The 72089-nt window shown below is 39.1% G+C and overlaps 4 protein-coding genes across 13 annotated transcripts in view; 1 reads left to right on the top strand and 3 right to left on the bottom strand.

Annotated features, from left to right (window-relative positions):
- Positions 1-8604, top strand: part of LOC131257756 (myb family transcription factor PHL7) — a 12020-nt gene extending 3416 nt beyond the window's left edge. Inside the window, exons 5-10 of the mRNA XM_058258606.1 lie at positions 2446-2672; positions 4079-4155; positions 4267-4309; positions 5070-5127; positions 6318-6387; positions 7917-8604. Of these exons, the coding sequence (XP_058114589.1) occupies positions 2456-2672; positions 4079-4155; positions 4267-4309; positions 5070-5127; positions 6318-6387; positions 7917-8459 (1008 nt within the window). The 5' untranslated portion in view covers positions 2446-2455 and the 3' untranslated portion in view covers positions 8460-8604. The remainder of the gene's footprint in view (positions 1-2445; positions 2673-4078; positions 4156-4266; positions 4310-5069; positions 5128-6317; positions 6388-7916) is intronic.
- A 7382-nt stretch (positions 8605-15986) lies between these two features.
- Positions 15987-28819, bottom strand: LOC131257753 (probable calcium-binding protein CML21). Of its 10 annotated transcripts, none has more exons than XM_058258588.1 (7): positions 28568-28813; positions 27659-27703; positions 27380-27422; positions 25997-26225; positions 18571-18779; positions 17617-17791; positions 15987-16368 (listed from the first exon to the last, which is right to left on the bottom strand). In XM_058258588.1, exons 4-7 carry the CDS (start codon positions 26202-26204, stop codon positions 16250-16252), a joined length of 711 nt encoding a protein of 236 aa, XP_058114571.1. In that variant the 5' UTR covers positions 26205-26225; positions 27380-27422; positions 27659-27703; positions 28568-28813; the 3' UTR covers positions 15987-16249. The 10 variants fall into 10 exon arrangements, with proteins under 10 accessions (XP_058114571.1, XP_058114575.1, XP_058114570.1 ...); XM_058258592.1 differs by having other exon boundaries at positions 27380-27419; XM_058258587.1 differs by having other exon boundaries at positions 25997-26256; positions 28568-28812.
- A 1298-nt stretch (positions 28820-30117) lies between these two features.
- LOC131257608 (secreted RxLR effector protein 161-like) lies at positions 30118-30585 on the bottom strand. The gene has a single exon (XM_058258389.1). It carries the CDS (start codon positions 30583-30585, stop codon positions 30118-30120), a length of 468 nt encoding a protein of 155 aa, XP_058114372.1.
- A 19234-nt stretch (positions 30586-49819) lies between these two features.
- On the bottom strand, positions 49820-63054 carry LOC131257752 (uncharacterized). Its single transcript, XM_058258585.1, has 14 exons — positions 62031-63054; positions 60745-60826; positions 60518-60621; positions 60163-60289; positions 59977-60071; positions 59077-59200; positions 55185-55265; positions 54966-55064; positions 54602-54787; positions 53789-53876; positions 53292-53353; positions 53140-53214; positions 50947-51090; positions 49820-50201 (listed from the first exon to the last, which is right to left on the bottom strand). The coding sequence occupies exons 1-14, from the start codon at positions 62189-62191 to the stop codon at positions 50013-50015; spliced, it is 1617 nt and encodes a 538-aa protein (XP_058114568.1). The 5' UTR covers positions 62192-63054; the 3' UTR covers positions 49820-50012.
- Positions 63055-72089: the final 9035 nt, after the last annotated feature.

Genomic DNA, 72089 nt, shown 5'->3' with positions numbered 1-72089 from the left:
TTTAATCTTGCACGGAATGTCGGTTCTAGTTTGAAGCGTTTTGGGTAACAGTGCTAGCTAGTAACGTAACTTGTCTTTTGTTTGGTCACATCAAGATCTCATCCATTGTGCTAGAATATGAAGAAGAGAGGTCTTCATCCATATGCATTTCCTTGGACAGACGTTCATCCATTTCCTGGGTCATTGCCGTATCAATGTGGAGTTAGCTTGCCTAGGCAATCTAGAAGCTTGACATCTATCATATTACCTCTTTATGGGGGACGATTAATGCAAATAGGGTTGAGAGAATAGAAATACAAGAAGATAATGGAAGGAGAGAGAAATGGCAAGATTTCACTATGGTGGATGGATACAAGTTCCCTTCCAACCTCACTCTCTAGACAAGAGCCCTCTCAAACACAAAACTAAAATGTCAAAAAGTCCCTTGCTTTCTTTACAACCCCTCTTTTGTTGAGACCCAATTAAAGCAATATGAAATCACTTAGTAACCCTACTTATCCAACAAAACCATTTAAAAAAAATAAAAATTCATGAAAAATAAAATAAAATAAAACTAGCCCAAAAGAAAAGATATAATGGCCATCCATTTGCATCAACGATGAGCTTGGAATCTTCTTGTTGTTGTTGTTTGGAGTAGAGAATGTTCTTCAGAGTTCTAACAGATGGAAGCCATGGTGCTATGAATTTCTATACTTGGTGAGGAGAAATCCATGATGCATGTGGAGGCATTCACAAAGAGGATGTTCTTTCATTTTCTCATATAGGACCTATCGAATGTGTGTTTGAGTGGGATTGTTAAATAAGTATGTTCAATCTCCCGATGAGTTCCTATGTTCATCATGAGATTCACTCCAAACCAAGGTATTCAAAATCAGTTATGTAACGGCCGTTACGTAATGGTCATAACTGACTATTACGCGTTACGAGGTCAAAATGGCCGTTATAGAAAAAACAGGCCATAACGGTCATGTGACTGTTCTTTTTTTTTTTTTTGCAAAAAACAAAAAGGGCCGTAATGGCCTGTATCATAACGGTAACAGTGGTGACCGTTACGGCCACCGTTACCATTTTGGAACACCTTGCTCCAAACACTCATCATCCAGGTGGTTGGAGCCTGTCCTTTGGGTGTTTATAAGCAGATTTCATGTTCTCCTTAGAGAATGTGTGCCGCTCATGGTGTGCCATAAAGGCTGTTACGTAAAGGTAATGAATAATGATGGCAACCGTTGCACGTTACGGGGTTGTAACAGTTGTTATGCAAAAAATGATCTGTAATCGCCATTAACAGCCTGTTACGCCTTTTGTAAAGGTCATAACAGCCCTGTAATGGTTTATTGCGGGGTAGATACAGGTTTTTCGGATTTTTTTTTCAACGTTACAGGCAGAATAGGTTTTTTGGATTTTTTCCTTCTAATAAAAAAGAAACCATAACGGCCATTACGGGGGCTGTAACAGCCATTACGACACGTATTGTAATGGTAACGGGGGTGGCTGTTTCGGCCACCGTTATTGTTACGGAATACCTTGGGCCACCACTAGTGCTTTATGATGCTGGCCTGTTCTCTACTTTTTTCCATGGGTGGCTTATCCAGGTTTTGATATGTTGATTTAGCATAGATTGTGGCAGAAAGACAAGCTTTGGGATTTAGATCTCATTTTATTCTACAACTATCAGTGGAGGATCATTGATTGTTCATCAGATGGTTGGAAGAGGAGGACAGGCTTGTTAGTTGTTACCCTTGTTTTATTTTATATTTTTAACAAAGTTCTTTTTGTGATTTCCTGTAACTTGTTGGCTTAGATGCGGATCATGGGTGCAGACCCGTAAATGACTTGCCAGTGTAGCTTCTTAAATGTGGCTTGTTTCTTTCTATTTACTTGTTGTTTAGAAGAAAATTGAGATGTTCTGCATTCAACTAGGGAATCTCATGCATCTTTGCTTGGTGATAAACTTATCAATGAAAAAGGACGGTTGCAATCCATTTTGGTGAACATGCTACTTTCATATGTTTACGAGACTTGTTTATTGATTCATGCTACCCTTTTCTTTCCCTGAGGAATCTATGCATCCACGTTTTAACACACCTTAACCTCTACATTCATGATTCAAATTTGATACTAGGCCCCATGCTTGGCGCCTCTACATTCATGATTCAATATGAGACTGCCCCACGCTTGAGGGGGCCATTTCAGTGCATTCTTAAGTACACAATTTGGTTATTTTCAGTTAATATGATTAATTGCAGCCTTTTCCATTCTGATCAGCGATCATTGGACATCTAACATTCTATACATCTCTGCCTTTTTTTATAGCTCAGTTGTGTTCAATATAAAAAAGGAAGTCAAAGTGATAAGACATGGCACCTTGTACTGCTTAGCATGTGATAACTATTTCCTGATATTTTCTTCCTTCATGGATTTGAATCTTTGTTATTATGTTTGTAGGTAATGATAAATGTATCACCCGAAAGCGGTCTCTAGTACAAGTTTGGTTCACAGCAATCCATTAGCTCACAGCCAGCAATTAGACAGTGGTGCTAATGCTATGGCCCAAGGCGGTGGCGGAAACAATATCAGCAATGCTAGTTTAGCCTCACGGCAGCGGCTGCGGTGGACAAATGAGCTTCATGAACGTTTTGTGGATGCTGTGGCCCAACTGGGTGGACCAGACAGTGAGTACTACTGATCACAATCCTGCTTGGTCAAACTTATTGTTGGAAAACTGTGAACAATGTGAATCCAGAAAATGAAATTAACACAAATAATCTTAACTATCAACAGCCTCATGATCTTGAGGAAGTGCTGCTGTTTATTTCATGAAACAATTATTGTACAGTTTACCTTCTCTCAAAACACGTCCAATATCAAAACCATCCTGATATTTTATCTGATGCCAGTGGTATAGTAATATGTTGCCACATTGGTGCAAAAGTGAAGAGGAATTGTATGATCCTTGACTGAGGTTATAAACGGTATTCTTGGGTCCTCTATGTGTATAAGTGGGGCACAAGGTTTTCTGATCCAGATTCCAGACCATTGAACAGATGGGCTCCACCATGAACGAACTGTGCCTTAACAATCTCTCCAATTGGAAAATTCTAACCTTTGTCTGGTGGCCTGCAAACAGATGATCATCAAAAGTATTCAGCAATGGTCTATATTCTGCCGAGTACTCAAAAGTCAAACTGCTACCCATGTTTTCAAAACTTGTAAAGCTTGATTGGGGCTAGAGTTTTAAGCCCCATCACATCTGTAGAACATGGATTGCTGATTTGTTTGAGTCAGATACGACTTGAACTTGGTCGAGTGTGATCCGGTTTGGGCCCATGAGCCACAATTGGAAATATTACCCAAATCGGACAAGTCACCCTCGACTCTGTTTGTTTGAGTCACTGGTGTCTTCAATCTATGCTGTTGAATGTTGGGGTGCTTTTGGAAATCTCCATAATTGAACGAGCTGATCGACCATTGACTGGATGGTGATTGTGCCCAATTCAGCCGCTTGCCACATTGAACTTGCCATTGCAAGCCTGTTTGATGGGCATTCTCCATGCCACTCTATGTAGAATGGGGTTTCACCACTTCCAAAACAGAAGCATATCTCAAATGCATGTCAGGCCATTTAAGTAGTGACTGTAGAGTGCAATGCATATCTGCACTATAACTAAGACTCTATGTTCATAAGGACACCATGCTTACTTTTTGTACTCCAGAGAAACAAGCCAGGAGATCTACGAGATATATATATATATATATATATATATATATATATATATATATATATATATATATATATTGTGTGTGTGTGTGTGTGTGTGTGTGTGTGTCCAAAAGGTCAAATCCTAGCATGTGCAAGCGAAACCCCCCAGCAAGATACGGCTCAATTTGTTGCTGGCAAATACCACTATCTTTTTTTTTTGAATCTTCCAAATTATTCCTCCTTTCCAAACAATGCCTTAGCTATACCTTGTCTGTAAATGTGTGTATGCAGTTGTGCGTTTCTCGTTCATCTTCCTTTCTTTTTTCTGATTGGTCGTCTCTCTCTCTCTCTCTCTCTCTCTCTCTCTCTCATTTACAGGAGCTACACCTAAAGGTGTTCTCAGAGTCATGGGTGTACAAGGTCTGACTATATACCATGTCAAAAGCCACCTACAGGTATTCCCTTCTAACCAAAATCTTCTTTTCAAGAAGCATTTTTCTTCTTCAACATCCTATTTATTCTACTATTGCAATTCTTTTATAACTCCATTTCTGTGGTGCATCCAGAAATATCGACTTGCAAAATACCTTCCCGATTCTTCATCTGATGGTAGGTTAAGCTGAAATGCTACAGACAATAACGTCAATGAGTTAATAGTTTAGGGCCTGTTTGGTGTATGACTGAAGATGAGTTAATCTCATTTTAGTTTATCATAATTATATATTAGAGATCATGACCTCTGATACATAATTCCGTTTTAGTTATCATAAATATATATTAACTAAAATGAGATGAACCCATTTTGAGTCCCTTATTGAGTTACAAAATCAAATTGGCTGAAACAAGCAGCTGCGCTTGTATAGTGGGAAATTGGCTGGACTATACTGGTTGCTGCCTTCCCCCCCCTGTAACTTGTCAGTAGCTCTCTTTCTGTGCATTTGGCAAATTGCACAAGATCAGAGTCGTTCGGGTAAGCCATCTCGGATGAGCCATGTAGAAAAATACACTGATTGGAGAATCCTTTCTGATATTGGATGACTTTTCGGGGAAGAAATGGATGATTTTTAAAGAGTTAACTAAGGCAATCCATATTTTCCTAAAATAGCCTCCACTTTAAGGGTTAGGATTGTCTAATTGTGTGAATTTTTGTATATGGCTAGTCCAAGTTGTTGCTTGTACGATGACCAGTTTTGATCTCATAAACATTTGTCATACTTGACCCAAGAAAAAAAGGAGAAGAAAAAAGCCAATGATATGTCGAGTAAAATAATGTGATGAGTGTTCTAAATTTTCTCTAGACGAATAATGTAAAATGGCTGTGAATAGCTCTTCACCGAAGTATAATTTACTGGTGTTTTTGTTTATGCAGGGGCAAAGGCCGACAAGAAAGAATCAGGCGATTTGTTTTCCAGCTTGGATGGCACTTCGTGAGTAGAATTTTTTTCTTCTTGAGTTGTCTAATTCAAATTCAACTCTTAAAATCAACACCATGGTGCTAATGTTGTAATCGATGCTTAAAACTGCTTCAGATTTCACCTTGTGAATTAGGGGGGGTGAAAAGAAAAAAAGTACTTGGCTACTGAGCAATGAAAAGGAGGGATGGGGCATTACTCTGCAATGTACCTAGGTTGGGTCAGGGGACTGAGAAACATTGAAATGTCAGCCCATGCAGTTTTTCCCTAACAAGGACCTGCCCCTTTTCTTTATTTTCTGTCACTTTTCAGGAAAAATTACCGTGAGGGATGTCCCCTCATATCCCCATTGCATGATAACTTGGCAGACTGATTCAAAATCTCAAATGATTTTAAAACCATGCTATTAAAACCATGCTAAGATTTCAAAAATCCCTCCTTCCTAGGCTGGTATGCATGAGAAGTTGAGCAATGATGACATCTTCTGGCATTTATCATACCCAACAGAGTGTTAGGTTTCCTGAGGACATGCTGTCAGATATTCCTATTTCCATGAGCATCTCTGCGTCTACAACTTCATAGGTTAAAAATTGTTGCCTATGTGATCTCTTGGGCTTCGATAGTACACTGATTCGCTTTTCATGTCCTCCATTAAAAAATGTTAGAGACAAGCAGTGGCTTTTATAAGTGTGGGCTTCTGAATCTCCTTAGGGGCAGTTTCTGTGAAAAAGTCATCTCACCACTTGGTTTTTTTTTCCTTCATCTTTCGTACAATACCATCTGCTTTTTTCTTTTCTTTTCTTTTTTTTCTCTAAGAAATTCTGGTGTCTGTGTAACGTACCAATTATTTCAATGGATAATGATCTGATCGGAGGGTTACTTCTCTTTGTAATCAGCGTCTAAAGCTTCTTAGGTTAAAATTTGTTGCCTATGTGATCTCCTGGGCTTCAATAGTACACTTGTTCACTTTTCATGTCTTCCGTTCAAAAATGTTGGAGACAAGTAGCGGCTTTTGTAAGCGAGCTTCTAAATCTCCTTAGGGCAGTTTCTGTGAAAAAATCATCTTGCCACTTGTGTTTTTTTCATCTTCCTTGCAATGCCATCTGTTTCTTCTTATTTTTTTCTCGAAAATTCTGGCGTGTGTATCGTACCAGTTATTCAACGGATAATGATCTGATCAGAGGGCTATTTATCTTTGTAATCAGCGGAATGCAAATAACGGAAGCGCTGAAGCTGCAGATGGAGGTGCAGAAACGGCTGCATGAGCAACTAGAGGCAAGTTTCTCTCTACTTAACACTGCATATTTCATACCAGTGCGTAAAAAATAATAGCAATGATTCTTAAGTCTTGATCACCTGCAACTGGCCATAGGTTAACTTCACCGTAAACCCATTTTTATTAGCATTTGGAACCAAGAATTCTGAAGTTGGAGAAAGTATATGTCATAACGTACTTCCAGTTGTAGGTGATCAGTTCTCTTTCTTGAGATGGATAGGTTGTTATGTGTAACAAAATAGATAATTTGATTTGCATCCTTTATTTTCAATCCCAAAGTAGTCTCAAGCTAGAAGAGAAAAAATAATCTTCCTGACGAAATAAAATGTTGCTGTGATAAGTTCATTTCTTATGAATACTCAAAATTCAAAGAAAAGCCCCATATAACTCAAAGTCTCGATTTGGTGGCTTGGATTTGGATTATTTCTTAAGAATTCAGATCCAGGATCAGAAATCCTTGGGATATGAATTCTGTCAGTTGTTTGGCAACCTGAACTTTCGATACTATGGAATTCAGAAATTGTCTTTGGGCACCTGGATTTGTGGAATCCAAAAAAAAAAAATTCTGGGGCCCACTGATATGAAAATCACATCTAATACATTTATCAGGTGTGCCCTCTCATGTTTTCCTTTGCTGCCAACTATCAGGCCAATCCAAAACTCAGGTGGGCCACACCAGAGGGAACAGTTGGTATGCCCACCGTTAAAAACCTTTCAGATAATCTATGGGCCCACCTTTTTCATATGCGATCCAATCCATTCAGAAGATGCATGTGATCAGGATGCATTAACGACAGGAACTGTTGCGTATTATGGGTCCATAAAAGCCCGTTATGGAAAAAATGGTCTGTGATGGCTGTTATGGGCCTCTGATCCAGTTTTTTAAAAAAGGCCGTAACATCTGTTATGGGGGCGGAGGCCGTAGCAGCCATATTGTACCGTTACCGCTATTGAATCTTTATGTATAAGCATGAAGCTACTACTTTGGGCGCCTGTTAGTTTAGAATCTTTATGATTATCTTATGATTTTGGGGCCAGACACCTGCCATGGTTCCCCACCATTTTTTTTAACCCATCCACCACACACATGGCAGGGTTGTATGGTAATCTAGACCATCCAAATTGCTGAACCAAGTGGATAATATGGTGCATAAGCCAGATATTTCACTCCGAAAATTACTGTAAGCATCAGATTTTACCTGTTGAATTTAGATCATGCACTATTTTGTTTATAACCATCAATTCGATGGCCCCACCAACTTTGTGGTTAGGATTGCTTGGTGAGAATGATTTTCAAGCTATTCCCCATCCACAACGTGCTCTAAAATTTGGATGGTCTGGATAGATGTATATGTGAGTGACCACTGTATTTTTCTGGTCAGAGGTGGTAATATTTCTGTTGTTTGTAGTAATGCATCTCTCTCCAATCCTTCTCTTTCAATGATATCTTGTAGTGCAAGTGGGCCATAGATTATAAAAAATTACTAGTGTTCCTAACGTTCAAATTTTTGAAATTTCAAACCGATAGGTCCAACGGCAGCTGCAGCTCCGGATAGAAGCTCAAGGTAAGTACCTGAAGAAAATCATCGAAGAACAGCAGCGGCGCAGCGGCGTGCTTTCCGAAGCGCCAGGTACCGGGACCCCAGCACCTGCCTCAGGCGACCAGTGCCCGGAATCTGACACCAAGACCGACCCATCTACCCCAGCGCCCACCTCGGAGTCCCCTCTCCAAGACAAGCTTGCAAAGGAACGTGTGGCCAAAGGGCCCAACATGACCCTCTCCCACAATGAGTCCTCATCCCACCATGAACCGCTGACACCCGACTCCGGCTGTCGGGTTGCATCCCCCGCCGAGAGCCCGAGGGGCGAATGGCCTGTCAAGAGGCAGCGGAGCACGGGCACACATTCAAAGCCAGAGATAGTGCTCACTCACCCAATACTCGAGTCGAGCTCAAGTTCGGGTTTCCGGCATCCGTGCTCGATTTTCCCAATCGGTGGGCATTTCGATTCATCCCGCACTTCTCTGTCCGACGAAGATAGGTTCGAAAACATTTCAGGCAATGAGATGTGATCTGGTTGTATTCTAGATATCTGTACTTTTATCTTTCTTCATTTTGAACTGTTGTTCTTCATAGAACTGTTTGTCATTTTGGATTTTATCAGATCTGTAGCTGCAAAGGAACTGTATCTTTATGAAGTCTTCTTCACCACCTTCAGTTCGTTGCCCCTACTGATCGACGGCCGAGAATGGCTGTCCATCTATGATGGAAATTGCACTCCATTATCAAGTCATCTCTCTAGTGGTTGTATGGATTTAAGACTCGTGACTCAGTCCTGTCTTGAGCTGAGTCGAGACTCGTCTGAATCCGAGTCAACTCGGACGAGTTGGACGGGTACCAAAGGCTCTTAACACGTCCAGAAATGCAGCTCTTCAGTTCCTGCAATTGAAGGTTTGAGATTGCTGCGAGTTCAGGCCATGACTGTGGGGCCCACCTTGATGTATGTGTTGTATATCCACACCATCCACATTTGCCAGCTCATTTTAGGGCATGAGAGCCAAAATGAAGTAGATCCAAATCCTCAGGTGGGCCACACTACAGAAACTTCCTAGGGCCCACCGTAATGTTTATTTGCCATCTAACCTGTTGGTATGGTAACAAAGACCTAGATAAAGGGAAAACACAAATTCCAGCTTGATCCAAAACTCTTGTGGCCCACTGGTTTTTGATGGTCAATCACCATTGCTTCCTGTGGTGTGGATCACCTTAGATTTGGATCTGCTTCATTTTTTTTTGGGGCCCATGCAAAATGATTTTGCGGAACGGATGGATGGTGTGGATAAACAGTGCATACATCAAGGTGGGCCCCACGATCATGGCCTTTCTGAGCTAGGTGTTGCCCCGACCTGTACGAATCCGCTCCCAAGATTGCTGGCCTGCTTTTGGAAATATGGTATTTTAGAGTTGCGTGTCCCACCATTTAGTGGTCCAGATTCCAAAAGATAAAATGGGCCACAGAAAGTAGCAACCACACGATGTTGAGGTTTGCTAAGCGCACACGCGTGTACATCTTTGCTAATGTACACGCCAGCACGTGTGCCAAAATGTTACGTGTGTGCATGATCCGAGCGTTTGATAATGTTCCCCATACTCTCCAGATCATCTGGCTCAAAAAAAAATAAAAAAAAATAAATAAATCAGGTTGGCTTTCTCGGAAGCGGATTGGCTTGTGTACCTCACACCGGCTACATAGCTGCTGTATAGATGTCAGCAAGTTCTGTGGGTCTGATCAATAGGTATGTGTTATATCCAAACCGTTCATCCATTTGGCGAGCTCGTCTTAAGGCTTGAGACGAAAAATAAGACAGATATAACTATCAAGTGGACCACACTGTAAAAACAGTGGGAGATTGAACTTCTACCATTGAAATCTTTTTTGGGGTCACAGAAGTTTTGGATCAATATGAAATTTGTTTTTCGTCTTCATTCAGGTATTTTTGACCTGATGAACAGATTGGATGGAAAATAAACGTTATGGTGGGCCCTACGAATTGTTTAACTGTGAAAATCATTATCTCCGCTACTATTTTTGGTGTGGTCCACATGATCTTTAGATATGATTCATTTTTTGGAAAATGCTCCAAAATGATCTCTAAAAATACATGAACGGTATAGATATAATAAATACATTGCTGTGGGGCCATGTAACTTTGATCTCCTTTGAACCGTTCGTACAACTGGGAGCTCGAGGAGCGTCAGTGCTCGTCTTCGCACGACACGTAACTACAGCAGCTATATAGCTGGTGTGTGGTACACCAGCCAATCCGCTTCCCATATTGATGCGAGATATGATTCATTTTTTGGAAAATGCTCCAAAATGATCTCTAAAAATATATGAACGGTGTAGATATTACTGAGTGGATTTGTCATAAAGAACGATGGGGCTATGCTAAACTCGTTTTAATTAATTGCATATGTGACTCACCCTATTTTACTGTGGGCACCATAATATATGTACTCTATATCCATACCGTCCATCCATTTTTCTAGATCATTTTAGGGATGAGCAAAAATAAAACAGATCTAGTGAACTATACCACAGGAAACAGTGGTTAATGATCATAAAAACTTCCTGCGGGGCATAAAAGTTTTGGATTAAGCTGATTCAGCTGGGTTTATTTGACCTTATAAGGTGGAAAATAAACACTATTATTATTATTATTATTATTATTATTATTTTGGGTTAACTTGATCGATACCAATACCTCAAGTGTTGAAACGAGGTACCACCACTCAGTCTGCCAGTTTAGCTATGGTTCTGGGTGATGGAAAATAAACATTATAGTGAGCCTTAGGAAGTTTTTAACAATCGGGCACTCAATCACCATTGTTCCTGTAGCTTGGTTCACCTGAGATTTGGATCTGCTTCATTTTTATGCTCATGCCCTAAAATGATCTGGAAAAACAGATGAACGGCGTGGATGTAGAATACATATATCAAGGTGGGCCCCATAGTAAGTGCTATACCGTCTTTGGTGAGGCCGGAGCATCACCAAATCCGCCTCCTATTTAAGAGGGATACGGTGGTCACCTTCCTAATTCCGGAAGCAGATTAGCTACTGACAGGTTGAGCAGCGAGACTCGCTACTGAAGTGACGTCACCAAATTATGTTGGTCCTGCCATGATGTACGTTTTGTATCCACACCGTCCATCCATTTGGAGAGACCATTTCAGAGCATGATCCAAAGAATGAGTCAAATCCAAATCTCGAGTGGACCCCACCATTAAAAACTTCGAAGGGCGACAAAAGTTTTTGATCAAGCTGATATTTGTTTTTTCTCCTCTTTAATGTCTTTTTTAAGCTATGAACAGGTTGGATCTCAAATCAACATCACGGTGGAGCTTAGGAAGGTTTCAACGGTGGGTGTCACTCTCTCCACTATTTTCTTTGGTGGGGTCCACTATAGCTTTGGATCTGCTTCATTCTTTGGATCATGTCCTAAAATTATATCTCCAAATGGATGGACGGTGTGGATACAATACATACAACATGCTGGGACCCACAGAACTTGGTGACGTCACTTCAGTAGCGAGTTTCGCTACTCAACGTGTCAGTAGCCAATCCGCGTCCCCCAATTCCACCTTGGTGCTGGAAAAGATCTGTGGGCCCAACCATAATGTATGTGTTTTATCTACACCGTCCATCCATTTTGCTAACTCATTTTAATCCAACTTGTTGATTGGGTCACACAGACCTTTATAAAGGGAAAACACAAACATCAGCTTGATCCAAACTTTCATGATGGCCCCAAAGAAGTTTTTAACGGTGGGTATTCAATCACCACTGTTTACTATGGTGTGGTCCACCTGAGATTTGGATCTGCCACATTTTTGGGCTGATGCCCTAAAACGAGCTGGAAAAAAGACGAAGGGCATGGATAAAACGCATACATCATGATGCCAAAAGAGCTGGAGCGGATTAGCTACCGCAATGGCCTCGCCCAATACGGTGAGGCTTTTCAGCGGGGCCCACCTTGATGTTATTCTATATCCATGCCGTCCATCTGTTTTTTCAGATGATTTTAGGTCATAATCCCAAACACCAAACAGATCCAAATCTCAAGTGAACCATACCATAGGAAACAATGGTGACTGATCATTAAAAACTTCTTATAGGCCATAAAAGTTTTGAATCATGGTGGTATTTTTTTTCTATCTTCATCCAAGATTGTGAGACCTTATCAACAGTTTAGATGGAAAATAAATATCACAGAAACATTACATTTGGCCCCAAGAAGTTTTCAATGGTGGGGCGTGTTTCTTATAGTATAGTCCACCTAAGATTTGGATCTGCTTCATTTTTGGGTTCGTGTACTAAAATGAATTGGAAAAATGGATGGACGACACAGATATAGGATACATACATCAAGGTGGGCCCATGATAAGGGTTGCACCGTATTGGGTGAGGCGAGGCAAGGACAAATGACAAGAAAGAAAACTTAATTTCTTGAGAAAATGAAAAGTCTATTTTGAACTGTCAGAAATTAGGTTTCTGCTCCTTATCATGGAAACGGATTGGCTACTCCCCCTGCCAGCAGCTACGTGGCTGGTGGTCGGTGCTCTGTGGGCCCCACCATGATGTATGTGTTTCATCCGTTCTGTTCATCCATTTTCACATATCATTTTATGGCTTAATAGGAAAAACGAGAGGTATATAATTCTCAGGTGGACCACACCACATGAAAACAATAGTGATTGGATATCCACCATTAAAATCCACCTAAGGTCCACTACACTGTTTATTTGACATCCAATCTGTTGATTAGGTCATACAGGCCCAGATGAAGAGGAAAGGCAAAGATCAGCTTGATCCAAAACTTTTATGGCCCCTAAAATGTTTTTAATGGTCGACCCTCATTCAACAGTTTTTCCTGTAATGTGGTCCACTTGAGAATTGGATATACCTCCTTTTTGGAATCATACCGTAAAATGATCTTTAAAAATAGATGGACGGCATGGATGAAACACATACATCACGGTGGGGCCCACATAGCACCAACCACCAGCCATTGGCTGGTGTCAGGGGGAGTAGCCAATCCCTTATCATTCTCATTTTTTCAAACAACAAAATTATGATTTTTTGAGAAACCCTGGTTCCTTTCCCACCATTTCATTAATTTCAAACAGGCCCTTAAAAGAATGGGAAAGTAGTAAAGCCATGTTTGGATAGAAGGAATCCAAGGTGTGGAAATGAGAAAGTCAATGATTTTTATTTCCGCTGTTAATGTCCAAAAATAATACCATTTTCATGGGGCCATGTTTGTTTTGCAAGTAGAAATTCCCATCTCTTCAATATCGGTTACTTTCCTTGCTTGAGAAAATCAGCATCTTAATAAAGACAAAAGAAAGGTGTTCTGTATACCTTATGATATAGCCGTAAAGGCAATACCTAGATTGTTAGGCAATACAAGGTGAAACTTGGTTTTTTGAGACCGTAGCAGCCAATGACAAGGTATAACAACTATTACCTTGTAACGATCGAAAAATAGGCAATTTTTTCTATTAAAATCCATTTTTCCTCTCCCTTTTTTTACCCATTTTTTTCACTCCAAAATTTTTCCTAAATTACTCTACACAGATTTCAACCTCTTACTATATTTTTTAGGATTAAAATTATAGATCGAAGTGATTTGGACGAATAGAAGCTCCGAGGGCCTTTTTTTTTTAATCAATAGAAATAATATTTATCCTTCTTTTTTTTCCCCATATCATTGTGATGTATAAATATTAAAGACGAATAACCATGCTCATAAATTCACCAGACAACTAGATACAACACTCACAAAAGAGTGAACCATGATGCTACCATAAATACAAAAAATGAATACATATTTCGAATATTTACATTATTCTGAATTTTCTAAATATTTTTTTGAAATTTTTCGAACAAAGAAAAAAAAATTCAACCGTTATGGAGGTAACAGTTGTTACACTCCCATATCAGCCGTTACGGCCTATACCTGTATTGGTAATGGTGGTGACGGTTATGACTACTATTACCGATACGAAATACCTTGAATGGAAGTAATACCTTGGGTGTGGGTGCATGTGTTAAAAAAAAAAAAAAATCTATAGTTTTCATCAACACACCCAAACATACATTTCAAGTATGAGGAAAAATATTTTCCTTTCCTTGAGATTCCATCTATCCAAACAATGTAAGTTGCCCTAGAATGAGATGGTGGAACTTAGGGAGAGTGAAAGAAGAAGGCAAGCTGATCTTGAAGCTGAGCCAAGGGATGACTGCCTCTCTATAAACTGCTTCTAAAATCTATTCCAATAAAAGCTGGAGGAATTTTATAATAGTGCCATTCTACCCGATACACACGTGGTGGTATGTTTGACTGTAGAACGCACAACACGAGCAGAAACTGTTACAGAGATGAGCATGTTGAGTTTGATATATGGGAGGACTAGACACTGATATATGGGTGGACTCGACACGAATCGCTTACTGTATAAATTCTGTGGGGCCCACCATGATGTATGTATCTTATCCATGTTGTCCATCTATTTTTCCATATCATTTTAAGATATGAGCCCAATATTGAGGCATATCAAAAGCTTAAGTGGACCACACCACAGGAAACAATTTGAAAACTTCTTGGGGGCACAGAAGTTTTGGATCAAGCTGATATTTGTGCAGTCCCTTCATCCATGTCCGTGTGACCTTATGAACAGGTTCAATGACAAATAGATATCACTGTGGGCCCTAGGAAAGTTTCAACGGTGGACACCATTATCCCCATGTTTGCTGTGGTGTGGTCCACTTGAGCTTTGGATATGTTTCAATTTGGGGCTCATGCCCTAACATGATTTGGCAAAACAGATGGACGGCATGGATAAGACACATCACATGTGGGCCCCACAGAGTTTACTCAGTGCGCAATCAATGTCCGGGACGACTGGGAACAACTGGAATTTTAAATGTATTAAAAAAAATTAAGGGATATCATTTTGAGATGGTTCGGACTAAGTGCGACGAAAAGCAATGATTACTCCACTGAGGGGGACATTTAGGAGATGGAACGGCTTGAAAGAGGACAACAGGCAGGCATAAAAATACTTTGATTGAGCTGGTGAGAAGGGATATTGGAGGATTGATGTACTTCATGAGAACACTTGGGTTCACGTCAAACTAACCCGAGTTTGGTTTGGGTTTCAGTTGAAAAACGCCAACCCAATTTGAATTTGGGTTGCGTTCGGGTTGAACAAATTCAGTTCTGAGTTGGGCTGGGTTCAGGTTCAGCACCTTGAGTTGGAATTTGGGTCAAGTTGGGTTGCATGTTAGGTCAACCCAACCCGCCCGGATTCATAACCCCAAATAGCTGAGACCAGGCTATGATGAGGGCTGTGATACAGAATTCATAAAGCCAAACCCAAATAGCTGGGACAAGGCTATGATATGATGATGGTTCTGATTTTTTGTTTTTTGTTTTTTTTTTTAGTACTGTTAGGAGTCAGATGACAAATGAGTAATTTGAAAAATGGACTGAAGTCTCCTCCCCCACTTGAAAACACTGCAAATGAGTCATTTGAAAAATGGACTGAAATCTCCTCCCCCACTTGAAAACACTGCAAATGAGTCATTTGAAAAATTGACTGAATCTCCTAATGAAGGGTCTGCAAGCATGCATGTCATGTCCAACCACTATTTAGCACCAAATGTAAGATAGCAGATTTGCCACGCACACGAACATATAAAGCCCTGACCATCCACACGCAAGCACACTTGCACAAGATCCGAGCTTCCCGTCAGGTAGGACCCACTGATTTTCTGACCTAAAAATAGGGTGTCTTACTTCTTGTGGGCCACTACACAACAAATGGAGGACTAGAAACAAACAAAAAAAAACAACCAATAATCTGTTTGTTTTGTCTATTGTGGCCCACGAGAATGCAAGACGGCCTGATTTTTTAGGCAGAAGATCTAAGCAAAGTGTCCTACCTGATGGAGAACTAACATCTCATGCACGTCAAAGTTGGAAGCAGAGAGAATTTTCTTTTTCTTTCAACTAACTAAAATTGCAGCAGTCTATAGCAATAAAGAAGCTTGTTTGTTTTTGTTATTTATAAATGCATAGGAGTTCTGAATCTTCACTTGAGAGACTATTTACATGATAACTTGCAAAACCCAACAGAGGGGATTGATGGATTCTGATTGAAAATGTTTTAAAATCTCTCTACTTTGCCATTATTTCGGGAGAAAGAGAGCAAACCTCGCATTGGAATTCTCTTCTTTTGGGAAGAACTGTTTGCGGATGGCAAACGAATGGCGAGAAGCACGTCCCATTGAGGATCTCATTCTTCACCTTCGTCTTCATCTTCATCTTCAATTTCATCGATTCCGATCCAACGGGTAAATGCAAAGAGGAACTCCTTGAATGTCACCATTCCATTTTTGTCCCAGTCCATCTCCTCTGCAATCACACAAGGGATCCTAGTGATCGGAAACTCAATGTCTATTGCTTTCAGACAAGTCAGTATATATATGGAAAGGTTCTTGAAATGAAGGTTTATTCAGAGTCCATGCCTTTCTCCACATGTGGCCATCTGGCGAGTGTGTAGGGCATCCGAGCCATGCATCAGGTGGGTCCCCTTGTTTAGATGACCTGGCCTAAAATTAGGCCAGTTCACTCAGAAGGGCCACACATCAACAGTGAATGCACACTATTAACAATTCTTTTGAATTATCCACTGTTTTCTTATATTTGTAGCCAACCAAATGAGTTGAATGGCCCAACTTCTCTCCCAAATATCTTCCATGGTGGGGCTCAGTTCCTATTTATGGTTTAAGATGTTGCATTGTGTTTGGGGTGGGTGGGTGTTGGATGCACTATAAAATCGAATTGCGATTCATTCATTGGTCATAGAAGGTGGGTACAAACAAATTGCAGTCTACTTCTTTAACGATCATATTGATAATCTTGGCTCCAAATTGCACAGGAAGTTCAGATACAGTCAACCATGTGGGAAGTTCCCATACGGCCAATGCGAGGCCCACCGTTGATGTGTATGTGGAATCCAAACCGTGCATTTACAACTAGCTGTAATGCTTTATTCAAAGAGGAGGAGGATATATCCATCAAGATAATGGGTGTGCCCCAGTAGCACCGGTACCACCGATGGTACCAGGTAGATGTGGGGCCCGCGTGAAGCATGCATAAAGTCCAACCAGTCCATCATATGCATCAGCACATGGTACCCCGAGGGCATTAAGACTTGGGATGATCCGTGAATCAAATGGGCCACACCACAGGGAACAAGTTGGGAGGGAACAACCACCCTTGATTTGCATGGAACACCCACTATGTTGTATATATGAAATCCAGGCCATTCAAACCCTTCATCTGGTCTGGATGAAGGGTCAAATCGAAAAGCCCTCTCACATTGTTTCGTGTTGTGGCACACTTGACTGTTGGATCAGGCTGATTTTTAGCACTTGGAGGTAATATGAGGTGACACATCTGATGGACCGCTTGGATGGCCTTCATACATCATGTGGGCCACACATCTGCCCAGTACCACTGTAAGCTTACTGTAGCACTAGTACCACTAAAGCGTGCCCCTTGAAATAATGTAGAAGCGGCACTGAAAAAGCTGTCATATCTCCATAAACAATCTTTGCTTGTAAGCAAAAGAGAAATTATATCTGAGAGAGAGCATACCGAATCTTTTCATGGCTATACGCCCAGAAGAGCGTTCACCAGTAGTTGTTTCATTTATGGCCTGAACCATCTCATTCTTGCTGACATACCCATCTTTATTCTTGTCCAAAAACGCGAATGCATTGACCAGTGTTTCAAAAGTCGCCTCAAGATCTGGTAATCCCATCCGTGATTTCTAACATTTCGGTCATGGAAACACAAAAGATTTGAAGTTTCCTACTCACCTTTCCATCTAAGATAACACAAACACTCCTTTTAGAAAATAAGTTCTATAGTATGCTTGGGTTTTTAGTTTGTACAAGTAGGCCCTTTGTTTCAGTGATCTGAACTGTTGATATGTTCCCCCCCACTTTGGAGGGCCATCCCCAAAAAGTCCAAATGGTAAAAATCCTTGTCCTTAAATTGGGGGCCAGAAGATAGACGATTAAGAAAGAAAATACAGCAACAGTTTGCACTCATTCCAAAAAGGCGAAACATTCAACAGCTACGAACTTCCACTCTGATGGATGTTTGGTCTAGGCCCATCCATATAATATCAATGGTTTGGATCACTAAAGCATCAGCCCAATTGTACAAACTTAAAAGCCAAGCATACTGTGGAAATTTTCAGGCTGAGAATTGTAAAAAACCTGATTAATTATATGCTATTTATACAAAAATCTATGACTGAAAATTCTAAAAATTCTTACACAGAAGCAGAGAGAGCTGAAAATATTATCTGAATAGTGTTGTCAATTTATATCGAACAAAGTTAATGACTCAGGTCCAATGCAAGTGTCAAACAAGGCGGTCTTTTTCTTAAATGGAGGTATCTTTGCCACATAGGTGAGAATTCACTAAAGTTGTATGTGAAGAAAAAAGTGCATGCCTTAATCGAATGCGTAGAAAGCTCCCTGCAAAATGCGAGGCATAGGAGAACAATGAACTCATTGAATGGAATAATAAAAAGGATACAGCATGAAGGGCATGGGGATCATCGTAGAGAAGATATACGAGGCATAGGAGAACGATGAATTCATTGAATTTCATTCCCAAATTCGCTTTCTCATTTATATCACACGCCTCAAAGAGATCGTTGATCTCCTCCTCCGTGAACTTAACTTCCAGTTTGTGAAAGCAATGCTTCAGTTCTTCGGGATCTATTGCGCCATTTGAATCTTCATCTGTAAGGAAATAGCTATTCTTAATTATCCAAAACTTAGATAAACACCTGATAAACATCCCTTATGATTTTAATATACAGATATGATCATGTACCATCCAATTTCGCTAAAACCACAACACCGATAGATATTCAAGTAGTGTTTTCTTGATAGATGACAAATATTTACTAAAAAACTAACAAGATGTACATCAAAGCAGAGGGAAGCATTCCCTATACGAAGTCTCATTTCATAGAAAATAGAAGAAGGGTATTTCCAACCGTATAACGTATAGATCATGATGTCAAGAAAAAGTGTTATAACGACACAATTTTAGGAAAATTGCTACGTTCAGACAATCAGACAGTAAAAACTTCCAACTGCTGTCCTTCAGCAATTTTATATTAAAATCCACTCAGTTCATGGTTCTGAATGTCATTCCATTCATCAAGTATCAGTTGATTTGTCAACAAGGAGAGCTCTATATCAGTCCAATTGTGAACAGTGTTTAAAAATTTGCCAATGTCATCTATTATATTGGTGGATTTTATTTTCTGCGATACAGATATTGGGGGTAAGAGCACAGTTCACAAGTTATCAACAATATTATCGATCAAATCGTTGATACCTCATGACATTTTTGATACACAAGATATTGGCAATGGCCCTTTGAAATAAATAGTATCATCGATGCATGCAATAATATCACCAATATATTTATAATACAGACTATACCAACATTAATACCTGCGTATAGAAAATAGAAAGAACAATAGCCGATGTTCTTGAAATTTATTGGAGGGATATCTTCCTAGGGATGTTTTAAATAGTGCAATGTATATGCTGAATTATTGGATTTTTGCTTGAAATTAGTACATTAAAATCATATTTGTTATTTAGATATTTTGTCCGACAGCACATTTGTTGAGGCCCTATGCAATGAAAACCTTTTTTTTTTACAATGGAAACCAAATGTGTATAGTTCTTTTGGTAATACTTTTTAGAGTCCCGAGGGTATAATCATGTCTTTTAACATCCCCTGAAGTTCTGCTAAAAAGTTCCACCATTTTCCTAATGTTTCCCTCGGGCAGCGATACATTTCCCCCATGTCTGCAATATCATTGACAATATCAATACATGTTTCTGTATCCCAGGGGTGCAATACATACAACAATAATGATACATAAAACCTTGATAGTGAAGATGTCAGTGTTCGTGTGTTTTCATGTTGCAGTTTGAAATAAATAATGGAAAATAGCATTAGAGAATGAGGAATTAATAAATTCGTTTGAGTATTTCTACAATGGAAAACTATTGTGTATAGTTTTTTTTTCTTCTTTTTTGGTAATTTTGTGGGTATTGACTGTGTAATCATGTGTATTTTAACATCCCCTGAGGTTTTACTAAAAATTCCACCATTTCCTAATATTTCCCTCAGATAACAATATATTCCCAGTATCTGCAACATCATCAACAATATCAATTCCTGTTTCCGTATCCCAAGAGTACAATACAGATAACGATAACATTACATAAAATGTTGATCGTGAAGATGTCAGTGGCCATGTGTTTTCACATGGCAGTTTTAAAATAAACAAGGAATAATAGCATTAGAGAATGAGGAATTGTGTATAGTTCTTTTTCCTTCAGTGGTATTTTTTTGGGTCTTAACTGTGTAATCATGTGTATTTTAACATCCCCTGAAATTTTACTAAACAATTACACCATTTTCCTAATGTTTCCCTTGGAAAGTGATACATTCCCAGGCCTCTGCGAATCATCAACAATACAAAAACATGTTTCTGCATCCCAGAGGTCCAATATATATAACGATAAGTCAATAACGATACATAAAAACCTAATTGTGATGATGTCAGAGTTCATGTGTTTTCACATGGCATTTTTAAAATATGCAATGGATAATAGCGGATAATAGCATTAGAGAATGAGGAAGTAATGAATTCATTCGAGTATTACTATCAATATGCGTGCACACAGCCACTGTACATGTGGCATACATGTAACTCAATCCAAAACATCCAATTTGTGGGCCTAACCAAAGATGGGCCACAACCAAAATAACACTGACCAAATGATCCTAAATATCAGATCAAGGACCATCATATGGACTGTTAAATGGGCAGTATTCAGTGGTCTGAATTCAACAAATGAATGCCCACTCACTGCTAGGACCAACAAACTAATCTTATTTTGGGGATATAGCCCATCTACGGTGGTGTCATTATATTTCACGATTTCGACTAGAGTGAATGTAGGCCACATGTACAGTGGCTATGTGCACACTCATGGACCACCATCATCTGCCAACGCATCAAATAACCCCTCTTAGAAAACAGTAATGGCTCCAGATGGTGAGGATTTCAGCATCTCCATTCCAGGAAGTATTCAACACTCAGCACGTTGTTGGAGTTATCAGTATTTTAAATAGCTACGCTATGTACCGTGTAGCTTACGCTACGTAGCATAGCTTAGTAATGCAGGGGCATTTTCACACCGTGCTCAAGTGGGGTTGCCTGTGGGATGCAGGGGCACACTCGGGGTGGGCAGGGCCCACGGGAGAGGTCTCGTGTTCGAGACTCCTCACCGGGGGTGATTAATGCGCATTTCACACCGGGCTCCAGTGGGGTAGCCTATGGAATGCAGGGATACACTCGGGGTGGGCAACCCGTGTGAGGCGGTACCCATGTGATTTGGGGCCCACAAGGGGGGTTCGGCCGAGGTCCTAACCCATGAGATGTGGGGCCTGGGCTATGAGATAAAGGGATTAATTCACCATACTCTAACAGCTCAAGCTTTTAAAGCAAGTGGTTAATTGTCCTACATCACTTAGCCTTAACACTGCATAGCTCATGTAAACAACTTAAAGTCGCATATAGCATAGGCTATATGATTAATTTGCATACTCCACATGCTACACAAACTAGCTACACATTACATAACTCACATTCCAAGTTATTTTTCACTACAACATTAAAATCAATTAATGTTTTCAATGGTTTGTTACATTTTCTTATTTTCAATAAAAATTAGTTAATATTTTCAATGCTTTTAGTAAAAGAATATAAGTAACAACATAAAATCAGTTTTGTTTCTCTTTCTTTACATTTATATTTAATCATTGCCCTTTCCTATTACTTTAAGTTGCAAGTTGCGTTTGGTTGCACCAAAATCATGCAATTTTGTTAGATTTCATTATTAATCAGTCTAATTTGGTGTAGAATATCATAAAATTGGTGTGACCAAGTGAAACCCTGATTAAAAATCTAGAAGTAGCGTGTAGCTATGTAGCATACACTACACGCTATGTAGCTTACGCCTCACGCTTCAGCGGGGTGAACACTACAATACACGTTATTTGCTATTTAAAACGCTAGGTATTATAAACTAACGCCCCGTTTGTTAAATCTAAAGTCTAAAGCCTGAATCTGAAATCTGAACCTGAATCTGGGATCTGAAGCCTGAATCTGAAATCTGAAGTCAAAAAACTTGTTTGGTAATTATGGCTGAAGTCTGAAAATTAAGTACTGAATTTGAAACAACCTATTTGTTAACAAACATCTAAAATATCTAAAATATGTTAATTTGACACATTTGCCCTTATCTCTTGTTTGGAAATGTTTTACATTATAAAGAAATTATTTTTTATTAAATGAAATTATTTGTTCCATGCTTGTTTGGTCAAGCTTGACCCTGACCTACCACCCTTACGCGCTTCTTCAAGACAACAATCAATAAATAATTTTTTTGTCGAAATCACTCTATCTTACCCTACCACTATCCCTTGAAGCCATCGCTACAATAGTTTAGTATAAACTGAGAATTATTTAAAGAAGAACAATTGGGTAAAAATCTTTTAATAAATTTACTTGCAATTTTAATAAATATCAACTTGATCGGAAACTTCTGTGGCCCCTAAGAAGTTTTGAACGGTGGATGTCACTATCCCCACTGTTTTCTATGGTGGGGTCCACTTAAACTTTAGATCTATTTCATTCTTTTTCTTATGCAAAAAAACGATCTCCCCAAATGGCTGGACGGTATGGATACAACACATGCATCATGGTGGGTCCACAGGGGGCGTGCTAACGTCAATTCACTGGGATTTGGCTACTGACCTTGTCAGTATCTAATCCGTGTCCGTAAACAGTATACCACACCAACTATAGAGCTGAGTAGATACGTGTCGTGCGAATACGCTCTGAGCTCCAAGTTGTACGAACAGTTCAATGAAGATCAAAGTGACATGGGTCCTACAATGATATATTTATTATATCCATACATTTCATCAAATTTTAGAGATCATTTCAGAGCATTAGCCAAAAAATAAATCATATCCAAAATTCAAATGTACCACACCAAAAATAGCAGCGGGATAATGATTTTCACCGTTAAAAAATTCGCAAGGTCCACTATAACGTTTATTTTCTATCTAATCTATTCATAAGGTCAAAAATATCTGGATAGAGAGGAAAAACAAATTTCATATCGATCCGAAACTTCTGTGACTCCAAAAGGGTTTCAATGGTAGACGTTCAATCCCCCACTGCTTTTTGAAGTGTGGTCAACCTTATCTTAGATCTGTCTTATTTTTCAGTTCAAGCCTTACTACGAGACCACAAAATGGATGGAGGGTTTGGATATAACAAATACGTCATGATGGACCCACAGAACTTGCTAACGTCAAAACACTAGCCAATTCGCTTCCCATCCCGTACCCAGCCATCCGCTTCGGACGCTGATTGTGTCGTACCCCGGCTCGGAAGGTAATCCGTCCGGGCAAGGCTTTGTGGGGCCCACTGTGATGTAAGTGTTTTATCCACGCCATTAATCGTTTTTCTAATATCATTTTAATGCATTATCCTAAAAATGAAGCAGGTCCACAGCTCCAGTGGACCACACCAAAGGATGCTGCAGTGATAATGACATCTACCATTGAAAGCTTTCTAAGGGCCGTTGTGATGTTTTTTTTACCATCCAACCTATTCATAAGGTCACGTAGACGTGGATGAAGTGAAAACACAAATATCAGCTTGATCCGAAACTTCTCCAACTTGCAAGAAGTTTTTAATGTTGGACGTTTAATCCCCACCTTGTGATCCAATTAATCCCTGGACCTGCCTCTTTTTTTGGCTCATGCCTTAAATGATCTAAAAAAGTTGATGGACAGTGTGAATCAAACACATAAATCATGGGGGGAAATAAAGAAGTTTTACATGTTAAAAGGTTTTGTATTGCCCAAACAATAAGATAAAAAATTTCCATGCTAACTTGAAAAGGGGTAATTTTGGAAGTAATTTTTTTTTTTTAATAGAAAAATCACGGAGCGCATTCCACATTCACCATTAAGCCAGACTCCTGTCACGGAAAGAATTCAGTGAAAAATCACTTAGCGCTTTCCGATTTCAGAGTTAACAAACAACACTTGATATGGAGAATTTTCTCCATTCCGCGTTAAGTGCTACTTTTAAGAGTTAACAAACAGGCCCTAAGTCACCACTTGTGTGGGTTGGTGATTTCGTGATTTAAGAAGGGTATCTTGGTCATTTCCTGTAATGCCTTTAGACAAGTTAATAAAGCGTTCATTGAGCGGCTTGGCGATCAATTCAGCAGCGCAGGATCGGCATTTTGCAGGAATATCTTCTACATATGTTGGGATTGAGTGGTTTATTTTTGGGGTGATCTCTGACCCGGTCTCTTTTTTAAGGCATTATTTTGCTAGCTTGAATTCTGGCCTTTGATACTCTTTAATGAAATCTCGTTGTTGCTACATACCCAAAAAAAAAAAAAAAAAATACTCTCAAGGAAAGAGGTTTGAAGTGTCCTACCTCCTTTTACATTTTTCTCATTCACATCACATGTCAACATGGTCACACCCAATACTAAAACCCAACCCAGCTAATACAAGCGGAACCCAAAGGAAAAGCAAACAAAGGATGGCCGTGGAGGGGCAGTTGCAAGAAAAACCATTGAGCATGAGGCCTACACGTGCACATGGAATTCCATCATAACCCCAGTTGACAGCAAAGGTCACAAATGTACGACCATCAAACCAAAGTGTGCACATTCTTAAAAGTCATATATGACATTGAAATATAGGTTAAAATACAAATATTTAGTTCATATGAGATGCACACGGTTAATAACACCTATGGGAGTTATGTGCTCTCATTGCCAGTCCCTTGCCTGGATGAGGATGAGGGTTGCATCAGGTTGGCAACAGGTATGAAACTTTTGCCACAACTTTGATCATGAATCCTAATAAAATGGGGAACAAGATTCATGTACCTGACCCCAGTTAATTGGGATAAGGCTTAGATGATGATGATGAGCGAGGTATTCCATAATGGTAACAGTGGCCGTAACAGCCACTGCCATTACTTCTACAATACATACCTTAATGGCTGTTATGACCCTTTTTATTTGAAAAAAAAAAAAAACTGTTTCTGGCCGTTACAAGACCGTTACAGCTCTTCTTTTTTTTTCTGTAACAGTCATTTTAGTCCCATAACATGTAAAGGTTATGACCATTACCATTACATAACGGCTGTTACGTAACCGATTTGGAATACCTTGGACTCCATACACAAGCATTGTAAGTCTTGAGAAGATTGACTCAGAAAAATAACAATTATAATTTGAGCAAGGAGGCAGATCCCCTCAAATTGATGATTGCTACTAGTTTTCAATTTCAGATTGTTAATTCACGATCATCACTTAAGCATGTGTGATCACATATCAACACAAGTGCAAAAGAAAGAGAAATGTCCTAAACAAATACAAATAATAAATTAAACGAATAAGAAAAAAGAAAATGTGTGTATGCAAGCATGATTTCAGTGGGCACAAAGAGCATCAAGAGTTGGTATGAACATTATCTCCTGCCGTTGAAATATAGTCGGCTGGAATCTCTAGCAAGCACTTCAAATTGCAAGGTTTCAAATGCCCATTTGGAAATTTGTGTTAAGATTCTCTCCCCCACCATCGTTGAATGGTGGATGATATGTGTGCACCCGATCATTTTTTCATATATAATTCCACAAGGCAAAAAGAAGATATTTCGACATGTATGTGATTCATATGCAGCATGTCCTTGCTTGATATATTAACTAGAATCTAATATAAGATTACGGATTTAAGGGTGCTGAGAGGCTTTATTTTATAGTACTCATAAACTAATAATCAAGGAAATACCCGATCATGAAAAGAGAAGAACTCACCAAATTCCTCGAAGATGGTTTTGCATTTCCTAAAGCTCTGGTCAATTTTTGGGAATTTCAAGATTAGGCTGTTAAATGACTTCATGGCAGCTCCTTCCAATGCCCTCCTCTGCATTGCTTCGACCATCTTAGCCTCGAGTTTCGTTTCAGGTACACAAGGGTTTGTAGATGAGTCCCCTTTCTCACCCTTTCCAACAACTCCTCCCATCGATACGGGTCAAGTATGTAGCTGGCAAACCCCAGGAAGACAAAATGCACACCTTTTGTGTAAATGAAAGGTCAGACCTTAAAAAAAGAACTTGGACAAAAATGTAACATGAAGCAAATCCAAGGGCATTTAAAGTAACTAAGGGCAATCTACAAAATCTCGAGGTCAATTCGGAAATCAGGCTTTAGTTCGATTCAGCCAAATCAATGAACTTGCTGATTCACTTCAAAAAAAAAAAGAAAGAAAAAATCAATGAACTTGCCAATCTTTATAGAAACAGAGTTTGCATCTGGTATTCCAGGCCTGGCCAAACCAAGTTTACTCGGATGAGTTCTGAGTCAATCAACAAGCTTGTGAAGTATATTAGTATGTGAAGCTACAAAAACTGAAGAGACAAATAATCATTTATGTATTAAAGAAACCAAAAAAATAACTGTATTAACATTAAGAAAACTAAAGATATGACATTTTAGTAATGTAGAAAATACAATGTAATAAATAAATAAGCTGGAAGAATCACGGGTTAGAATCTTCAGAACCCATCTGCTTGATATCTATCTCATCCCAAACTCATCCCAAATCATATATATATATATTAAAACAGGGCCACTTGATGTATGGACCGGCCTGATTTTCTAATAGTGGGACCCTCCGAATGGCCTATATCTTGCACAAGCATGTGCCATGCTGGCACATGTGTGGCAGACTGCCTCTTCAGTCTATCCTTACTAGGGACACCTCAGGAGTCGTCTGGCTCCCTTGAATTTAAAGGGACCAAAAGAATTGATTTCCAGGCAACAAAATCTCTGATAAAGAGATTGTTTGTCATCTTTGGGCACTGGGAATGTAATTCTGTAGAAATACTTGGAAAGAACAAGCAGGAATTCTACTGCACGGGTACTATTTATAAGTAAATTACAAAAAGTCCCAGTCGGGAGGGAATCCATTTCCTCAGAATTTGAAAGTGAGCCTCTGGATGGAAATTATAACAAGAAAATAGCACAAAAGCTGGAACCGGTTTCCAACTGGAAACTGTTTGCTTTTCCAAGATCCCAATGCAGGAATTTACCCTCCTCAGGATTCCATTTCCAGATGGGTAACTTTTCCAGGGAGCCAAACAACCCCCAAGTGCTTCTCCTCTATCAAAATCAGATTAGAAAGCTATAACGACTAACCTGTTCCTTTTCAACCTTCTCTCATTCAATCTTCATAAAACTGCTAAAAAGAGGTAAAAAGGAAAAACAACAAACAAAAAAGCAAAAGAAACCATTAAACCATCTTCGAGCAATCTTCAAGCAACAGATCTAATCCATGTTTCTAATAATTTCCGCATTCACCAAATGAGGGGAAAAACAAAACATGTAACAAAAAACAGGAACCCAAACAAGCAATTGGGGGGGGGGGTGGGGGTTGTGGGTGAGGAAAATTCAAATCAAATATAAAAAGATATTCACCTGACCCTTTCTGTTTTCTGTCTGTTATTGAATCTTCATAAATAACTGATAAAAACAACATAGCCATCAGATGACATCAGAAGTGAAATTATAATATCATTGCCCGAAGAATATCTTAGTGCTACAAGTGAGGTCCATCGTTCAGTGATCCAGACCGTTGATAAGATGGTCCCCACTGTGGATGAACTACCCGCCAAAAATACCACAGATTGGAAGATCCTAGCCATCCAATCTTTGGCCTTTTTAAAGGTTGAACTGCCTATACTATTTTGCTCCAATCTTTAATTCAGGCCAAAAATCAAATGGTTAACATTGTCTGAATAGGGTATTTTTGGGGGGCATGGTCCATCCACAGTGGGGCCCATCAGATCAACAAAATATGGACCCCTTGCATACATACAAATGACTATTTCCCCAATGTTTAGCTAATTTCCACATACAAACATATCTATTTTTAAAAAATAGGGGGGGGGGTGTGATTTATTGGGACATGGTCCATCCATAGTGGGGCCCATCAGATCAACTCTGTGGATCGTCAAACCATGGACCCTTGTGCACATACAAATGACTATTTCCTCAATATTCAGCTAATTTCCACATACACCATGTTTTTTAAAGATGATTTTTTGGGCATGGTCCATCCACAGTGGGGCCCATCAGATCAACTGTGTGGATCGCCAAACACTGGACCCTTGTGTACATACAAATGACTATTTCCTCAATGTTCAGCTAATTTCCACATACAACCATTTTCCAAAAAAAAAAAAAAAATTCTAATAACATATTTAGAATTTTAAAAATTGTTCAGTTCATTTCAAAATGCACCCAATAACCAAAAAACAAAATAAAATAAAATACGAAACAAAACCCACAAAAAAAAAAAAAAAAAGGAGCAAAACAAGAACTCACCTCTTCTGTATTTTCTTTTTCAGCCTTTCTCTTATTCACTCTGTATAACTAACAAGAACATGATAGAGAGAGAGAGAGAGAGAGAGAGAGAGAGACGTAAGCGGTGTTAAGCAACAGATCTGGGGTTGCTGAAATGGGTTTTCTGAGATCTTCTTGGGAGGAAGGGTTGGTTGGGTTTTGTCAAAAATTCAAGGGGATTTTGTAGCCAAGAAAGGCGGCGCGTCTACCACGTATGAGCGAGAAACCAGGACACATCTACTCCGCATTTGTACGCTTTTGCCACTACTTTATGTTAGAACATCAACCGCCTTGGAAACTTTCCGAATGATTTTTATTTTTTCCTTTTTTCGGATTTTCAATATTCTTATACACTGAGGGTATGCCTGCAATCTTAGTCCTCGGGCCCTTTACGGTACATGTTGGCCCAACATGGTGATCCTAACCATTCACCTGGTGGGCCACTTCTTGGATGGCTCATATTATCTTAGAACAAGATTGTACAGACTGGATGATCCTGGAATCCAGTTAGCGACTGTTTAGGGTGGAAGCCGATTGGGTACTTCCCCTGCCTGTCCCAACTACGGCTGAAAGTCGGGCACCCCCTACCGACCCATGACTGACCCGACATTGAGCTCGAGCATATATCGAGTTTGGTCTCGAGTTTGGGTTATACCAACACTAACTAGATAAAACTTGGGTCAGGCTTAGGTTGAGCTCTTGGGTTGTTCCACCCAATCCATGAAGAGTTGAACACTACAAGTAAATGTAATTATATTTATTACAAATACCTGTACATAATAAGGGTACACTTTACAACACTCACAAACTATCACTCTTGAATAACAGCTCTTACACACAAGGAAAAACTCTTTTGAACTCTTAATACTTGGACACCTTTCTTTCACTCTTGAACTCACTCTTTTTATTTATGTGTTATGTACATAATGAGGCTCTTCCTATATTTATAGAGAGCTATGGAAGATTCTAGAATCAATATAACTCTAAAGAGTTATAAAAGCTTCCAAATATATCATATAAGGTTCTATTATATTCCGGAATATTTTAAGAGAATCCGGAAGGTTCTAGCATAGTTTGGAACATTCCGGAAGAGTCAAGAAAACTCTATTAAACTCTAGAAGTTTTCGAAAGGTTTTAGAAAATTCTAAAATTTTTCGGAAACGTTTGGAAATTTCCAGAAGACTCCGGAATATTCAAGAGAGGTAGTGATGACATTTAACACTCCCCCTCAGCACCAACTCTCATAATTTTGCTTTGGTCATCATGCCAAGTTGCTTTCTGAATTCGATGAACTTAGCATTGCTAAGTCCTTTCGTGAGTATGTCTGCAATTTGGTCATCGGTCTTCACATGACTCATCTCGATTTCTCCTTGAAGTACCTTCTCTCTCACGAAGTGATAGTGTACCTCCACATGTTTGGTTCTGGCATGAAACACTAGATTCTCAGCCAAGCAGATTGCTGATTGATTGTCGTAGCGTAATATCAGTGGATAATCATCTGGTTGATGAAGATCTCTCATTAACTGTATAAGTCATGGGCTTTCTTGTGCTGCCATTGTCATTGCTCTGTATTCAGCCTTTGTGGTTGATAAAAACACTGTAGGTTGTCTCTTGTTACACCAAGAAATTGCTCCTGAGCCAAGGTTGAATACATATCCAGTAGTTGATCGTCGTGTGTCATGATCACCATCATAGTTAGCATCGCAGTACCCAACTATCTTGCATACTCCAACTTTCTTGTACAATAAACCAAGGTCTATCGTACCCTTCACATACCTCAGTATTCGACGTACTGCTTCAAGATGCGGCTTCTTTGGTATTTGCATGAACCGGCTAGCCACACCAACTGCGTAAGTTATATCTGGTCGCAAAAATGTAAGGTAGATTAGCTTACCAACTATTTGTCGGTACATATTTGCATCTTCCAAGTCTTTTCCTTCTTCCGAACACAGCATGACGTTAGCCTCCATAGGTGTGGCAATTGGCTTGCATTCAAGCATCTCATATTTCTTTAATAGGTCTTTGGCGTACTTCTACTGACAGAGGAATATGCCTTCGTTGCTTCGGTCAATCTTCAGCCAAAGAAAATGCTTAAGTTCTCCAAGTTCCTTTATTTGGAATCGCACGGACAAGTTCTCTCTTATCCTTTCAATCTCACCGTCATCATCTCCAGTGATGATCAAGTCATCCACGTACACTAGTACTATTGCTAGTTTACCTTCCTGGAATTTTACAAAGAGACCGGAGTCCGCAAGTGCTAACGAGAATCCGCTTTACACTAGGAATTTTCCTATCTTGCCGTACCATGCCCTCGGTGCTTGTTTAAACCCATAAAAGGCCTTCTTTAGTTTGCAGACATAATACTGATGCCTTTTACTCTGGAAACCACTTGGCTGCTCCATGTAGATATCTTGATCAATTTCTCCATATAGAAAGGTATTCTTCACATCTATCTACCACAGCTTCCAAGATTTGCTTGCTGCAAGTGCTAGTAGTACTCACACCATTGTAATTTTTGCTACTGTGTCAAAAGTCTCATCATAGTCCAACCCATATTCTTGTGAGAATCCTTTAACCACTAGTTGAGCTTTATACCTTTCTATTGATCCATCAGGGCGAGTCTTGACTTTGTACACCCATTTGCATGATATCGGTTTCACATCCTTGGATTTTGGAACTAGTTCCCAAGTCTGATTTTGGTTCAATGCCTTAATCTCTTCTTCCATCGCCTTCTGTCATTCTATGTCTCGGGATGCTTCTTCAAATGTCGTTGGCTCTTTCACGGTCTCTTCTTCTGCTAAGGCAGCATCCACATATCTTGGGTTAGGCTTTCTCTGTTTAGTTGTCCTCCTAAGTGGTGGGTTGTCTACCACAACCTCCTGTTGACTCAGGCGAAGCTCTTCTGGACTACTTTGATGTTCCCAGTTTGCCATGGACTCATAGATTTATCTAGTGTTCCAGACAAATTAAGCACTTGCTCACCATCTCCTGTGGTAGGCGTCAACTCCTTAGTTGAACTAAGAGATTCTTCTCATTCCCTTGTCTCCCCAATCTTCTTATGCAGTTCATCTTCTAGGTCTTGAGAGTTTGGCAGCTCCTCCTTCAGTGGCGACCACCATAATGAGGCTTCATCAAAGACAACATTCATCGATGTATAGCACCCTGAATCAACGATCCAATCATCACTATAGTTGATAGCTTCTTGATTGGAAACTGCGGCAAGGGCTATTTCACCAGTCTTTGTCACTATTGAGGAAGCAGCTACTTCGTCAGTGACTGTGTTAGACTGCTTGAGTGGTTCATCAAAATCTATCTCCTTCTCTGAACAATCTCCTTTGATAGATTCAGACACTGTTAAGGATGTCTAAAAGTCTCAGTCATTTTCACTGTCTTCTTGGTGATTTCTAAAAGTCACCAAGTTACCTTCGACTGATTTTTCCTTGAACCAATAATTTTTTGCAAAGTGACCTTTCTTGCCGCAATTAAAACACTCTATATCATACCTTCGAGATACGGAGGATCGTCGTTTATTGGTGTTGTTGTCGGATTGAACTCCCCCTGTCCGAGGACTTCTTCCTTACTCTTCTCTCTTCTTGGACTTTTCAAAGTTCTACTAACTTTGTTCGCCCTTTCTATTCTGCTGTCGATGTCCGCTTTTTTTATTATTGCAGTAAAGTGCTTCCTCTTCCTTGTTTATCGACACTCCAACCATTTGTTTGCATAAAATTTCTTGATTGGCCAACAAATTCTCTAACTCTATGAGAGTAGATTGAGTAAGCCAACCTCGTATTGTCGTGATAAAAGCATTATACTCAGGCTTCAACCCGTGTATAATGATCCTCCTCATTATTTCCTCATGAATATTTGCTTTCGGATCCAATTCTGAAATTTCTCAGCATAAATTATTTACTCTTGTAAAGTATTCGCTAATCGACTTATCTCCTTGGGTGGTAAACATTAACTCATTCTCCAAATATTGAAGTCGTGCATCATTTGTTTTTAAAAACAATAATGCAAAGGTGTCCCATGTCATATTGGGTGTGTCGTCATCCTTAAGTCGTCCGAGCAACTCATCCTCAATAGTTGACTTGAACATGTACATTGCCTTCCCGACCTTAATCTTCCACTTTCGGAGTGCTTCAACATTTTTCTTAGGAGGTGGGGTAATTTCATTCCCATTAACAACCTCCCACAAGTCCTACCCTTCAAGGTAGAACTTAATGCGACTCTTCTAACTTTGATAGTTGTGGTTGTTAAGCCTCGTAACTCCGGTTGTTGTATTCACAAGATCAGCCATCGTGACTTGGTGTGGTTATCACTCCCTTTACCAAGCAAGCCAACAAACTTCACAGTCTCCAAACTGTGCACGATCACATTAGAAAACGGATCCCAACCAAACCTTGCTCTGATACCAAATTGAAGAGTTGAGCACGACAAGTAAATGTAATTATATTTATTACAAATACTTATATACAACAATGGTACACTTTACAACACTTACAAACTATCACTCTTGAATAACAGCTCTTACATACAAGGAAAAACTCTTTTGAACTCTTAATACTTGAACACATTTCTTTCAACCTAAACCTAATTGATATATAAGTTACTTACAAAGTATAATTGTGTGCGGATCATTCATTTATGTTGAAGGCACATGAAATTCCAGTATCGTCAAGTTTCATTGGTTCAAGTTGTTTCACTCAAGCTAACAAGGTACACTAAAGTTCTCTCTCCTAAATAGGTTGCGTGCTGCACAACATGACTTTTAAAGTAATTGTCCTATGTTTTATCTGGCTTGTTGAGAAAAATGAAACTCTTTATGATAAATAACTACTTATATAATTAATAAAATCACATGTACAAAAAATAAGAGATGCATTGAAGTATAATAGATTAATGTAATAAAGAATATATTAGCATATATCTACCGGACCAATTGATTGAACTCGCTTGGGTTGAGAATTCCTAATCCGAGGATAGGTTAGGTTGGGTTAGAATTGAGGTATAAGAATCTTGAATTGGGCTAAGGTCGAGCACCAACCTGACCAAACCCATCCAAATTTCATCCTTAGTCCTGGTTCGAACAGATTGGACCTATGAGGGGCTCACTGTGATTTATGGGTTTATCAACACCGTCCATCCCTTTTTCCATATTATTTCATGATGTAAGCCAAAAAAATGAGACAGATCCAAGGCTCAAGGGGGACCACACCATAGGAAGCAGCAGTTAAAACATTTCGAAGCCCTTCATGATGTTTATTGGCCATCCAACCCGATCATAAGGTCAAAAAAACTTTAATTAAGGCAAAATACAAATTTTTCCACATTATTTTAAAGCTTAGGCTAAAAAATGAGGTAGTGCAAAGGATCACAACGGTTATATTATATCCACCATTAAAACTTTTTAGGGCCTTATATGGTGTTTATTTTCCATCAACATATTTATAAGGTTTACATAAACATGGATGAATAATTTTAGCAATGGTCCTCTTAAACATTAGATCTACCTTATTTTGGGCCTACATCCTAAAATGAAATGGTAAAATCAATAGACAATGTTGATAAACTCATAAATAACGATGGCCCAGCTTGTTCAAGATTGGGACGGGTAGTACCTAATCATCTTGCCTCCACGTGGATTGTATTTCCATGATCCAGACCGTTTATATGATGAGCTTCTACTTGGAAGGTGTACAGACAACCAATAAAAGTCTATAAATTATATTTATTTCATTTAAAGTTTTAAGTGTTTTATTTTGAAAATGGATTGTCATCATGCCTAGCATAATCAAAGAATATTCAAATGTAATAGAATGGTAAAGCATATCCTATAAAAGTGGAGACCTGACATTGAGATGTACTGACCATGTCATATTGCAAAAGTACGTTGAGGTGCATTGGACAAAACCCAAATACCTTTAAAAGTGACATGCTATGCGGGAACTAAGGTTTTGTCCTCCCCTTTATAACTTGACTTCTTTTTTCTCTTTCAGGATAAAAAGTTCTTATGCCAGCTGTTACCTTGCAGATGATTGGCTAGCCTTGTCTAAAAGATGAAAGTAATTTTCGAAGGATCCCACTATATTCTAAATAGGTCCATTTCTTTGGTGATTTGATTCGTCCATTTTAGTTAGATAGTCATAAACTAAATCAGCGTTCAAAGAAAAGCTTTTTTTTTGGGTTACCAGTAACGTTCTTTGTTAATTATGATCTTTCTCACCGGTGTAGTCCACTTATGATGATCTTTACCTTCAAATTTTGGCTAATGACACAAAATTTAAATCTCTTTCATGTAGATGAGTTGGTTTTGTTTCACAACAAGCCAATAAACCCTACATAAGATCTTAGATGAGTTCTCATAATGGGCCCATTTGGCATTTTCCTTTTTTATCTTCTTCTTTTTTTATGAGAGAGGCCGAACAAGATTATGAGCTCCACCAGACTCTTTAAGAGACCATGACAATTTTTGGTAAAGCTCCACATGAAATTCCACTGTAGTTCTGCAACTCTCTGAGCGAAAAACGATGATTTCTTGAAGATTTTTTACCACACGCTCCAACATAAAAGGTTGTTTTTTTTTTTTTACTTGGATATGAATGGTGGGAGTATGTGAAAGGGAGGAGATTGTGGTGGTGCCTATCTATAAAGGGTGGATCTCATTTTCACAATGGGTTTATTTTTAAAAGCTAGGCAGTGTAAATCGTCAATATTCATTGTGGATCGTCAATATACACCGTGGATCTTTGACACTCATTATAGATTGTCGATAACACTGTGGATCACTGATATTCAAATGCATTAATTGCGTTGTAGACAGAAACCCCTTAACTTTCGAACGCATCCATTGGAGAACAAAAAAAAATCGACATCGAAGAGCAAATTGTCATCATGCCACCATCATTCTGCTTGGAGTTCCATTGGGGAAGTGCTCGAAATAGTCTTAACCATGGGAAAAAAACTCCATGCAATAATATTTGTCATCTATGAACAGGAAGAGGTCGAAACTGTTTCGTGGAAGGAGAATTTATCTAAAACTGCTGCAATAATGGCCGACTGCACCTCTCCATATAACTATGTGCAAAATTAACCAAATTAATATATTAAATGTATTTTCTTTTATACATGTAGTCTTCCGACAATCTTCTATAGGTATTTTATCTTTTTAATGAAAAAATCAATTTTCAACCCTTTTGTTTTATCTAACACCATACTTTATCTTTTATGCCTTGGATAGCTTTATTCAAATCTCCTTATTTCACTTACTCAACTATGACTATTTCCCACATCTTAGGAATGTATCTTTTAAGATGGTCGAAGTATTTATAATTCCTTAAAGATCTTGTAATATATATGCCCCACCTTGTAATATTTTATGAATGTGATGGATTAATGAATTTTTGTAAGTGAAGAATTTAAAAAAAATAAAAATAAAGATGTAATGGTGAATGTTGAATGGTGGATCGACGACATTCACTATGGATCACCGATACAATTGGCGATCAACAGTGAGTATCGGTAATCCATAGTAAATATCAGCAATCCACTATAAAATATTTATCCATTACACCATTCTTCCATCACTCTATTACAAAAATTCATCCATTATAATAGTCATCAATTATAACATTCACCAATTCCAACATTCATCACATTCATCCATTATAACATCATTCTATTACAAAATTCATTTATTATAATGTTGTTCTATTACGAAAATTATTCCATTACATTACTCTTCCACACCATCATCCCTTTCACAAATTTTCATCATTTATACCCAACAAAAAAATTACGAAGGTAACTATTATATCCTCCTCTCTTTAAAAAACACTCTGACCATTGATATCTACCAACAAAAACAAACACAACGCACAAAAGAACCTTCCTTTGGCCGCCATAACTTCTACGTTAGAGTGTGGCTGGAGAACTTAAAATAAATAAATAAATAATAAAAAACCCATCATTTTCAGCCTATCGAGTGTACCGAGCTTCACTAGAGCTTCATTTTGATGGATCTTCATCTCTTTGTGTGTTCCCCTCCCGGGAAAAAATAACAAAGAAGGAAAGAAGGAAAATGTCAAATGGCCTTCATGTGGCAGGACCCTATCATAAGAACTCATCTGAAATCTTATATGGGGTCCACTGGCTTGTCATGAAACAAATCCAACCCATGCACATGAAAGAAATTTTAACTTCGTGTCATCAGCCAAAGTTTGAGGGCAAAACTCACCAGAGGTGTACTACACTGGAGGAAACAATTCAGAATTAACGAAGAATATTAATGTCATTATGAGCCATAGAGAGTTTCTTCGGAAACTTAAAAAAACCATTATGTGGTTCACAACTGTCTGATTAAAATGAACGAAAAAAAATAGGCCAAGGAGTAGGCCCATTCAAAGTGTAGTGGGCCCCATAATCTCATATTGGAAAAATCCTTTCATCTTTCGAAACAAGCTACCGACACATGAAGGAGCAGCTAAGGGACATTTTTGTCTCTTAAAAAAGTAAAAAGTGCCCTTAGAACTATAAAAGTAAGTTTTAAAGAGAACAGGCCAAAACCTTAGTTCCATAATACCTTGAAACCACTGCCATAATAATAAATAAAAAAAAACCTATAAGGCCCCGCATGACATTGAAGATGTATGGGACAAACCTCTTTGATTCCTGTGGTCAAAAGCTGTGTGGGGCCCACAGAGATGCATATGATAAATCCACTCCGTCCATCAATTTCTAAACACCACAATATGATAGGATTTAAAAATAATGGACATCCAAAACTCATGTGGACCACACCACATGGAATAGTGATAACGAAAATGTTCACCGTTGAAACCTTCTTAGAACCGACCATGATGTTTATATGCCATCAAAACTGTTCATAGGGTTATTACCACTCAAATAAGCTTTAGGAACAAATATCATCGTGATATAAAACCCCTATTGTTTCGTGCATGTGGCCCACTTAAGTTTTGGATCTGCCCGATTTTTGGACTCTTGTCTTATTGTGATGTCTATAACCTAGTGGATGGAGTGGATTTGTCACGGGCATCTCTACGGGCTCAACAAAGCTTCCCACCGCAGGAACTTCATGAAATACACCGGTTTCAAATATGATTTTTTTGTGGGATTTGTCTGTTCATTGTCAAATTACATAATTTCTCAAATCCCCACCCCTATGAATTTATAAATTCCTAGTAAATTTAAATCTCATCAAAACTAAAGATTAATTAAATCCTCCAATGAACAATTCTCATAAAATGTTTTTGTTCACTGCAGTAAATACTCTATCATTATAATGTATGCCCTCTGTATTCATAAATTTTTAGTTTGATTCTCAAACAATTGATTTTAGAGTTTAAGGAATCTAAATCAAACGCTAGCTAATGATTTAAACAAGTTCATGAATATCCAATTCACTTTTTATTTCCTTGATCCCAAATAAGGCCTTAAAGGACTTTTATTCAAAGATTAGCATTGTTGGGCCATAATCAAAACCAAAATGCTAACCCAAATGTGGATGGAACGAAACTAAAACATTGCACTGAAAGTTAAAATTAACCAGATGATTTTTCCCTTAGATTTTGGACAACTCCATAATTTTATTTTAAACATTTATTTTGGACCAATTATATGGATGGTTAGGATTGCTTGATTAGTGTGGTTGACATGTATGATCCACCGTAATGGGACCTACAATTTGGATGGTTAGATAGTTGTACATCAATGCTATGTTTAAGGAGATTTGGAGAGCAGCTTTAGTGGATCCCTGTAAGGGCCGTGAATAATTTAATAATATTAATAAAAATATATAATTTTTTTTATCTTATCTTTATTATTATTTATTTATTTTAAATCTACCTTATCTTATATCCTATCTAAATCTTTAACTCGTTTAGTTTAAATATATCTCTAAACCCTCCCCGCATCTCTCAAGATAAAAAGAGTTCTAGTCAAACTTAAATATTAACAAAAAGGCTACCTGAGACAACAGAGAAAGGCAGAAAGAAAACTTTGGAGTGCTTACATTGGGTATGTATATCGTCCTCATTCTAGTATTTTTATATATCCAATATAATTTGATTTGTTGAATGCAATGAACGGTGTGGATTGATCACACGTTCATTGTATTGGATTCTGGGTGGAGGCCCTTTAAAGCTGAGGTGAACCTAAAATTATGTAATTGTAGTTGGTGTGCATCTGATCAAATTAGATTTGGTCTGTATGGATCATATGATCCCTAAGGCCAAAATATACAAGGGCCCTAATATTCAGATCAATATAACCATCAGATGGGCCACATTAGTTAGACCTAGAAGTGTTTGATAAAGGAATCTTAGATATTTTGTGCAAGTGTTGCTATCACTTGGCGTAGAAGGTCAAGATGAGCCATTGGTGAATGTGTGGTTAGATCCACACCACTCCTCAAATGCATAGAGGTAAAACATGACAAGACCTCAAGAATCCGAATGATCTGACCATCCGATGGACCACTCCGATCAAGTAATTATCATTCAATTTTAAAATCTTATAAAGGAGAAAAAAATAGAATAGAAATTTGAATTATTTAATTATTTTGGATCTGGCCACCTATGATGTTAATCAAAGGTAGGCCCCACCATGTAATACAAATAAATGAATAATAATACCGTTGATATAATTGATAGGACCCCGACATTCAAATCAACCTAATTACATTGCAGAGTCAATACTACCAAACTCAAGTAAGTGACCCAACTTGTCTCATAATTCATTAAAATTAACATAAATCATTGTGATTATTTGATTTATTTACTGGTTTGAATATTTTGATATGATAATTGTATGATAAATTTATATGTGAATATTTTAATCGAGACAACTATGCCAAATATGACATTTACATATCATCCATCATTCATTGCATTGCATAATGCATGGTCGATCCTAGGGGCCCTCCTTGGAAGAAATGTCGATCCTGGTAGAGCGTTACCAGATGCGGGCAATGCCCAAGCCTACCGAAAGGTGGAAGCCTACCCAACAGGTGGATGCGGGTTGACGACCTCCAACCCAAGCAGATGAACGATCACCCCATCTGATGCATTCATATCCCATTTTACATTCATATCTTTGTACATGTATTTTTGCATTATTTTAATTGCTATGATTATGAACCATACTGGGTTATATCACTAAGCCTTGGAAACTTACATTTTTAATTGATGGAAAAACCATACAGAGGAGCCATTAGCAGATGACGTGGCGCAAGAACCGGAAGGATCTATTGTAACTGAACACGACCCACTTGAAACATGGCCATACTTATCTGAGGATGAAGTGGCTGCATTAGAAAATTTTTAATTATATGTTTTATTTTGTTAGCACAACTTAATTAACAAATAATGCATACTGGTATTTATTTTGAGACTTTAAGGAATTATTTAGCTTTATTTCTTTGGATCAATATTAGCATGAAATAAATATCATTATAGTATAATGGTATAATAAATGAATGATTTTAAGGTTTATTTTATTTTAAGGGTTATCAAGATTTATAAATGCTTAGTTGATTGGTGTTATGTATTATGTATGTGTGATTGAGATTATGGTGGACTTTATATTAAATGTAAATATCACATGCGATTAAACTGATTAAAGAATTAAGTTAGTATACTTTGTGTATAAGTTACGAACCAAAACTCGGGTCTGAGGATGCACACTCTGTACCCGAATTTTGGGGCGTAACAATCCCTGACTGTGGGGCGGGGCCCATAAAGATATATGTACCTTACATCTGCCTTATTCATTCGCTTGACAACTTATTTTAGGGCATAATCTAAAAAATGATGCATATCCACTATGATGTTTATTTGCCATACAACTTATTCATAAGGTCACAAAGACGGGGGTGAAAGAACTACACAAGTATCAACTTGATCTAATACTTTTGTGGTTGTGAATGCCACCTGTCGTGTAAGCATCCACCTTCACTTTTGCTCATCAATTGTGCAGATGGGATATGAATTAATTCAAATGTAGAAATTGTGTTTGATTTTTGAAGTCATCACTAACCAAATGAAGTTTAGAATGTACGACTGGCTAGAAATCATAAAATCACTTAAAGGTTGGGGAATTATAAAATTTATCAACTCCGGTAACTCCTACAATTGGTTTGCAACCATATATCCTAGGTAAGGGCCTCGGTTATAGAAAGTGAAGGGTTTTCCACCCTTTTTTTGCCCACATGATGTGCATTCTCTACTTCATGAAATTTTACAGTTTTAGGATGATTTAAATGAATTCTGGCGTTATTGTACATATTTGTGCTTCGCAGAGTTTAAGACTCCGAGCATGTAAAAAGAGAAAATAAACGGCACCTATCTTTACTATGTAGGGTTTAAGACCCCAGATTGGCAAAATAAAGTAGAAAGAAATTAGGTCGATAAGAGAAAGAGTTATAGAATAAATATACAAGAAAGTGAGTGTGTGCTTTTGATGTGTTCGGGATGTGTGGACTAGAATGCAAGTTCATTTGGGATGTGAGAAGGAAAATGAGATACCCAGTATTATTTTCTATAAAAAGGGTTGGTCAGATATCCCTGATTCCAACTTTACTCTTTTGACTTTATTGGCCTCTTTAATAGAATTCATTTTGATAGCTTACTTCTGGAGTTACACAAGGCCTCGGTGTCGGTTAGAAATCACTGAAGCCTTCAATTAGCTGACTTTACTGGCCTCTCTCTCTCTCTTTATCCCTCTTTGTCTCTTCCTCTTACTTGCTCCCACCTGCTGCTCACTCGTCACTAGGGGTCAAATTTATAAGTGAAAGACGGTTGGCCAACAGTGGACACTTGGCAAAAATTTGCCATGCAAGATCTATCAATTGACATCTAAATCTTCAGCCGGTGCAAAAGGGAGTGTTAGGTGTCCGTTGGCTAGCAAGCCAACGCTATACATGGTACTATAAAATGGATCCCTTAACACCTATAGGACGGAAAATGGGACCTTCAGCTTGTCACTAACCTGTTGTTTTATTTTGTCAATTTGATCTGTTAGTTACATCTAGAGGTGTCAGGAAAACTAAATGTGTGACCCGTATGGATTCACAATATTTTATGGGTTGGATAGAGATGATTTAGGGTGTTAACCAGGGTTTCCAAAGCATCTGGATCGGCAATGATTTTATCTATCAGGTTATATATCTGCTGATTAGGTCTATCGATTGTTCCTATGACGTGCCAAGAGTCCTACCCACTTAATTGATTGGATTTTCAAAGGCCCTTGAATTGCCTAGGGATGATTTTATCAAAGCTCGGCCAAAATCAAAAAAATAATTTAGTCTCATTTGATGGGATGTCTAGATAAGTTTTTAATAGTCAATCACTACTACTCGTGGTGTAGTCCACTTAAGATTTGCATCTACTTCATTTTTTTTTTTATCATGCCCTAAAATGAGCGGTTATAACAAACCAATGGAGAACATAGATATATTGGCGCATACATCACAATGGGCCCCAACAATCAAGGATCCATCGAAGTTGTGCCAGAAGATTTGTTGTCACACCATTTTTTAAATGGTGCAAGATTGGGAGCATGCGTGCAGTTGGCCCTTTCGGTTTACCTTAAATGGCAATCCCCTCTAATGCACATGGGAGGGTCCACTATCGTGATCGGAACCATTAACCTAGCGATCTCTTGGATGAGTCATATTACATTATTAAACTTTCGTGGAAAAATGTGTATCCTTGCCTTTTATTTTATTTTATTTTTTTTAAAAGGTCTATTTTCATCTCTTAGCGGGACCCACACTTGACAATATCACATGTGCAACTCATTATAATGGACAGTTAAAAATCAAGTATTTAATAATAGTATAGCCACCACCATTACCATTAAGATTATTTATTAAATTCTTATATTCTGTAACCACCTTACTATTATTTAAGTGGCTACTACGGCCCACCATGCTAAGAACTAAGGTTTTGTTTACTTATCAATGAATTTTGAAACACCCACATCCTCTTGGTAATGGGAAGTGGGCCCTACATAATCAGTGAGAGTAGGTGGACCCCAGCTTTCCATTGCTATTAACTTAATAAAAAGGGTGGTACGATTCGTCCATAGCCGAAATTCACTATGGGTGTTTCCCAGTGGATGAGGAATTATGTGATCCTCAATCCGAGCATGAATCAATCTTCAAGTGGGGCCCATCATTGAGTGATTTCTTCCGTTCATCTGGTGTGACCCACTAGGGATTAAAATGCTGGTAAAATCTCATTGATTGAAACATCCAAGCCAATCATCCACGGCCTCTTTTCAGCTGACTGTGGACCATCGCTGTAGTTCTCTTCTTAACCATCCATTTTCACGCCACAAAATTAAAGGTTAGGATTGTTGGGTCCAGGAGATTTTGTAGACATGGTTCATCCACAGTAGTTCTCATCAGATCAACGGTCTGGATCACTGAACCATGGATCCCACTTGTATAAAATGAAACACACCTTCACGGTATAGTTCCGCACGCGTGCAATCGCTAGGATCACGTGACGATCGGTATTCAATCATCAAACGCTAGTGACTGTTTATTAAAACAGAGAAGTTCTAAGTCCAACCTATTGGACTACAAGTTACAGTCCAAACAGCAGATATTTTCCAACCTTTAATGTGTATATCAAATCCAACCCGTCCAATAAGTTGGAACTATCATGAAAATCACCATTAGAAAAAATCAGCACAAATAATGGTTTACAGTGTATCCGCGAAATTTTTTATTTATCAATGGACAGAATTGTTTCTTATGGTGTGGCCTATTTGTTGAATATATAAGGACAAAATTTTCAGTAGAAGATCTTCATGTGGGGTCAACGTATTGGAACGGTTAGATTTTAAATTTACCTAACCAATTAGAAGTTATCATCTGTATGGATCAAAGTTTTTGTACAGCCGGTTGGACTTGAGACCTGGTTCATTAACATCGTGATTATGCGCAATGTTGAAAATGCTCTAATATTTTAAAAAATATGTCATTTTCTTCATAATTGTGCATGAACTTTGCTGATTCCACACGCGTGTGGTAGCCCTGCCTATCCACACGCTCCACGTGTGTCAAAATGGAATGTGTGTGAGATCTGATCTTTCCATCGTGTGGTCTAAATTGTTTAAGATGTTCTGGACTAATAGTTAGACAAATCATAATTCATGTGGGCCACAGCTTCGAGAACACAAATGGACAGCTAAAAGAATTGTTTTAGTTTGTACATTTGTGGCCCCATTGAAAGTAAAACTACCTGACTTTTTAGGCAAGAAATGAAAGCGTTTAAAAATGATGGAATGCTCAGATCTTGCACACTTGTTCGTTATTGGCACGTGTGCCTGTCTATAGTGTTACAAGCATGTGTACCTGGGAAACGTGGAAATGAGTGTATGAAGACCGTCACTCTGATGTGACGAGGCCGAGTAACGGAAGCAGATTGGCTGGGATGCGGATCAGATAATGAGGAGGGAGACTCGCTACGTCTCCAAGTCCCGTAGACTCCACCACGATGTATGTGTTTTATTCGCACCGTCCATTCATTTGGAGATATTATTTTAAAAAAACGGATTGGCTACTCCCCCTACCCTGGCACTAACCAATGGGTGGTGGTCGGAGATTTGTGGGGCCTACCATGATGCATGTGTTTCAACTATGTTGTCTATCTATTTTTATATATGATTTTACGATGTACCAAGAATGAGGTATATCCCCGTCTCAATTGGACCAGGCTACAGAAAACAGTGTTGAGTAAGCTACCTCTTAAAAATATTTTGGGGGTCATAAAAGTTTTGGATCAAGCTGATTTTTGTTTTTTCCCATCATTTGGGCCTGTATGACCTAATCAACAGATTGGATATCAAATAAACAGTAAGTGGGCCTTAGAAGGATTTTAATGGTGGATATTCAATCACTATTGGTTTCATGTGGTGTGGTCCGCATGAGATTTATATACCTCTCATTTTTGGATTCATGCCCTAAAATAATCTTTAAAAATGGATGAACGGAATGGATGAAACATATACATCATGGTGGGGCCTACAGAGCACCGAACAGAGCCAGGGGATGGTGGCAGGAGTAGCCAATCCGTTTCCTGAGGCCGGAGAACTACCGTGGGACCCACCTTGATGTATTTATTTTATATCTACACTGCCGGTCGGGGGAAGAGCCAGAATCTCACGGTGGCATGATCCATAGAAAAATGAGATAATTTCTCTTCCATTTTTTGCTACGAAGTGGCCCACCTGATGAATAGATCTTCCCTAGCATTTAGGCCTGATGATCTTCAAGACAGGGTCTACCTTTTCAACGGCTCCGATGTCTCATAGACATACGTTTCAGCTGCATGACCTCAACGGTGGGTAACGTTAAGGTACATCGAGACTGCTCGTCTTTTCCCATTGCATCGTTGGGGTCAACAGCGTCGTGCAACTTGCAAGGACGTGGATTCGGTGGTCCGGGAAACCACCGAGCTCGATGGACCCGTGACTGTGGGTCCACTTTGATATTTGATTTCTTATATCCACTCCGTCCATCTGTTTTAACATCTTATTTGAGTGTATGAGTCCAAAATCGAAGTAAATCTAAATCTAAGGTGGACTGCACCATAGGAAACAGTGGTAATTGAACAAGAAGCCTGGTGGGACCATTGGTTTCGGATCCAGACTCGATAGACCCAGGTTGTGATATTGGGGCCAAGCCTGGTAGTGGGCCCATTTCTGACGGGCGCGGATTCGCTACTGAACACTTCAGTAGCGATACTGCTACTGAAGTGATGCGGTCGCGTTTCATTCGCCCAAAAGTTGGGCTCCGTTGAAAGCATTTAATACTCCGTCAAAAACTGAAACGCCGTTTACTGGCCGCGTTTATACTCGACCACGAAGACATCCTCATTTTGCTTTGATTTACTGAAAGCAGATGGGGTACTGAGTAACTCAGTACGCCACAGTAAACACCTTGGCCCCACGGTAATATATCTATTTTATCCACTCCGTCCATCCATATTACCAGACAGTTTAAGGGAACGAGAGTAAAAACGAATCATGTACAAATCTCAAGTGGACCACATCATAGGAAACAGTGTAAATTGAATGTCTGCTGTTGAAAATTTTTTGGGGGCCACAGAAGTTTTGGATCAAGCTGATATTTATGATTTCTTTTAATCCATGTCTGTGTGATCTTTTGAATAGGTTGGATGACAAATAAACATAACTGTGGGCCCTAAAAAGGTTTCAACGGTGAAAATCATTATTCCCACTGTTTCCTGTGGTATGGTCCACTTGACATCTGGATATACTTCAATTTTGAGCTTAACGGCTCCAATCAATTGTAAAAACGGATGGACGGCGTGGATAAACCACATACAGTCAGGATGAGGCCAACAAAGTTCACTCAGTACAACCCAATTGAATTTCTTCATTTTTCCCTTCGCAACATGGCTCTCTTCCTCTCTCTGTTTTCCTGCGCGCGACACGTAGTAAATTCTAAATTATCTTTTTTATCCCCAAATCTTTCAAGAGCTGGGATTTTCTTTTGATGATTAGGGGCATGATTTTCCAGTAATTCGAATTTGTTCGGTTTGAAATTTGAATTTCTAGCGGATGTATGATTTAGAAGCTAGGGCCACTGGGAATGTCCACGGCTAATTAGCCACATCTATCCTCAACCTGCGGAAGGGACTTTATTGTATTCTTTTATCAGGAGAAATACTGAAGCTCGGGATGTGTCCATCACAAGGAAAACAGAGAGATTGGAAGAGACAGCACTGGTAGGTGAAGGAAAAGGAAAGAAAATAAGGTTTTCCGTGGTCGAGTACAAACGCGGCTAGTAAACGGCCTTTCTCTCCTATGACGGAGGGGCATTAAATGCTTTCAACCGAGCCCCTAGTTTTGCGCCAATGAAACGCGACCACATCATTTCAGTAGCAACGTCGCTACTGAAGTGTTCAGTAACTAATCCGCGCCCATTTCTGACTTTAATGGGCAGGCGTGGGGCCCAGATTGATAAATGGGATGGGCCCATCCTCGGGAGGATCCAGACCGTTCATCCATATGGCAGAGCCATCTCTTCACAGTACATATGCGTTAGATAACGTGTCCATCTGATCAGTGGTCTTGAAAGCGACGGTAGCAGATTGGAAAGTGAAAAATAAAAAATAAAAATTCATGGATAGGGCTGTTGAATGCATGTGACTTTTAAACATGGACCATCCATGATAGTTATTACTATCTGGACAGACCAGATCGATGTATAACTCTGCCACGTGTACTACAAAGAGACGGGCCTACCATATTTCGGTGCACCAGGCTCCACCATATCATCTCTCATGAACAGTCTCCCACTATCCGTACCGATAGGAATTTGGACGTTGACCTTCTTCAACATTCCAAAAGATATATTTTCTATGTCGCGATGCATGATTGCTAGCATGTGTCTCTGTATTGAGGACACTATACCGAGATGATCCGATGATTGGAAACATCCATATTCTTCTATGAAAATGATATAACCCAATAATCAGGCTTTAAAAATGATCCTGACCGTTGATTTGTTTCGAATTCCGTTTGAGCCATTTAAAGGGTTCTATTCAGTGCTCTAAGTTCTTCTATGCAAAGTGATTGTTATAATCATAGTTTCAGAGATAACTTCTCTTTGTGGGCCATATAGAATAGAATCCAGAACATGGACAGTTCGGATCATCAGATAAACTCAGGATGCAGGCCCCAGTGGCCCGAACACGAGCTGCCAAGAGTCAGTCGCGACATATTGTAACGAAATCTGTCTTTTCTAGTTGCGAAGATAGCTTTTCTTAAAAACATTGTAACTCCACTTCGAAGTTTCAACTACCTCATATTATTGATATTTTGGTGGGACCCACACTGGCAAATTGGAAGGGATGGGGAGGGAGCTACGTGGTGGTGATGCATGTGTTTTATCGGTCCATCGGTTTTCCCAGATCATTTCAGGGCACGAGCACAAAAATAAGCACATCAAAAGCTTATGTGGACCACACCATAGAAAATAATGGTGATTGGAATCCCACCGTTAAAAACTTAATGGAGGCCTAAAAAGTTTTAGATTAAGCTGATATTAGTGTTTTCCGTTCATGCAGATCTACGGGACCTTATCAACGGTTTGGATGGCAAATAAATAATGTGTGTCATTATCTCACTCTTTCCTGTGGTGTGGTCCACTTGAACTTAGAATCTTCTTTATTTTAGGCTCAAGCCCCTTAAATGAGCTGGAAAAACGAATGGACCGTGTGGATATAAAAAACATACATCATGCTGGACCCCATAATGCTGGTGGTGTTGTGAGCACCACCCAAACCGCATCCTCTAGGTGGTGACTTTTCGACCGATGCATACAGGTAATTACATAAGAAATAAGATTTGCAAGGCCATTAGGATTTAATCAACGGTCCAAATTTAACCTTAAAAAAAGGCCCAGATGAGAATGGCCAAAAAATCACACTGATGGGAAATCCTTGCCTCTGATTTTGCAACCACATTTGGATCGTCGATCAATTTATTTTTAGTTCCCGATTTATTCAATCAACGTAATTTACAGACCGTCTTTATCTATCGGGTCCTACGATTTGGACAGCTCAGATTGACGTAGACGCCACGTCACATTTGATGGGTCACCACTATTTAGAAAAAAATACTTTTTACCTCCGTTGCGACTCAGGATCCAGTTCATTTCAACCAAACACAACTAAAGACTTAGAATCACCTTGATTCCTAAAGTAATTATGATTTGGATTTCATTGCTTTCTAAATCCAAACTCCCAAACAGCTCATTATAGTGTGCGGCCTTTTTTTTCTTTTTAAATCGCTATAACATGTGGACGGTAGACTTGGGAGGATCAGCGATTGGAATGATCCAGTTGGCCATTTTTCTTTCGACTGCGACTAGAGCTGAATATTCGGAATCCATCAACTCCCGTCGGTGATGCCAACCTTCACATGGGCCACTACATCCAACTGTTTTCATCTATCCTTAATATTCGGATTCCATCAACTCCCATCTAATGATGCCAACCTACATATGGGCTGACGACAACCAATTGTTCTCATCTAATGTGGAAATGGCAGAATGTAAAAGACTTGGGTCTTTGTGAGAAATCTGGATAATTTTAGGACATGTCTCAAAATTAAGGCAGATCCAAGACTCCAGTAGGCTGCACAACAGGAAACAATGGGTTGAGAAATGCCTTATGTTGAAACTCCCCGATCCCTGGGTCCACCGAAATGTTTATACGACATTTATAAAGTCATTTCTACCAGGATGAATTGAAAACACAAAAATATTAGCCTGATCCAAAATTTTTTGACCCTGACTAATGTTTCAACAGTGGACATTTTATCTTATTGTTTTCCTGTCATGTAGCCCACTTGAGTTTTGGATCCGCCTCATTTTTTGTCCCATGGCCTAAAATGATCTGACAAAATGGATGGCGAGGGTAGATTTCTCATTAACATCATTGTGGCCTCACCTAGCTTCCAGGTTGCAGGAACTTCCTGCCAAAGGCTTTAGCAGGCAATCCACGTCCATTGTCCATACACGTGGGGACCCACAATATGACTGACTTAGACTCGGATTCGGTAGCGACCCCTCTATGAAGGTCTCAGTACCGGTCGGTGCCATGGGTCCATTATGATTATTTATCCATGCCATCCATCCATTTTTCTCCAAATCTTAGGTGGACCACACCACAGGAAACAGTGGTGATTGAACATCCACCATTAAAAACTTCCTAGGGCCTAGTATAATATTTATTTGCCATCCAACCTATTGATAAAGTCACACATACCTTGATGGAGGGAAAACACAAATATCAGCTTGATTCGAAACTTTGGTGGCCCCCAGATGTTTTCAACTCAAACATATTGATGAGAACTAATCACCTACACGTCAGCATGCAGAGCCCTATCTTGCCCACCAGCGGCAAACATCCGATCTGTGCACGGTTCGTTTAGCTTGACCATTGACCCCCATTGATTTTGATAATGTGGCCCACCTGTTTGTGGACCGGCCTGATTTTCATGCCAGGTGATCTTCATTATATGGCCCACCATTTGCATGGCTCAGATGTCCTGCACAGGTGTTAGGAAAATATGGGACTGCATCTCAAGTTAGCATCTGCAGATGATCAATTTTCTTCCTTCATCTTGTATTGCAATTTTTCATTTCAAACTGTGTCCATGCACAACCCAATACAATGACCAAAATAACCCTTGGTGAGAAAGAAGAATCCAAACCATATACCCAAATCCCATGCAACAACAGAAGAAACCAACGGCTGTTCTACACATGAAAAAAAAAGGGAAGAAGAAGAAGAAGAAAGAAAGAAAGAGAGAAAACATGAGGAAAAAGGCAATTACAGTTACAGACATTTCTATGATACAGTGTCGGTCACGTGGATAGATGCCGCTTGTGTCTCACTCTCTTCGGGATGCAGCGGCGTATTCTTTGACTCAGTGTCTCTAACTTCTCCCGCTTTGGCTTCTTTTGGATGGGTGGGTCCTGCTTCTTCTCCTTCGGCAGGCCACTCGGTTTGCCTTGTATCCTTCTAAGAGGGGTGGCGAGGGCGCTGAGAGCTGTCTGCAGTCCCAAAAAAAAAAAAAGTCACTTTCTGCCAAAACATATAGCTATTTGATGAGAATTGAATAAACCCATCTGCCCCCAGCAAATTATAGACTCAAATAACAAACACCTGACAATAGTATATGAATGGGAGGAAGTGGGAATTGTGGGTTCCTGCTCATGCGCAGGGTTCAGTACATGCGCAGCCCATGATCTGCAATGGGGCCTCCTTCATGGATGATGTAGACGCACCAAAAACCTCAAGATTGGAACAGCATGTCCCCTAGATCAGGCTATTTTCCATTGAATCTGGAACATTGCTATATTTTCTTGTTAACCAAGGTCATGTCAGGAACTTCTGGCCTCGAAGATTTTCAAGGTGTCCCCACTCCACAGCAAGGTCTGTCCTATTAATTACTAGAATCACTAAACCGTATATGACCTGGTCCAAAGGTAGGCCAGATTCCTCATCATGCACGCCATCCATGTACATTGAATGCGGACCTTTGGCAATTTCTTTTAAACCACCCATTGCTCACTATGTCTATGGCCCACCTGATTATTAGAAGAGGTGGATTTTATACTAGGTTACGGTAGGGCCCACCAGGCATCAGATGCATGGGTAAGATGTCCGGGTACATGTGGCCATTCCAAAACCTTGCTTTTAACATTCATTCTTATTATCGGTAGGGTTTGTCCCACAAGATCAATAGAGAGAGAGAGAGAGAGAGAGAGAGAGAGAGAGAGAGAGAGAGCGCAGGACCTGATGCCTGTTGTTGGTATTCTGTATGCAATCTATGGAAGACTCCTCGTCGCTGTGTCCCCCAAGCGAGGAACATCTTCCCCAACTCTCACGGTTTGAGCTTGAATAGGAACAGCATTCCTCATTCTGCCCATTAGCATTATCCTGAAATAAAATTATAAGAAAAATCAGCAGACCTTAATGATTTCAGCAGAAGCCCATGACAGTAGAAATATTAAAGCAGAAGCCCATGATAGACTCAGACAACATCTCTAAGTTTCCATTTTAAAAAAGTCTGTTAGCTGGACCTCTAAATATGCATTCATGACTAGTTAGTTACTGAGGCAATTAGCTTGAGGTCATGGCAAACATGTACAGGCAAGTTGAAGAGGCTTCCCAGCACACATGTACAGGATCCAGGCAACTCATCAGGTGGGGTGAATTTGAACATGCCCCATCAAAGGAGACTAAGAAGGTCCACTTATGTGGAAGTGGTACACAGGCGCATGTTGAACATAGACCGGTGGTCATCAATTTCTGTCTATTTTTTTCTCATATGCATATGTGGCTCTCCTGATAGATGGGCCATTCTATCTTTGGATCAGGCCATCTTCATGGTGGCCCACATGATGAATGGCCTAGATCCCACACAGATGTGCCACATGTGCCACCAATTGCCTCTTAATATTTCTTGCAAATCACCATAGCACTTCTCTATCAGTGAACTGCATGCCAGCGTTTGGTAATGGTTACTAGAGAGGACAGACCAACTTTGAGGCACAACCGTCTCCCACTATGAAAATGGGAAAATCCAATTATGAACCTCATTGCTCGTGGTGCACACTAGTAATTAACTTGTTGGTGCTGGACTGGTAGACTATGGTGAATTGGTGATAGTACACCATTTTTTTTAAAGTAGTCATTTACACCACCCATGCAACATGCATGTATCACGCTCTGGAGTCTAGATTGTCCAAATAGTGGGCCCCATTATGAGCCTAAATTCAAACTAATTGACCAATCTCAACCATCTGATTTTGTTCATTGAATTTGGATCTAATCACTTTACTTTCAACTGTCTACTTGATGGCCACAAGAATTGAATGGTTAGGATCATTCAGTTAGCATGATTTTTGGTCTATGTGCCATCCAAAATGGGTCCTACAATTGGATGGTATGGATCGACGTGCATGTGTGCCACATGCATGGCGGATGAGGTACCATGACTTAAAAAATGGTGCTGAACTGTCACCATAGTCTTCTCCAACTTATTACAATTTAAAACCAGGAGATGATGCGAGAGAGTTGGAAGAATTGGAATATAGTAGAGCCATCTATCTACATCACAAGCGGCCAGATTATCCATCAATCTCAACTGCCCAACTGTGGGCCTCGGGATAGATGAATGATGTTTCGAAAATCATACGTATCAGAAGACCATAGCCATCACTAACCTTTACTTTCCAGCAGTTGACGTGAACCATTAATTTTCTTTTTCTTCCCCACCGTAGATTTGAAGGTCACTGTCTACATGGCTAGGATCATTCAGTCTATGCATATCTGAGATCAATTTCCATCCATAGTTGGTCCCACTAGATGTAGAATCCGAATTGAAAGATAGCCCTGCCACATGTAGGCTCTACCATATTCTGGTTCTTCTACCTCTACAGCATGATCTCCCTTTATAATGTACTAGCAGCTGGCATGTGTGATGCATGGACGACTCTTGTCAAGCACTCCTCTTTTCTATCCCCCCCAATTTTCTAATATCTACAATTACACCTACTACTGCTTTGTATCTCCACCATACTCAGCCTTCTACCCAACCCAAATAGCTTGGACAAGGGTTCAAGATGATTGTACCTTCTAGATAGGCCAAATTTAGGTGTATCTAGTGACCCCATAAGTAGGATTAATAGAAGTCTCAATTGACTCACTTGGTTCATCACACCCATCATCTGCCAAGAAAGTCTCTACATGCAAGTTTGGATGTATGTTGTTCCCATACAATCAGGTGTATTCTATTTCTATCTTCAACACAAGTGGAAAAGGATATATGATCATCCAAATAGACATAAGGTTCTCCGATATACCAAGTCCCCATACAAAAGATTGAAGACAAAAACATTTAAATTCAAACCCCGATGATGTAATCACATAAAATCATCATACTTTCAAAAAATAAAAAATAAAAAAAAAATCAGATATAATCACCTGCAAATGAGGCGGGCTTTCACCATCATTTCCGTCTGCTTTCATATTAGTGTTACCTTGATCCAGCGGGGAATCCTGTGATTGTGATAAAAGGCAGTTGACAAACAGACTGCAAATCAAAAGGTGGAAAACATGAGAGTGGGGAAACGCACCATGGCATCTGCTAAAGCTCCAGACTCAGAAAGCAATTCAACAACTGATTTTGTAGCTGGATCTGTTGTTGCAGCAAGTAGTTAGTCATGAATAAATGGTCAGCCATAATTTAGCTGCAAATCAAGCGTGTTTGGATGCACCGCTAAATTGCAATAATAGTCCGGTAAAGAGGCAAAGGCCTATTGCAATTACTTTTATACACATTGATGTTTTGGGATTGGGCTCCAAAAGTGCAATTACATACTCTCAAGTTGGGCATGAAAGGAGTGTAACTGCAACTTGAGGGCTCCTCTTTACAAATACTTGGAAACGTCACTCCAAATTAGTCCTTTCCTCTTGTTTAAGTGGAATGGTTGCAGTTAAATTCACTTGTGCATCCAAAAGCAGCCTATACTTGTGTTGATTTTACAGACAGTAGACACTTTTGCATCTTTCAGAAAAACAAACAAACAAAAAAGAAAAGAAAAAGAAAGATAAACACAGCACACCCTATTACCATTTGAAATGCAAGGAGGGTGTGCTGATGAGCTAGCAGCATCCATACCCACCGAACGAATACCAGTGATAATCTCATATAACAAGCTCTGAAATAAAAATACAGTCAAAGCTCTTATATTAGTGCATACGTTAAATAGGAGCCAAAAGCTAATTACTCTCGAAGTATAACATGACATATGCTGCTATTACATCAGTTGACTTGAAACAGACCGAATTACGGGAATAGCTACAAAATTCCCATGCCTTAACTGCATGCCCCATCTGCAAACTTCCTACATGACTTTGTAATATTGTTTATGCTTTTATAAAAATAATAAAGACAAGAAGCCCACCATTCAGCAATTCAATAGATGAAAACCCTGATCACTGTTTCACATTCAAGTCCATTATGAGAGACTGGGTTTCTATTGTTTGTTTGGGGATGGAGCTTTTTTTTATTGTTTTGGCAGCCTTTCTTGTTGGGTTTCTCACTGCTTTTTATTTTTTGCAGCTCTTTGCTTTTACTTTTTGCTCGTGCTGGGGTGACAAGAGAGAGGGTCATGCCTGCTGTTGGTCTTGAGTTTGTTCCATTTCCTTTCCCTAATGAATTGGTCGCCTTCTCCGAAACCAAAAAGAAAAGAAAAAGGAAACTATCCCTTTTCCTTAAGTGTGTGCACTGTGACTTGGAAAGGCAAGTGCCATCTGTACCTATTAATACGTTTGTTTTATTTGACAAAAGAGAAGTAGAAAACAAAACCAATTTCCCACAAATTTCCCAAATCAGTACTGTAGTTCAGAGACTTAATAACCAATAATGATTTGAAGGAATCACCTCATCCATACCCGCGCCGACCTTCAAGTCCCCCAAATCATAGTACTTCTCGAGCTTACTCGAACATGCTGAAGAAACTTGTGGAGGGTGAAGAACATTGAGGAAGAAAATGGAGACAGAATCATAATAAAATTGTGGTCGGGGGGAGTTATGGTCTCCCTCAAATTTAATAATGTTCTTATCTCCCTGCACATGTTCAAGATTCAGAAAGAAACAAGGGTTAGTATTCTTCCATAAAGGATATTCAGCACAACACATGAGAAATAACTCCCCACATCAGCTCAGTACAATGAGTATAAACAGGAAAATAGCTGACAGGCTTCATTTCAATCGAAGTACAGCTCCAATTTAAATGAATTCATACCGCGTAGGAGTTGAAGATGCGGTCAGAGTGATGTGGATTAACAAATGTATCCTCTTTGGCATGTCCAAATAAAGCTGGAATGAAAGTCTTGGGTGCAACCTGCAGACATGACAGAAGAATAACATCTCGGAATACTCAGCTAGGGGTTTTAAACCTTATCGGCGGTACAAGACGGAGAAGACAAGTCTTTCATCTTAACAACATTATAAATAGACCAACCTGTAAGCAATTCAGATCCATAATGTCAAATTTGGCCTTTCTCTGGATGATACGCCGCATGTACTGAACAGCCATTTTAACCTGTTGAGATAAAAAGAAGTCTTCAGTGCAAAATGCCAACATCTTGAAACGCTTGAAAACTATAAAGGTTTCCTTGAGATTGGAGCACCATCAGCTGCGTCGAGATTAACATATCAGCAGTAAAGAAAACTATATGATGACACTTAACAGTTGTAAAATAAGAAAAGAATTTAAAAGTTTAGATGTATGATCTAATGATGGGTCATAAATTGTCAACCAGACAGTCATGTTTTAAGGGAAAAAAATGGCAGAGTTTTTTTTAAGAAGTAACAATAAAATTACTAGCTAAAGGAAAGGAGAAACAAAGAGGAACGATGATGAAGAATCACCCCCCACCCCTTAATACAAACAGCTTAGATGCCCAAACTTCAGAATTCTCCAAAGCCAAGACAACAAAAAGATTTAGCCTGAGACATCCAGACAACTTGGCTCTTCTAAACACATCTTCAGGTATACTGAATAGATTGAGAAAAGTTCTCAATCTATTATTTGCTTCTGCCCAAATTGACCACAAGCCCACCAAAAGAAAGAGACTCCATACAACTTTGCCTTTAGAATCATAGATTCCATCATGCCATAGCCAGGAAAAGGTGACCAATCGAAGGAGGCATGCTTAGTCCATAACACACACAGACCGTGCCGGGCTCAAATGCAACCGTGGACCTCCCAGGACAACAGAACAAATTATAAGTGAACTCCACTTGCAGAATGTAAGTTTGGACAGATCATCATCTTTGACCATCGAGGACGGTGATCACAATCGCATGAAGAGTGAACTATCATCGTGGGTCCCACTTGAAGATTGAAGACTTCTTGGGACCAAATTTTCACAATTTCATCTGCTTTCTTATTTGACTAGTTTATTTGTTTTTGTTAGTTGTTAATCAACATGGAATCCAAGTAGGAGACAGCCAAGAGTTGGTATTAAGCTTAGTTTAGGATGTTCTTAGCTTAAAGGCAAAGCAAATTGACTCTCTAAATAAATGTCATAGGCTTCTTTTCTACACTTAATGATTTGAGTTATTTTCTTAGGGCTAGAAGTGTTCCTCGACTGCTTTTCACACAAGCAAAATTTTTTCAAGATTTGCTGAAGGATTGTGCACAGATCCTTGCTAAGCCGGTCACGGATCTGTCCATAACCATGCCTTGACTGCCCTTCATTGCCATTTTCATCATAGGCAATACTGCAGCCACCTGTACCGAGAACTCATCGCAAGTGGGCCTGAATTAAGACGTCACCAAAAATAAACAAAAAATCCTGAAAATCCTACCCCTGACGGCTCTATCAAAGGTATAATGTGAGAATAAATGGTTGATGGTAGGGACCATGTCCTTCCTACCAACCACCCAAAGCTATGACCCTCGCTAATGATCAAATCAATTGACAAAAACGTCAAGCATATAAATGGTCTCATATAACAATTCATCATTTGACAGACATTGAAGACTGAATCATGTTGTCCCACATTGGTGCAGCAATGTCATTATTGGCACATCAAACTTGAATAAGACAATCAGTTCCTTAAATGATGTCACATGTAGATACTTTCATAGGATTAGGATATCTCTAGTGAAAGAAGCTTTGAGAAAGATGAAAACGGGAAAGTCCCTTGGACCAGATGGTACACCAATGGAGGTTTGTAACTGTATAGGAGATACTGCGCTATTTTGATTGACAACGTTGTTCAACAATATTGTAAGATCGAATGAAATGCCAGATGAGTGGAGGCAAAGTACCATGGCACCTATTTATAAGAATACAAGCGACATACAAAGTTGCACTAACTATTGTGGGATTAAACTTAGGGCCATACTATGAAACTTTCAGAAAGAGTGATTGAGCAAAAAGTAAGCCATGAGAAAAATGTATCAGACAATCAGTTTGATTTCATGCCAGAGAAGCATTTCCTACTTGGACTATTGATGGAAAAATATATGGGGATGTGGAAGGATCTTTGTATGCTCTTTATTGACTTAGAGAAAGCTTTCAATAGGGTCTCTGGAGAGTTAATTGGGGGGGGAGACTTACACTAGGGGCCGGTATTCACTCTATACCTTTTCAAATTAATTATGGTTGAGTTAATAAGGCATTTGTAGGAAAAGATCCAATGATGCATGTTGTTTGCAGATGACATAATTTTGATTGACAAGATGGAGGAGGGCATAAACAAAAAGTTAGATTTATAGAGAGATGCTTTAGAAAGGATTTAAAATTAGTCAAACTAAAACTGAGTGTATGGAGTGCAATTTTAGTTACAATAAGAGTGGAAACGAGGAGTTAATTAAGATTCTTGATGAAGACCTCAATGCTGAAAGGCACCCGAATACAAAGATGCTCCTAAGGGCTGTCATATCCAAGGAAAAGGTAACTTACATTACATATGACCCAACAATTGATTCTGGTGTAGACCAAAAAGGTCCAAGAGGACACAGACCACCACCAACCTTGCTTTGGTGCATATGGGAGATCTTACACACTAGAATGTCTTAGAGAAGATGAAAGATTCCACAGAGAACATGCCTGAAATTCAAGGCCACCAGAAATCTTTGTTCACTCCCACTATGGATCCCTTTGACCCACTATGGCAGACTTACATCGACATCTAAAGATTAGTCTCAGCCGATTTTTAGAGAAAATACTTCTACAGTGGACTTCAGGCAGTTGCACTCCTAATGGGCAAGCAGACCTCAGAAACCGTCTTTTAATAATAAGTGCTGCCAATTTTGGGGTGTTCCTGCTTCCCAAATTTGAGCTTGAAAAATAGACAGAGGGAAAACCACTGACAAAGGGGGCTTTGGGGGTCATGGAATTGGCACGACCACAAAGATAAACTGCATACAAAATATCAGCAAGTGTTTTCAAATCAAATTATGAACAACTGAACCATCATTAGCTGAAAACTTTTTGCACCATGTTTGCATGATATTTTATTTATTGATCAAAGCATATAATGCAGTCTGCAATATGAGAAATGCTTTAAAACAACAGCATTAATCATTCATTCACCAATAATAAATGGCATAAACCAATGACATATCCAGTGTTCGAAATATCGGTATCACGTTACGTATCGCACCCTTGGGATACAGATATGTATCGTTTATCACATTGGATATATCGGTTGTATCACGTAATGTATCGTTGATGTTGTAAACATGGGGAAACGTTGGAAATTGGTCGATTTTTTCAATGAAATTTCAATGATTGTTAAAAAAAGACGTCAATACACTTACAAATCAAAATATTACAAAAATAAAAAATAAAAAATGAGTGCATATAATAAGTTTTCTTTATATGGGGTCCTAATTTATGCGTTGTCTTAACTGAATTGATGCAAGTATATTCAAAGTTTATTCATATAATTTATAAATGTAAGAAGACGTGTGGAAACACAAGCGATACATTCAAAAGCAAAAGAAGAATCACTAAATCAAGTTTCATACATGTTTGATTTTATGTTTGGACACAAAGATTGCAACTGATTTGCAAGAAATTGGAAAATTTTTAATTTTTTTCCAAATTTCCACAACTCGGCCCTTCTCATCCGAATCTCAAAATCAAAGCTTCCAAAACATGAAAAATCATGGATTTGTAACAATTTGACACTAATTTAACATGATTTACAAAAAAAAAAATGATCCAAAAAAAAAAAAATGTTCACTGGATCAAACATGTGGGAAATATCCCACTACTTGTGTGTTTCGTATCACACAAGTGGGATACGAGAAATATCGTGGGATATATCGGCCGATATCGTCGATATTTAAAACATTGGACATATCTAACAGAGAAAAACAGAAGAAAACGTACTGTAAATTTTGGAAGTCGGATTTTGTAAACATCCACAAGCTCCAACATTAGATCGAATAAGTTAGAGAAAGCACTGTCCAGAACTATCCCGGCAATAGAGGGGTCTTCAGCACCATAAAGAAGGCTGTTATGTTTAGACGAGCAAACATTAGTGAAAGCAAAAGTAATGCTTATATAATGACAGAATATCCAATATTCTATACAATATGAAGTTATGAGATCCAAATAAGGTTTGACCAGATTCTAGAATAGTTATCTGAAGTGAAATCAAAAGTTCATCAGTGTCACTGTAGACAGATAGCATAAAAATGTGCATGTGAATAATATTCACATTCACTGAATATGCAGGCATGTGCATCCCGATATGATTTGCAGCTCCAGCAACTACACTAAGTTCTAAAGGGGAAAAAATTTTAAAAAAAATTATCCACAGTTATAGCAGAAATTAGTGCATGGGTGTCAAATAAATTGCTGTAAAGGGTCTTCAATGATCTGAAAGACAATGGACTGGAAACAAAATATCAAAGAGCTACCTCATATCCTGTTCAAGTAAAACAAAACAAGAAAGTCTTGACTTTCTCATGAAAGACGGAATTGAAAGAGAAACAGCTACTCTAAAAGATGTATATGTTTTATATTATACAAAGAACATAAAAATCTACAACAAATGCACAATTTTTTCCACTAACAGAGTTCTATTTTTGTGAAGCACTTCTTACTATTGCATTATACCGATGCTAAGCCAATGTGGGAATTCCTTACTTCACCATCTCATAATATGATACAAATACATATGTTTTTTACAACTAGAATGGTCGTCTTCATTGTAAAACTAATAAAGAATGCCTCATGAGTTTAGCAGTGTAAGAAATCATTGAATAGAGGATGATGTATAACCACCTCGTGACAGCACCCATTGATCGTCCCCAAAGCCCTATGCATGAAATTTGCTGGTTGCTCCGTAGAAAAGAAACCACTGTATTCAGATCATCTTTCTGACATGCAGACAAAAGAATAAACACTAAAGAAAATCAATTGAGCATTGAAACTGGAGAATCATTAAAGAAATCACAAGGGCCATCATACCTCATGCCAACCAAGGCTGACATAATCTCCACCAGATAAGCCCGATCCAGAAAAATCAAGAGTAAATACAGTAATATTAGAAGGAAGTAGGATTGCAGCTGCATCATTTGCATCTGCTCTACAGCCACTGCATTATTCAAGGAAAAAGAAATAAACAAGATTTGCCATTTTACTGAAATGTTCCCTTGTGATGAAAATGGAACTCAGAAATGACAAAAGTACAATTTAGAAGGTTGCTTGCATAAAGAGCGAAATCAAAGAAGTATACCAAAAATACCCAGAACTTAATATGGATAAGGAAGTAAACACTGACAACCTCTTGGAAAAAATCAACCACCACAGTTATCAAACCTACCTATTTCCATGGCAGTAAATGACACATGGTAGGGGAGTGCTTTCCGGGAAAGTTGACGGAACATAATGGCTGCACTTCAAAGTATGGCTTCTTCGATTTTGAAGCTGTTAAATTCAAAGAGGTGTCATAGCAGCTTTAGCAAACATGACATGCAGCAGTGCAGTAAATTTTGATCCAATGGCTGCAAAAAGACAGGAAAAACCTTGATAATTGATCTCCTTACTTGCCTCCAAGTCTTGCCGTTTGTACTTTCTGCCTCCAAGACTGAATTCCTCTTCCCATAAATACTGGTCCGGATTATACTGTGTCCTGTATATCCATCACAAAAGAGAGGGTACCAATAGAAAATATTAAGGAAAGCCAAGAATATTGTGAAAAATAACAATATTCCGAAACAGAAGGTCAGTAGGCTAAAGAATTACAAGGGACTAGAACATAAAGCGAGAGCAAATTTGTTTACTAATCAACACTCAGGACATCCCCTAACAATAGTGTGCCTCCCTCTCTTCTCCAGTAGAAGTAATAAGTACCACAAACATTTCAAAAGCAATATGCCTTGTTCAAAATCTGTGCAAGGGATGTTGCAGTTCAGACATGCAGAACCGGAAAAACTAGTTCTGAATCTAGCTTGTTGCTAATGCTCTATCACCAGAAAAAGCGCCGAGTAGCAATAAATAGATGGATAAAAAGTATGTTTTCATTCTAAACTACATGGATGTTAAGTTTATAAAGTTGTGTGTTCCAAAATCTTCCCATTCACTATTAAGTTTCCAACATAGACACAACTCCCAATTTCAGATGTGCAGTAACTAGATAAACATGGCACGTCCAATGATTTTCAAATGGACAATCATAAAGCTTTTGACCCAAAAGATATACTACATTTTGGCACATTGCAGAACTAGGACTTAAAGCAGTCACACCTGACACAAAGCATCAGAAACCCAAGACATTGTGGGGCTAGAGACAGTAGAATCGGAATATTGTCTAAACATCTCTCATAGTAGACATGGCAGGGTGATATATCAGTCAATGCATCCATCTAGGGGGACCCATCATGGATGGCCAGGTTTCGAAATAATACCTATTAGACAATCCCAACCATCACTTTTCCCCACTTCCCCCATTGAACATCAACTCTTCATCATTTTTATCTACCATGCTTTAAAGGCCATAAATAGATGTGCATGATCATCTATCTATGTTTATTCTGAACCATTTGTCACCCACAACAGGTGAAACTAGATGGGCAGTCTCAATGGATGGATCATCATGCCCTGTGTAGTGTGGAGAGATGGCTCAACCACATTCCATTACCACCGGCTCTAACCTTATCTCCCCAGAAACCATCTAAGAGCCTTGATATGCATCTAAACCATGTATTTTATAATTAAAAAAAACTAGGTTTAAACAAACAAACAAACAAAAAAAAATAATAATAAGCAAATTACAGCAATCCTAGCCAAAAACATGTAGAAATATAAAGCAAACAAAAAACCCCACACACACATACCTAGGAGGCCGGATTACGAAATTGATGAATTGTTCGATCATCTTCCCTTCTTGATATCTCTCAGAGTTGCTCCGCGTTGAGGTGTTACAATGTGGCGGAGTCTCTGAATATTCACAAACTCCACTCAATAATCTTCCAAAAACAAAATGCGTCCCAATCATCAACCACTTCCCAACACGCAACCCCAGAAACTCCACACAATTCCGACAAAAGCAGAAAACCTCTCAATATTTCACGTTCATCAGATTTCTGGCTAAATTCCTAAGATCTTGATCCGATAATTGATATACAGAAAATTCACCGCATAAAAGAGAAACGAAAGAAAAAAAATTCCCACAATAAATTATTGAAACCGAATGGAAACCTCGAATCTCTACCTTATAATCAATACACAGCAAATTCCAACCAAAATACTCGGTGAGATCCACATTAGACCTAATCTCCTGTCAAAAGCCTCAAAGTTCGATCTGAGAACCGATCCACAGCACATTCATCGCATTTATAGATCTAACACTGCCATATAACCAGAAAATAAACAGAATGCACGAAACAAACCCTAAATACCGAATCGATACCTCAAGCATCGATCTGACACTCAATCTTCGGCAAATTCGTCACATTTCCAGATCTAAGACGTTGAATCTCAACAAGATAATCAGATTACATCAAATCAATCGAAATCCCTCATCTAAACCCTTCAAACCCCAAGAGATCGCGACGAAAGCCTCCACTCTCGACCTAATAACCATATCGAACAAAATTCGTCTCGAATTCGCTCAATTTCCCGCCATTTCCAGATCCGAAAGGCTTCAAAACCTCCACAAAAAGATCTAAAGCTGTAGTGCCGGGAAAATCCCAGAGATCGGAGCGGACGCCCCGATTCTCGACGTTACCGGAGCCGCGAAAATGATGAAAAATGCAGCTGACAGAGAGATTTGAGAAAGAATAGGGGTTTTTTTTTTTTTATCTCTTTCCCTTTTCTATGCTTTTTTTCGGATTGGAGGGAGGGAAGAGTCCGAGCTTTGGCCACCACAGAAACCGAAAAGCTCCTCAAATCGAAGGGAGAGACAGCGGGCGAGTAGGATTATCAATTCTACTCGCGAGTAAGTAACGATGTGGCCCACTTCTACAAGATCTGATCCGTTCTTACGCTGGTACTGACTTTTTAAGTCCCATTTTCAAATTGATGGTCGAAAAAGAGTACTTTTATGATGTCGAACATTTTCAAATGTCTTTTGACCGTCCATTTTTGTAATTGCATGGCAAGGCTAATGAATGAAAATTCCTGAATTTTTTGTATATAAATAATATTCCTTGTGTGTCCCACTTGATTAACGGATTAGATCTTGTTCATACATTGACACGTGTTTCCGGGAGTAAAATTCCTATCGTACTCGCGATAATAGCAATTGCATTTCTAGCTCGTTTTAGCCGTTTTAGGGCTTTTGCATGCTTTCATGATCCACCGAAAATTAACTAATAACGATGCCTCCTGCTGCATTAATATCTCTCCACGGATAATGTCAATTCCATACGCGCTATCTTCAAGCGCTGAAGAAAGATGCAATTACACGTGCAAACATTGTACGTTTGTATTAGATCCCAAACGTTCATAAGGTTTTCATCGAGATATTTCTTTAAAAAAATAATCTTATCCACTCATAAGTTTGGCTAACATAAATGAATAAACGGTAGAAAACTGTAAATTTTTAATTCATCATTGTTTTTTTTATAAAAATATATAAGGTCTAATTTTTCATGATAGAATATATTAACTGATCGAAATATCTTATGAACGTCTAAGATTGAATATACGTATCTGAATAAAGTAGATATGGTGCGTTTGATTTTCGCGCTTGAATATGTGGATTATGGGATTGACATCCTTATATCCGCGAATTTCTCCCTTTGCCTGACAAAAACGATTCCTTCGTTATAATGCCCCTGAGATATCAAAATTTTACCATACTGCCTTAAGAGGGGAGGGTGTTTTCGTAATTTGTTGACGCGACCGTCCAAGACCGTCTGTGATCTGGACCGTTGATCTAATAGATGAGTCCCTCCACTGTTGACCCATCGTTGACCAGGTTGAAATATAGCTCTTTGATTCTGGACCGTTGAAACCTCGCTTGTACGGATCTGTGGGGTCCAGCAAGGTGGACATTTGTTGCGACTCCGGACGCCTTTGGTAACATTTCCCACAAAGTGAAAGATTCAATTTAAAGTGATGGCATCCGATGTTAAACGCTCATATATAATCATTGCTACTTTCAAAATGGTGGGGCCCAATCATTAGGTGGCTAGTGGTCGGTGCTCTGTGGGCCCCACCATGATGTATGTGCTTTATCCATGCCGTATATCCATTTTTCCATATCATTTTAGGTCTTGATCTCATAAATGAGGCAGATCTAAATCTCAGGTGGACCACATCATTAAAAAACAGTAGTGGTTGAATGTCCACAGTTAAAAACCTCCTAGACCCCACTGTAATGTTTATTTTACATCTAAACCGTTGATTAGGTCATACAAACCTGGATGAAAGGATAAAAAACAAATTTCAGCTTGATCTAAAACTTTTATGGCCTTCCAGAAGTTTTTAATGGTTTGTTTTCAATCAACACTGTTTTCTATCATGTGGTCCGTTGAGATTTGGATCTACCTCAATTTTTTTGTTAACATCATAAAATGATATGAAAAAATGGATAGCCGGCGTGGATGAAGCACATACATCATGGTGGGGCCACAGAGCACAAACCACCAGGGTCACTAGCCAATCCGCGTCCCATCAGTGTACACGTGGCATGAACAGCTGAAGAGCTTATCTTGCCCGTAGAGTTTGTACCAAGTGACCAACTTATTCTTAGTCGTCCATTTCATTCATGGACACCAATTGAACGGTTAAGATTATTCATTCATTGTAATTTTGCCACAAAACGGAAGTCATCCAGTGGTCTATCTGCGTTCACATGAAACATAGATTGAGTCAACACCATTTAAAAAGTGGGTACCAGGTAGATACAGATTCGGTAGCCAAGCCCACGCCACCTCGAACAATGTAAACTAATGTCATGGGGTTTGATTGGCCAACCGTACATTGGACCGTTGTTCTTTTTAAAATTTTAATGAGTAGTCGGCCATGTGGAAACGGATTGGCTACTCCCCTGCCACCAGCCCTGTTGCTGGTGGTCGGTGATCCGTGGGCCCCACCATGATGTATTTGTTTCATCCATTCTGTTAATCCATTTTTACAGATCATTTTAGGGCTTGATCCTAAAAATGTGAGGGATATAAATCTCAGGTAGACCACACCACATGAAAACAATAGTGATTGGATATCCGATATTAAAATCCTCCTAAGGCCCATTGTACTGTTTATTTGACATCCAATCTGTTGATTATATCATAGATGCCAAGATGTAGGGGAAAAACAAAAATCAGGTTAATCTAAAACTTTTATGGCCCCCAAAAAGTTTTTAATGGTCAGCACTCATTCAACACTATTTCCTATAATGTGGTCAACTTGAGATTGGGATATACCTTTTGGTCTCATACTATAAAATGATCTAAAAAAATAGATGGATAGCATGGATGTAACACATATATCATGGTAGGGCCCACGGAGCACCGACCATCAGCCATTGGCTGGTGGGGGGGGGGGGGAGTAGCCAATCCGTTTCACGACGGTATATACGGCCTCCATTCAGCTAGATGTCGATTGGTTACTACCCTGCCAGGATCGAAATCAGATTGCATACTAAGTTACTCTGTACACTCTTAAGGTATTGAGTAAACTTAGTAGAGCCCACCTTGAATGTATGTAGTCTATCCACGCCGACCATCCGTTTTTCCATGTAATATAAGGGGTCGAGCCAAAAATTGAAGCATATACGAACATCAAGTGGATCATACAACATAAACAATGGGGATAATAATTCCCACCATTGAAACCTTGTTAGGCCTCAAAGTAATGTTTATTTGTCATCTAACCTGTTCATAAGATCAGACGGACACGGATGAACTAGAAACAAAAATATAAGCTTGATCTAAAACTTTTGTGGTCCCTAAGAAATTTTCAACGGTAGAAGTTCAAGTCAAATGTTTCCTATGGTGTGGTCCATTTAAATATGGTATATGTTTAATTTTTGGGTTCAACCCTAAAACTATATGGGAAAATGGATAGACCAAGCAAATAAAACACATAAATCATGGTGGACCTCACAAAGTTTACTCATTACAGCAAGCCTTAAGAAGGTTTTAATGTTGTGTGTTATATGTTGGCCTCATGTCCTAAAATGATCTTTTAAAATGGATGAACGGTATTAATAAAATATATACATTATAGTGGGCCCCATAGAGCCCTTACTAAGACCATCCAAGTGGGCTTCACTATACAATCTTGTCAATGCCAAGTGGGCCCGCCAAGATATGTCAAGACTAGTCACAAGGTATGACACGTTGCCTCATGTTCGGATATGTAAATTGCATGGTGAACCCAACACCACATTACTCCATGGTGTGAGGATTGTGGGCCCGTTATGTATGCGTTTTATCTAGGCTTCCATCCATTTTTTTCTATGCATTTCAGGGCATGAGCGCAAATTTGAAGCATGTCCGAAGCTCGATTGTGTTGAGGTGTGGAGCCAGCACGTCAATGCGCCCGTTATAAAACAGAGGTCTTTCAACGCGTTGCTCGACCGGTCGAGGGGACTGCTCGACTGGTCGAGTGGGCCGCTCGACTCAAAGTCCAGAAAGTCGTGTTTTTTGGCCTCGACTAGTCGAAGGTTACACAGATTCTGCGCAGATTTGGTGCGGACTGCGTAATTTTAAGAAAGTTTCGCAGAGGTGCGGAACAAAAGTTTCCTAAACTATAACTAGGGGTCATAAGGTTATTTTAGGGTATGTAAAAAAGTATGAAAAAGGATTTTCTAAAGCAAGACTAAGAGTTTTCTATACGTCTAAGGTGAGTATATTACTTGTAATCTCGTTTTCTTTATAGTGGAAGTTTGTACCCGTGTTTTTTACCATTGTTGAGGTTTTTCCACGTATATTCTGTCTTGTGGTTTGTTGATATACTTAGATTCTACTTCTAGATTATATTTATTCTTGTTTATCGTTTATGGGTAAAACCGGAGATCGGATCTCAGTTCACTTGTGTTGTTGGCGTCTTTGGCAAAAGTGAGGCCCACTACAAAGAAAGATAATGGCATCGAATGTTAAAACCTCCCCAAGGCTATGATGATGTTTAGTTGCCATTAACTTGTTCATAAGATTACACAAACATAAATGTGTTTCACGATGAAGTGGTGTAATATATGTAAATGAGTAATGATTATCACTACCATAATAATCCCAAGTAAAGCGGTGATACAGTACTACTGCTGCAACTTTAATTTTTTGAAATGCATGTAATGTACTCATGTGATTACATGCAATATAGATATAACTTGCCTAATATGTGTTTTATATATATACCGTCTACTCATTTTGCAATATTATTTTAGGTTAAGCAACAAAAAATGAGGTTCAAATAAATATTATGATGGATTGTAGAAAGTTTTTAATAGCGAGAGTTTCATCTCCATTGCTTTATGTGATGTGGTTTGCTTAAGCTTTTGGATGTGCTTCATTTTGGGCTCATGCCATAATGTAAATGGCACATATTAATGAATGGTGTGGATATAACACATACATCATGGTGGGCCTACGGAACTATGACACCTCAACGTACCTTCGTTTGTCCAAGTGTGAAATGGAGTAAATTCGTACCATTTTCAATGATAAATAATGATTATTTAATTGATTTGATTTGGAAAGGACTCAAACAAACAAAACCCTAAATAAAGGAAAATTACAAATATCAAGTTGATCCAAAACTCCTATGGCCTAAAGAAACTTCCAATAAGCCTTTAATCTTTATGTTTTCTTTGAAGCTTTGTTCCATATATCTTGATTTCGAACTCAAAATCTAAAATGAGTTGGCAAAATAGATAAACAATGTAGGCAAAACACATACATTACCATGGGATCCCCCACAGTCCTGACACCACATAGCTAGCGTGTTGGGTTCACACTGCAATATAGATCTTCCATTTGGCTAATTGCTTAAACACTCCCACATGAACCTAGCTAGAAACGAATGATCTTATTAGAAGTTTGGTGGGAATATATATATATATATATATATATATATATAAATATATATATATATATATATATATATATATATATATATATTATTAAAGTCATTTATCTATTTTGAAAGATCATTCTATAACATGAGCCCAAAAATGAGGCAAACCGAATGGTCAAGTGGACAACACAACATAAAGGCAGTGATGAAAATGAATTCCACCATTAAAACCTTCCTGGGCCCACCGTGATGTTTATTTGCCATCCAGCCACTTCATAAGGTCACGGGGACCTGGACGAAGGGAAAGCATAAATATCACCTGATCCAAAAAACTCTTATGGGCCGGAGAGTGTTTCATCAATAGGATTTTAATCCTCAATGTTTCCTCTAGTGTGATCCACTTGAGAATTCAATTTTCCCTATTTTTTGACTCATCACTTAAATTGATTTGTCAAAGTGGATGGACCGAAGGGATAAAAAGATTACATCATGGAGGGCCCTAAGGGCCTGACAGTACCGTCTGTCTTTGGGTAGGTCCTGGTGGGGGACGGTCCATCGTGAGCTGAGGAATTCTAAATCTCTGAAAAAACGAGAACGGATTGGCTACTCCCCCTGCCCCCAACCCCGTCGGCGATGGTCAGTGCTCCGTGGGCCCCACCATGATGTATGTGTTTCATCCATTCAGTTCATCCATTTTTACAGATCATTTTAGGAATTTATCTAAAAAATGAGAGAATATAAATCTCAGGTGGACCATACAACAGGAAAACAATAGTGATTGGATATCCACCATTAAAATCCTCATGAGGCCCACTGAATTGTTTATTTGACATCCAACTTGTTGGTTAGATCATACAGACCTAGATGAAGGGAAAAAACAAATATCAGCTTGATCCAAAACCCTTATGTCCCCCAATAAGTTTTTAATGGTCGAAGTTCATTCAAAACTGTTTCATGTAATGTGGTCCACTTGGGATTTTTATTTACTCATTTTTGGTTTCATACCATAAAATGATCTATTAAAATAGATGGACAGCATAGATTAAACACATGCATTATGGTGAGGCCCACAGAACATCGACCATCAGCCATTGGCTGGTGTCAGGGGGAGTAGCTAATCCGTCTCCTGAAAAAACTTGCTTCAAAGTTCAAACTAGAACAGAAATGTCTACTCTTTTCTTTTTTTCTTTTTAATTGAGAAGGCACCGAGTCTATCATTGGAGGGCCACGTGATGTGTGTATTCCATCCGAGCCTTCCAATGATGCACCCCACCACAAACATCAAACTGGAACAGAAATCAGCTGTTACGATAATAAGGTGGGCCACAACAATAAAAAACATTGTAACCCCAAAACCTCAAAGTTCGCGTGTGGCCCACCTGATGATTGAACCGACCTGAATTTTAGTTCTCTAATCATCATGATCAGATATACATGTTGGACGGGTTTGATGGCATACAAACCAGGTGGGCTCCACAATGCTCGCTATTGGAATAAAATGTTGAGAAGGGCAGTGTAATCATTTTCTCCTCAGAAAACCGTTTTGGGATTTTCAAACGTCAGGTATTGCTGATAAAATAACAGTTCTTCGGGAATTTTGTCATAAAAAATCCTTTTTCTTTTTTCCAATAGCGTTTGGGGCATCCCACCATCCGCATCTCACGGGATGCAGTGAAAAAATGCAATCCGTGTACATCCAAACAGGCCCTGAAGTCCCTCCCGAAATACGCATTAGTGTAAAAACACAGTTAGTCCACGTGCAATCTCAATTATGCAGCAATCATAGAAGGTTAGTTGTCTGTAACTGGGGAACTACACACGTCCATGGTACGCTTCATTCACTTAGATCAATCTAAATCGTCCAAATTTGTGGGGTCCAATGTCAATGGCATATGGCCAGAAAATTGTAATGATCGAACGGTCCTAACTGTTTCGATTTGGACCGTTGACAGTTACTCTTTATCAATGTATAATTTTTACGGATATTGATCGAAAAAAATGATAATTATCAATTAATTACTTTTATTCTATCTTCAAAATATAGTTCAGACAAATTGTACGGTCCGGATTGACTTTCATGCAAGTCATGTGTGCGGTGGAAGTGTAGAGGAGTACGATCTTTGTACTCTCGAAGAATTTGAGTTAGCCATCATCCAGGGTACTTTTTTTGGTAGATTGCACGTGGGATTTTTGCGTTGTCCCATGTTTTTCATTGGACCTGAAAAAAACTTTAAGTACCAAAGTAGACCTCTATTTGTATGGACGAACCCAGAAAGATGAAAATACTCCTACTTTTTTCAGCTACTTTACCATAACAAGCATGAGTATTTTAATCAAAAATCCTACGTCTGTACCCTAAAAATCGCCTTCGGTCAAATAAGTTTTCGGGCGGCAATTAAAAAAAGGGCGTTGTACGGACTCGTTTACAGTGCTAATTTTTTAATTCCACGTAATATGAGTAGGGTGCACATCGAGTCGAGTTGGCCTAAGCTCGACTCAGCTCAGCCATTGGCTGACCTCAGCTTGAACTCGGCTTGACTCGATCCTCGAGCCTGATTGGCTAACTCGGCTCGGTTTGGTCAACAGCTCGGGCCAACTCGGGCCGAGTTCGAGCCAAGTTCGCCATTGAGGCATTTCCCCAAACACTTGAACTATGACTTCCAAATCTCACTGTTTTACAAACAGAGGCAATGGTTTTTCAGGTATTTTATCAAACACCTTCTAAACAACATAAAAACCAAGAAAAACAAAGAGACAAAGGGTATTTGTTTCATGTACATACCTTCTTTGCCACCATCGAACCCAAAGAGGAGCAGGATCTGGCTGCAACCTTAAAACGATGCTTCCCTGAAGGCATCGACATCTACTTTAAAAATGTGGGTGGACACATGTTCGATGCAGTTCTATTGAACATGAAAGTCCATGAACGGATTGTTGTTTGCGGGTTGATATCTCAACATAATCTCACCCAACAAGAGGGTGTACACAACTAGTTCTGCCTGGTAACCAAGCGCATCAGGATGCAAGGATTCATTAAGCCCGATTACAAGCACATGTACCCTCAGTTCCTTGAGCTTGTGATTCAGTACATTAGGGGAAAAAAACACCTTCCTTGGCACCAGCCACCTTTCGTTGAGTCATTTTATCAAACAAATTGGTGAGCAACATCAATGGCAAAGTAACTGAGTCACCGAATTGGTTCGATCTGAGTTCGATTCGAGCTAGATTCGATCCAACCCGAGTCAAGTTGGGGCCTGCTTGAATTCGGCTCGAACTCATTTTCAGGCTCAAAAAATCAGCTCAACTCGGCTCAAACTCATTTTCGAGCTAAAAAAATCAACTCAACTCGGCTCAAATTCAGCTTCGAACCTTGTCGAGTCGAGTGAGCTAACCGAGTTAGCTCAATTCGTGTACACCCCTAAGTATGAGTAACACGGGCGCGGATTAGGTACTACCCTCGCCTGTTATGAGCTCAAGACAACTAGAGGCTCCGAGGGCCATTGAGGGGCCACCGTGATTTATGAGTTTTATCCACACTGTCCATCCATATTTCCATATCATTTTAGATGGATAAATAAAAAATAAGGCGGGTTTAAGGCTAAAGTGGACCACACCACAGGAAGTAGCGGTACTAAGGACGCCCACCATTGAAACCTTCTTAGGGTCCACTATGTCAATTATTTTCCATCCAACCTATTGAAATGGTCATATGCAATTGGATGAAGTGAAAAAACAAATATTGTCTTGATCTAAAACTTTTGTAGTCCCTGAGAAATTGTCAACGGTAGGAATTTAATTCCCACTATGTGGTCCATTTGGGCATTGGACATCCATATGTAAAAATAGATGAACAATGTGGATAAATTGCGTACATCACATTAGCCCCTTAGTGGCCCTCACAGTCTCTGCCTAAGGGTGTACATCGAGTC

This window comes from Magnolia sinica, chromosome 10, assembly GCF_029962835.1.
Source record: "Magnolia sinica isolate HGM2019 chromosome 10, MsV1, whole genome shotgun sequence".
Classification (NCBI taxonomy): Eukaryota; Viridiplantae; Streptophyta; class Magnoliopsida; order Magnoliales; family Magnoliaceae; genus Magnolia; species Magnolia sinica.
The sequence above is the reverse complement of the archived record's forward strand: the minus strand, read 5'-3'. Positions and strand labels throughout refer to the sequence as shown.

Coding starts and splice junctions, on each gene's coding strand:
- LOC131257752 (XM_058258585.1), bottom strand. CDS start 62,191: ATGATTGGGACGCATTTTGTTTTTGGAAGATTATTGAGTGGAGTTTGT. Junction 60,827..62,030: donor TTCGTAATCCGGCCTCCTAG/GTATGTGTGTGT, acceptor ATGGATATACAG/GACACAGTATAATCCGGACC. Junction 53,877..54,601: donor TCGGCGCGGGTATGGATGAG/GTGATTCCTTCA, acceptor TTTTTATTTCAG/AGCTTGTTATATGAGATTAT.
- LOC131257753 (XM_058258588.1), bottom strand. CDS start 26,204: ATGGGAGGAGTTGTTGGAAAGGGTGAGAAAGGGGACTCATCTACAAAC. Junction 18,780..25,996: donor AACCATCTTCGAGGAATTTG/GTGAGTTCTTCT, acceptor ATTTCCTTACAG/ATGAAGATTCAAATGGCGCA. Junction 17,792..18,570: donor ATCCCCATGCCCTTCATGCT/GTATCCTTTTTA, acceptor CCGAAATGTTAG/AAATCACGGATGGGATTACC.
- LOC131257608 (XM_058258389.1), bottom strand. CDS start 30,585: ATGCTTGAATGCAAGCCAATTGCCACACCTATGGAGGCTAACGTCATG.